At 42.4% G+C, this 72089-nt stretch overlaps 4 protein-coding genes across 5 annotated transcripts in view; 2 read left to right on the forward strand and 2 right to left on the reverse strand.

Annotated features, from left to right (window-relative positions):
• Window positions 1–383: 383 nt before the first annotated feature.
• Window positions 384–7678, forward strand: prkg3 (protein kinase cGMP-dependent 3; the record flags this gene model as incomplete). Its single annotated transcript, XM_084030018.1, has 21 exons — window positions 384–471; window positions 1124–1186; window positions 1337–1463; window positions 1599–1765; window positions 1888–2001; window positions 2184–2289; window positions 2405–2468; window positions 2767–2844; window positions 2964–3052; window positions 3549–3614; window positions 3728–3775; window positions 3858–3899; window positions 3974–4088; window positions 4486–4622; window positions 4791–4880; window positions 5633–5774; window positions 6242–6405; window positions 6542–6658; window positions 6909–6971; window positions 7081–7156; window positions 7301–7678. 21 exons carry the CDS (start codon window positions 384–386, stop codon window positions 7385–7387), a joined length of 2043 nt encoding a protein of 680 aa, XP_083886144.1. The 3' UTR covers window positions 7388–7678.
• A 10154-nt stretch (window positions 7679–17832) lies between these two features.
• Window positions 17833–39920, reverse strand: kcnk2b (potassium channel, subfamily K, member 2b). Its single transcript, XM_084031154.1, has 7 exons — window positions 39623–39920; window positions 37286–37599; window positions 30569–30686; window positions 26153–26313; window positions 23510–23705; window positions 22127–22269; window positions 17833–19486 (listed from the first exon to the last, which is right to left on the reverse strand). Coding segments are annotated over exons 1-7 (1278 nt in total). The 5' UTR covers window positions 39624–39920; the 3' UTR covers window positions 17833–19141.
• Window positions 39921–62254: 22334 nt separating this feature from the next.
• Window positions 62255–67651, forward strand: LOC311027238 (techylectin-5B). Its single transcript, XM_084031153.1, has 9 exons — window positions 62255–62407; window positions 62756–63030; window positions 64083–64298; window positions 65213–65332; window positions 65419–65533; window positions 65634–65771; window positions 65906–66122; window positions 66208–66403; window positions 66488–67651. The coding sequence occupies exons 2-9, from the start codon at window positions 62875–62877 to the stop codon at window positions 66632–66634; spliced, it is 1305 nt and encodes a 434-aa protein (XP_083887279.1). The 5' UTR covers window positions 62255–62407; window positions 62756–62874; the 3' UTR covers window positions 66635–67651.
• Window positions 67652–67787: 136 nt separating this feature from the next.
• snx9b (sorting nexin 9b) overlaps window positions 67788–72089 on the reverse strand; it is a 12106-nt gene continuing 7804 nt past the window's right edge. For both annotated transcript variants that reach the window (XM_084031150.1, XM_084031151.1), the window contains 11 exons: window positions 71956–72081; window positions 71744–71861; window positions 71532–71662; window positions 71350–71453; window positions 71133–71236; window positions 70894–70971; window positions 70682–70758; window positions 69731–69820; window positions 69418–69532; window positions 69236–69327; window positions 67788–69095 (listed from right to left, as the gene is read on the reverse strand). In XM_084031150.1, coding sequence (XP_083887276.1) covers window positions 69048–69095; window positions 69236–69327; window positions 69418–69532; window positions 69731–69820; window positions 70682–70758; window positions 70894–70971; window positions 71133–71236; window positions 71350–71453; window positions 71532–71662; window positions 71744–71861; window positions 71956–72081 — 1083 coding nt within the window. In that variant the 3' untranslated portion in view covers window positions 67788–69047. The remainder of the gene's footprint in view (window positions 69096–69235; window positions 69328–69417; window positions 69533–69730; window positions 69821–70681; window positions 70759–70893; window positions 70972–71132; window positions 71237–71349; window positions 71454–71531; window positions 71663–71743; window positions 71862–71955; window positions 72082–72089) is intronic.

The raw sequence follows: 72089 nt of genomic DNA on the forward strand, positions 1-72089 counted from the left end.
CTGCATTAAGTGAGCTAATAATGAAGGCTTCACTGTACAATATTAGATCTTTAACACAAGGGGTGTGACAGCATTCAAAAAGCACCCTGTTGACTGTCTATCATTAGTCTGCATTATTCAGCAGGGCTCTTGCTGTGTGCAGGCGGTGCAGTGGAGTTCAGCCTTGTGAAAAAAAAAGGCATCAGTATAGTTACATACAGTTGAAATATGATATCTGGGGGCTTGGCGTGTGCACACATTATCAGGCATGTTGGGTAGCCTTCATGGTTGGTTCGGATGCCTGCCCACCGCTGACTGTGTGCCGCGGTTCATCTCCATCGACTCCTCATCATCTGTATTTCTTTGTTTTTTTTCTTTCTTTCTTTTCCCCCCACTCCGCAGTCATGGAGAAGCAACTAGAGGAGCTGAAGCAGCAGCTGGAGAAACAATGTATAATCAACCAGGAGCTGCAGAGGCAAAACAAGGACCTGGGTGAGTACAATTCCAACTCCATCACCTTAAAGAGGAACTTCACACGATAAGGCCATGCCCGACATCCCGGCTGGGTGTGGTCTAGCTGGGTTGTGACCACATCCAGCTGTGGTGTACTTAATAATGTAATGTGGGCCGAGCATAAAGAGCATCTAATCACCACGAACGTGCAGGATGGAGGTGTGTTGACTCAGAGAGAGAAGTCATTTTGAATGCTTCTTAGGAATCAAATCGACAATGTCATATCCCGATAGCAGTTCTTTAATACCTACACTCAGGACAAGGACCCCCTGGTTGATAGTAACACGGTGGAGGGACGCCTGGAGGGTCAATAATGATGTGTAATGCATGTACACTTATATAATATAAGATTTATATTTGCTTAAAATACTGTAGGTTGTATTCATGTTAAGGTGTATTTTTGGCCATATTTCAATTTTTTGGAAGCAAAAAAAGTTTGGGATCAAATCATTCCCCTGCAGTAACTCTGCCGACCCCCTAGGTGTCCCGGACCCCTTGTTGAAGATCTCTGCTTCAGAGTTTGTCCTAAAGATGTTTAAATATTAAATAAATAACGCACGTTCACCATGGCAGCCTGTTTCTTGGGATGTTTTGTACACGTAATATGTTTTTTTTTCTCCTTTTCTCAAAGAACAACGACTGCAGGAGAAAGAAAAACTTGTGCAGGAGCTGCACAATCAATATCATGACTTAGGTAACACACACACACACACACACACACACACACACACACACACACACACACACACACACACACACACACACGGTAACCTTTAATTCTACATGCAGCTGCAGACGTTCATAGTTAACCCTCCCTTTGTGTTCCTCTGCTCGCCCGTCTCAGAGTTTCCCTCTCAGAGCGGTAATGAGATTGAACCGGAGGTCAGGAAGAGCCGTGCGGCTGTCATAGCCTCTGAACCAATCCCAGAAAACCTGGAGATAACGCGCATGAGGGTCAAGAAAACCGCTAGGTGGGTAATCAGTACTGCTGAAGACAGATCAAACCATTTAAGTAAGGCTGCACGGGACCTTTTGCTGAGATTTGCGGGGGGGCTCCCTGAGATATCGGTGACCTCACGGTGACCCCTCTCACTTCCCATCATCAGCGAGACCAACCTGATCGTCAAAGCCATCCAGAAGAACGACTTCCTGAGCCGCCTCGACGACGAGCAAACAGCCATGATGGTGGATCTGTTGGCGGTGTCGAGCTACCAACCGGGAGAGGACGTCATTAAAGAGAGTACAGAAGGAGACAGCATGTACATCGTGGCAGGTGTGTTTAGTGTGGCTGCATGTGATGAAGGCTTTCATTGGTTATTAATCTCTTAATCATATTAAATCAAATAATACATGTTGGAAATATATTGTAAACTCTCTTTTCCTTCCACCTCTTAGTTGGCGAGCTGCTCGTGACCCAGGCAGGCCGGAGCCTCCGCAGTCTGACCACCGGCGATGTGTTCGGGGAGCTGGCCATCTTGTACAACTGCAAACGGACAGCGACAGTGAAAGGTCAGTCCCTGTAATGATGCCTCTCGTTTATTTTTATACTGTTGGCAGAAATGTGTTTTTCTGGGAGCATGAGGTTAGTTGCACCTGGCTGTGGTTTCAGTATCTTTCATTTGAGTCCATAACAGCCCTTTTCTATTATAGGAACGACAGGTTTTACAGTCTTAACTTTTCACCTGTTGCAGCAAAGACGGCGGTGCGTGTGTGGTGCATGGAGCGACAGACCTACAGGACCATCATAACCAACAAGTCCAAGAAGAAACGGGAGGAGCTCATGGGCTTCCTGAAGACGTGAGTTTAGAAACTGTGTGCAGAAACGGGACATTTAAGCTCTAGTTTGATGGCTTAATGGACCAAACAACAACTAGTTCTAACTCCGTGCTGTATCTTCTGTATGTCGCCACAGGTCTCGTACTCTGAAGGACCTGAACGATGTCCAGTTGTCCAAAATCATTGACTCTATGGAGGAGGTGTGTACTTAGAGGTCCCACTGTGAACTATGAGTGTTACTATAGTTACTCATGTGAAAACAGAGCAGAAATCCATTCTGTTGAGCTTGTCAAACACATCACAACAACATCTGTTTTTGAAGATTAACTCAGAAACAGAAGTATTAACAGTATTATAAATCTCAGTCGCCTGGAAGGAAGACATGTTTAAGACACTTAGTGTAATATTTGTGGCTTTGTCGTCCCGATTCTTTATATTTGATACAGTTTGTGGAAATGACATTTATTATTCTCATCATGTTTGTCTCATCTTCATCAGGTGAAGTACCAGGACAAAGATGCTATAGTTCGAGAAGGAGAAGAAGGAAACACATTCTACATCATCCTCAAAGGAGAGGTACTATGGCCATCTATCGTGTGCACATAAACTCATATCATATTCTGTATATTTAAATGTTTGTATCCTGGATACACACACACATCCCTCCCTTTCCAATGTGCGTTTCCCCCCCTCAGGTCCTGGTGACGAAGAACGTGAATGGGCATCAGAAGCAGATTCGCAGGATGGGGAAAGGAGAGCATTTCGGGGAACAGGCCCTTATACGGTAACCATGGCAACACAACACATGCCTCAGGGCGGTAATGGGAGCCTTGTGTAACAGCCATTTGCTCTGTGCGCCTTCCTCTGGCTGCTGTCATCTCTGACATTATGCCTGTGCAATCTGACGATTAGAGGTACGTCAAAAAAGTTTAGAGGAACCCTGAATAATTCCTCAAATTCCTCAGTTCAGGTTGTAATAGATGAGTCGGAAATTCTAAACATTTTTGCAAACAGTTGAAATATTTTGTGTCATTAATGCTACAACAACAGGTTCATTAGCTAGTGTTCTTTGCATCTAATTATGTTACTTTTCTGTATCCATATGCTAATTTGCTGGAAAATCCAACAAAAACTGCTACAGTTTATACATGTAGATGATGACAGTCCTGCTGCAGCAAAAGAAAAAAACGATGATGTCATCAATTGAAGGCATAAATGCAAAATGTTCTCACTTCTTTTTAATGCCTAGGTTAACATGTGCATTGCTTTCCCTCTTGCAGGGAAGTCTTGAGAACTGCCACTTGCAGCGCTGACGGCCCTGTTACCTGCTTCTCCATTGACAAGGAGTGAGTCGGACATTAAATTGACTTTCCTGTTCAGTTGGGTTGCTGCTTGGTGAAAGAAAGACAGAAAGTTTTATCTGACTGATGCAGTTTGTCTAACCGTGCCTTTCCTTCAGGGTATTTGAAGAGACGATTCCCGTAGAACACCTGGAGCTGTTTGATGAGTACGTACACTTCTGTTTCATGGAGAGAATAGTGTGATGAGTGAATGACTAACAGACTGATCACTTTGGTTTTTCCTCCCAGCTCCAAAGTGCTGCAGGAGGCAGAAGCTCCGGAAAAGTCCAGGTGAGTGGTCGTGGAAGATGATGAGACTGGAATGAAATGGCGTTGGTTAAAAGGTCTCCGTTTGTCTCGGTCAGTTCCCTCAGCTCCACGCTGAGGTTTAAGGACCTGGTCCCTGTGCTGTACCAGGAGGGTCGCTACCAGGGAGATCCTGTGACGCTTGGAGTGGGAGGGTTTGGCCGCGTTGAGCTGGTGAGTGAAATGTGTTCTGTATGTTTTGTTTTTGTGGAAGCACCGTTTCAAAATGTGAAATGAATTCGCTCTAAAACTCATTTGGGAATTTTTTGTCAGTTGTTCAAGCAAGTAAAAATAAAAAATGATGAAAATGATTGGGATTCTTATGTTTCATTATAAGGAAAAAGGTTCAGCACTTCCTTTTGTAATTTTAATTTTCCTTGAACCCTCCCTGCCTCTTAATTTTGCATCACTTTTCAAGTTATACATTTTTCAGCTTTAAGGTTTTAAGTATAAATAAACATAATAATACCATATTCAGGGGCAAACATAATTTCATCATCATCTATTTTACTTTGAAAGTCTTAGCAAAACTTTCTGTCAGTCATCTTCATTGTTTTGTTATCGTTCTAAGATGACCACAGTGAATCATGGGAAATATTACGCCATGAAGCGAGTCAGCAAGAAGCACATCGTTGCCAAGAGACAGGAGGAGCACATGTTGTTTGAGAAAAAGATCCTCAAAGCTGTCCAGTGTGACTTCATTGTCAGGTATGTACGATCTCTCTCACACACACACACACACACACACACACACACACACACACACACACACACACACACACACACACACACACACACACACACACACACAGTTTAATGTAGAGATAACTTGGAGGTGTGAGCTGTCTCTGTCTCTCTCTCTCTCTCTCTCTCCAGGCTTCATGCAGCGTTTAAAAACACACGATACATCTACATGGTGATGGAATTCTGTGTCGGAGGAGAGATCTGGACCAAACTCAAAGAAGTGTGAGAAAACACAAGTCATGTCAAGTTTATTTATACAGCACATTTCATACGGCAGGCGTAGGCTCGATGTGCTTTAGAAGAGTAAGCAGAAAAATAATATGCACAGATAATGCATGACAAAAACACAATGTATAAGAACATGTATGATAGTAGGCAGTGGTGTAGTGGAGGGTATACGCAGGTATACGGGGTATACCCACTTCTTTTTCTGGTGGTTTACAGTATACCCACCTATCAGCCAGAAAGCCATTGGAATATATGGGAGAGTATACCCACTTCCTCCTCTGTAACCTACCCATCTAGCAGTACACCCACCTCATCAACTACCACCACACCACTGATAGTAGGGTATTACATATAATCACATAAAAATCATGACGTGAATGTGGTTAAAAAAATGTATAAAATAAAGTAAACTGATGACAAATCATGACAGAAAGGATGTTTTATTTGAGCATCGCTGCAGAAATAGTAATAGTAATAATTGTACATCTTGAGATCAGCACACATCCACCTGCAGTAGCTGCCAGTATCTGGCACAAAGAAATACAGCGTTACCCACAGCAACCTATCAATATTGACAACAGTGAAATACGAGTCCGTTTTTCTGAGCTGGTGGTTCCCACAGAAATGAAAATATCAGTGACAGAAAGTGGCGGAAGGTCATAAATTAGTTTGAAAGCAAATAAACGTGGAGCGGAGGAGGAAGTCGTTACCGGGGGTGATTGAGCCTTCCCTGTCTGTGATTTCAGAGGGCGTTTTGACGAACCCGTCGCCGTGTTCTGCACCGCCTGCGTGGTGGAGGCCTACGCCTACCTCCACAAGAAGAACATCATGTACAGAGACCTGAAGCCTGAGAACCTGATGCTGGACGTGAAGGGCTACGTCAAACTGGTGAGGACTTATCCGTGTGGGGGCGTATCCATTTCTGGACCCTTTAAAAGGCAGATAGGTCATTTAGAAAAAACCCACAGAGACGTCGACTTTGAATGCATCGCCGAACCAAGTCCCGCCCCCTTCGTTCAGACCGTTCAAAGCTGCTCCCCCAGAACGCTCCAACGAGATCAGGAAGTAAGCGTTGACAGACTTTCTCCGGCCCGACTGTTTTGATTGGACGGGGTTTTTACAGTCCTGCCTCAGCCACATGACATTTTTTTTTATTATTTTAATGTCAGAGCATTTAATGTATTCATTGCTATCGGTAAGTTACGAGGATTTTAAGTAATATAACAGAAAGTGTTTCTGAATAGAATCAGCTACTCACCCTTTAAGCTTACTAGTGTTTTCACATGTGGGTGCTGCACTGAAACGATACACATGTGGGTGTGTGCATGTGTGTGTGTGTGTGTGTGTGTGTGCAGGTGGACTTTGGTTTTGCCAAGGAGTTGGTGCGTGGTGAGAAAACCTACTCATTCGTGGGTACTCCTGAGTACATGGCCCCAGAGATCATCAAGAACCAGGGACACGACTTTGCCGTCGACTTTTGGTCCCTCGGCATTCTGATCTATGAGCTGCTGGTGGGAAGGTAATAGTAACACACCTGCCCTTATTTGGAAGCATTTCTGCCCTCTGACACCTGACAAACTCGTATTAACCAGTAGATGGCAGCATGGAAATGTGACTTATATTCAACCCCCCCTCTCTCTCTTTTAATTTCACAGCCCTCCCTTTTCGAGTTCGGAGCCTCAGAAAATCTATGCCAAGATTTTGGACGGGGTGCTCAAGTATCCTCCTTACATGAGTGAGGCGGCCAAGTCTATTATCAGCAAACTGTGCAGGTGAGACGAATGCGTCCGCTGCATGTTTGATTGAAATCCCATATTCTGACGAAGGGTGTGATATTCCAAATGAACTCAGTGCCTGAGTTGGGTCATGTAATATGGATGTAAGAATAGATAGAGGTTGGAGGAGATGATACGTTTTTTTCGCAGCGTGGAAGATGAATTATGGAACGTTTCTGCGGGATGAAGAGAATTGGATGTGAATGTTGTTCCGTCTGAACGATGTCTCGTTTGCTTTCGTTTGCAGACCTCGGCCGGGTCAGAGGTTAGGGAACACCAAGAATGGAATCAAAGATGTCCGGCATCACAGGTAACCGCGGTTACCTAGTAGTGGTCACAGCTGGTGGATGAACTTTTGTTTTTTTGCTCTTATCTTTCTGCTGACTCGGCTGTTTCTCGCCCTCATGTCTTTCCTTCAGGTGGTTCAGCAGCATGAACTGGCACAAGCTGCGCGTTGGTCAGCTCGACGCCCCCACAGTCCGGCTCATACGCAAGGCAAGTCAAACATGGAGTCCTTTTTTAGGGGACACCATTATCAGGGCCTTCGACCTTTTAAACCTTCTGTTTACAGACAGGCTGGGAGGCCAATTCATGGTTTTTACAGGACTGTGTGTATTAATTGACCTTTTCTCCTTTCAGGGCCCCTGCTACATCAACTTTGATCGTTTCCCTCTTGATCACACTAAAGCAGACGAGGAGTTCTCTGGTTGGGACCGGGACTTCTGATGTCAAAGGATCCAAAGCGTTTTCCGCGTCACTGAAAATACGGAGCCAAATCAGAATAAGCCTGAACATGAGGGGAGGAACCAAACCATTTCACACTGATTTGATGATTAAATTACACTGGAACTGCAGGGAATCACATCCTCCTACTTTCGCCTAATGGGCCAAAAAAAAAAAAAAGAAACAAGGAGTTGTTGAGACAAGATGTCAGGACGTTTTGTTTCCAAATTCAGTGCAGGGAGATTTGGTGCCTGATGAAGAAGTGTTAATAACATCCTCCATATAACACTCTTCACTGATTAGAATAAAACACCCGTGCATGAGCTTGTTAGCTGAGAAAAAAACAAATGCTTGAGTCATGTTGTACAATCTGTACAGCTCTCACCAAGCTGATGTCATATATACATGTGTTGTACTCCGATTGGTACTGTTCTTTTGGATCTATGTTAGTTTGAGGGGTAAAACATGCTCAACTGCTTATAAGCTGGTAAAGTAGTTTAGTTTTTGTAAACTGTCACTTTCTTGAGGAGGTTTCTCTTTGTTTTTTTTGGATAATCTGCCCCCCTTTTTGTGTGCAGATTATTTTCACGCACCTTGATTGTATCGACGAAAGATCATCGAACATCCTGATGAAAAATTTCTACATGACTCGTTTAGTAAATAAAAGTGCTCTTATATGCTTGAGTTAGCCGTGTTTGTTTCATATACAATCAATCAAATGCTCTTTTTTAACAATACGTAAGGAGAATTACTCCGCTCATAAAGATGTTACCAGAGAGGAAAATCATCTGGAAGTACAACATTTACAGGATTAATCTCATTGGCTGCAGCTCACCATTTACCTCTGGAGGGTAAAGCCGTCATGGCAGCATGCTTTAAAGACAGGAGGAAGGTTTTCCTCCCCGTCAATGTATGTACATTTCCAACTGGGACTATATTTCCACATAAATCAACTCACATTAAAGCTGTTGTATCTCCCAAAGGGTGAAGATGCACTACCAGATGTTTCCCCCTATGCAGAAAATATAAAACCTTGAAATCTAGGATTGAATGCATTGACAGCAGTGGCTCAGAGGATAAACAGTAGCATAATATGATCTCTCCAGAGCAGTGGACTGTGGTTTCCTGCATGTATACATGTGTTTCAGGACAACCTGCTGTGCACCTGGCATGGCAAACAGGGTTAAAGGATGAAGCTTGTGTTATTCTACTTCTTGCTGTCAACAAATCCCATGAAAATACCACAAAAAAACAAAAAGCAAACACCAGCCTTGTTTTCATTCACATATTTGTATTCACATTATGAAGTATCGCATTAAAAAAAATAACTGGAAGTGTTCGGGGGGTTTTTGCTTTTGTCAAAAACGTGTTGATGAATAAATTTGGACATAGTGACCATTTAACTCTCATGCTTGTCTTCCACCCGGACAGCATTCAACAGGGCCAATAGTAGCTGACTGAAGAACAATTCAAACTTGTCCAATAGAAAGAGATATTGGCCATTTTTCTTTTGTAGATGGTTTAAAGAGCCAAGCCGGCGTTTTATGAGGTTTGCAGTTCACATCTTCTACTTCCTGTACTGTTTACTGGCGGATTAGAGACATGCGTATAGCTGGAAACATGCTTAATTAAATTTTCTTTGTATTTAAAATTCACTTGACTATTGAATGAACACCTGGTAGCATGTTAATCCTTTCTCTACTCTGTCTGTGACTCTCAGCCCCAAGCCCGTTTGTCCCTACCAGAAACCTAAACCTTTTAAAATGAATAGTAGGTCACAAGTATATTCTGTAAAATAAAGAAAAGATTATTTCCTCAAACATCTTGGCACAGTAATAGCAAACATTACCCCAGTAGGAGTAAATGTATTGCTGGGGTCTATTTTGTGGATGAAAACACAGTTTGTGAGTTATTTGCTCGCAAACTGTGTTTTATGTGGGATTGACTGGAACTCATTATAATGAAGAAACATGTCATGCAGTGTGTGGCTCATTGAAGGCTTTTTAAACCAAAATAAAGCTTTTTAAGCTCAGCTGTATGGCACAGAAGATAAAGACGTATGAGGATTTGGCTATGCACAGACAATTCTTTGTAGAAGGATTAATTCACTGGTGGTTTTGGTATTTTAATGGGATTTCAGAAACATATTGAACCACCCGCTTAGGTATTATTTGGTTTTATGCATTTTTCTTATTGAGGTAAATGTCACTTAAATTGGACATAAACATGTTTAGGGGTCCTGGAACAATATTTTGTCATATCAAATATGTTTTTCGTTGTGTTATTCACATTTTTGTTAAAAACATTGATACGTTCAGGTAGATAACCTTTCATCATCATCTTGAACTCAGCAGCAATAAACTTAAGAAGCAGTGGTGAATGTCCTGTAGCCTCAGTTTGCCCTGCGGTTCACCTCTCAGGCTATTTATTAAATAAGGTAGTCAATGAGAGTGCTTTTAGTACAGACATCAATCTCAGTAGAGTGGTATCAATGAGATGTGGCTGTGTTGGGTGTCGCAGAGACACATGAGGAACCAAACAGATCAGAGATCGACTGGGAGCTTATGTAGTGACTGGGAGCACTGGGACCAGCTGCTCCAAATCAACACCAAGAGGACGGCTCCGCCTACCAATTACATGTACCTGCAAGGGAAGAGCACACAAGGCAAAACCAAACAGGTGGGCCATCAAAATGAAAAGAAAGGCTGTGTTCTAAATGGGATTAAAAAAAAAACCCTGTTAGTATTTACATGTAGCTGCCCTTCCCAAGGACAGATTGATGCATGCAGTATCCATTAAATCAGGAAATATTACACGTTGAAGTTTGAAGGCTTGCTCATATATCTGCAGTGCAGAGGACTTTGGGCCAGAATATCATATATGACATATAATATAGTAGGACATGCTGTTACTTTTGGCATACTGCATTTGACATATATTGGGACATACTATTGTATTTTCTGGCATACTAAATAGCATGTTAGTATGGGTATTGCAATGCAAAATTGTATGGTTTTAATTTAAGATAACAAATAAAAAAAAATAAAAAATAAAAGGTAATGTGATTTTTAAGCAGGGAAGTATCAATCCAAGGCTAAAATCCCAAAGGGACAAAGCAGGAAGTTGAGGTCCAAAACTTCCTCCGAAGATCCCCAACATTATTAGCCAGGTTTCCATCCATAAATAGTTGAACATAACAGTTTTACTTGCTAATCACTGACTTCATGCAACGTTAAGAATTGATTTTAAGGTTCTCCTCGTTACATATACGAAGATACATTTCAGAGTTTACCGTAACCAGCTTCCTAATAACATGGCAACATGTTCAACATCAATTTACATGCAGAACAGGGTCCTTTACTACGAGGCAGGTTTTGGGGTTAGCGAAGTAACTTTTCAGTCCTTCAACTGTGCTTACCCCATCGCCACGGTAACTTAAACTAACTCTAAAAAAATGTTTGTATGTTATGAACCAAATATTCTGCCTTTAATCCATATCTCTTGGTTTTTAGCCTTTCAAAAACCTTTTTTTATTGAGGTTAAAAACAACGTATTCATTCTCCTGCATGCAAACACAAACCTGTATTAACGGTAATACATATATATATATATATAAATATATATATATATCGCAAAGTTTCGGAATGTGTTGCATTATATATTACACATATAACATCATAGTGTTGTATCATGCATCATATTAGCCGTAATCTCTAACAGCTCTTATCGATTATTACATATAATCAGTGTAAAAGCCAGAGAACCTAGTCACTGGGTATAAAACGGAACATTTTCACAGAACAACAGTTCAATCAAGGGTTCAATGGTGTCGGCTCCTTCTTTCCACCTCTTATGTCTCACTCTCTGTGTGGGGAGTTTCTGCTGAGCCCAGCGTGAGAGGATTGACTTTGTGTCACAGTTGGGCTTTCTTGGGTTTATTTTCCTATTTCCTCGATGTTCTTTCTGCTTGAGTTTTCTCCGCCGAGCGCTCTTGAGTTAATTAGACTCAGTGTTTACACGTGTGTTGATTAAGTATCGGCTGCACCTGTCTGCTGAAGCTCCACTGTTTGCTCTCTGCCTCTAATGTTTAAAAGGTCTGAGGGTCTGCTTGTAAATGATTAACTAGCTGAGCCCCACTGCTTCTTTATTTCCCACAGTTTTGTGAGAAACTTACCCATTTCTCTGTCCTCCCCCAACCCCCCCCCCCCCCCCCCCCCCCCCCACACACACACACACACACACAGACCCATCTTTCTTGCCATCTTGTCAAATGTCTCTTTTTGCTCTGATGCAGAATTTTATCTTTTAAAGTCAGCATTTCCTGTCAGTACTGAGCTCTGCAGCACGTTGCTTCTCTGTTTTCCCTTGAGGTTTGGCGTTTTATAACCTGAGACTGCAGGGAAGCCGCCCCGTTTGTTATGTAAGCGCGTTTCCCAAGCGTTATAGGACATCGCTTGTGTTATGCAGTAACACACTATGGGAGCAACATAGCAACAATATACATATATGTACACAACATATATTTTAGATGATTGGGAGTTTGTGGGAGCAGCAAGGAGCCACCATGTTAGATAACAAACAAAGCTTGTAAGGAGAGGATCCACATAATCTGAACATCTCTCTGCTAGCACCTCTAAAGGTGCGTTCACACCCAACACCGCCGTTCCATACAAAGTCAATGCAAAGACAAATGCACATTCAATGTGGCAAATTTCAACTGGAGTGAAAAATGTGTGTGAAGCAAAAGTCTCACCATATTTGTTTGTCTCTTTTGCTGATTCAGCGGCCACGAACGGCATTCGCACCATTAGCATCGCCCCAATGTTGCCCGGCGCAAATTTGCGTCTTTCCTTGACTTTGTATGCAATAATGCTTCAACTTCTGTCAATATCGCAAAGTCTGACTTCATATGAAAGTAAAAGAAGCTTGTTTTTTTTCTCGTCATTTGAAGGCAGTGGGACACAAAACAGCCAACAGACACAGAAATATTAGCATTAATCTCAAGTTTCGCGCAAGATTTCCAACATACCTGTGGTGTTCTACACATGCTTTTACTTTTTAATGATTGTAACTTCAGTAAAACCCACCCGGCTTTACGGGAACAGTTGTTCCTTTACTTCAATGTCTTCCGTCTTGATCACCAGGTCATGTGGTTGATCACTTTGACATCGTGGTCTGTAGCTTTAGCTTCTATCGTTATCTTTGCCAACTTGAGGGAGGAGCAGTCTTGAAGGAAACCATCAATGATTTTGCTTGCTTTTGAACAAATGACTCATTAAAGCTCTTCAGACATTCATCAATAATTGAGTTGCTCCTTGGTGTGATTGACCTTCTCTCTTATTATATTGTAGGTTCTTGCCGCTGATAAAAGCCCAGCTCATTCACAACAGGTGATGATTAAAATCTTTGTACGTTTCTGCAAAACCATGGGATGAATTGAATTCCGGTGCTTCTGAATTAAAAATACGTCACCTCCCATTTCTAACGACATGGAGATTTACTTGAAAAACCAGGACTTTTGCTGAATCATTCAACATTTAAAAGTTTGGCTCTGCTGAGTTCTTGTATGCTAGCATTTTGCTTGCTGCAGGTTCCCATGAGGCCAACAGTTGTTTTCAAATTTCCCAAAAGGCCAAACCTTTTTTGCAAACCAATCAAAGTTACAGGAGTTGAGTCGTGCTTGAATTCTGTAAGATCTAAAGCTGTTTCCTCATTGGGCCTTCAGTGATTGCTTTCTCTTGTGCATGAATGCTCTTAAATCCCTCGGGAAGTGCTACACTTATAGGCACTGATGGCATTTTATTTCGATTCTTCAGCACAAACATACCGGGGCTGAGGAGGTGTAAATTGCTATGTCTGAGGTAATTACAATGATCTGCACTGTGACGGGGAGGAAGTTAAAAGGACAGGATACAATAGCTCGTTCAATCATTCGTAGGCTACGAAGGGCAGCCGCATCATCGAAAGCTCATCATAGGCCTCATAGGGAACAGGTGTAATTAATATCATTAACGATGGCTGTGAGGGCACAGGTATTGGAGATGTCATTCATATTCAGCATTCATATACTCAGTTTTTAAGCTAGAAGAAATGCAAGTAAAGATGTGGGTCAAAACAAAGCTGAAAGACACTAAAGTTGGGTGCAGGGTTAAAGGTAGTATTGCAGAGATGTTGCTTCAGAACCACTTCTAACCTTGGGCAACGACTCCCTGCTGCACACACACATGCTTCAACCTCTCGCTAAACATCTGCTTCAACATTTTCATGTGACATAAATGAGATACTGCAAAATACTCATTTAGAAAAGACTCATAATGCACATTAAGCCCCGATAAGAGTGTATAACGATGGATTGTGGCAACACTGTATCTTGTTTCTTACATCGGGACCTTACAGCATATCGGCTATACTAACTGATATTCAAGGTATATTAAAAGTCAGATGGGGTCATTACAGTTTATCGAGGACACCTTCTCTGACAATATATTCATACTCCACAGGGAGCATTGAAGCGGTAAAGGTCAGGCTGTCATTCATCCTCTCAGCGTGAGGGGATATCCCATCTACATCCCCCTGGACACGGCAGGAAAATGCTGCCGGAAAGGTTAAAGTTTACATCATTCTCTTGTAGAGTCGGTCTTCTCCATGGGGTTCACTCTTTACAATTGCTTTTGTGATCATCTGATTGAAGAAGGTCGACACCATTCCTCTGAGCTGAAGCCAGAGGGTTTAGAAGCCGATCGTAAGCAAAAGGAAACAGTTAACCCGGCTTTGTCCAGAGTTCCCATCGGCTCCTCTAAAGCTCATTGATTCACACACGTAATGTTTCATTTGTACGAGGTCAAGGTTAGCAACGCTGAGGCCTGAAAACCGATGTTAGGAGTCAGCACAACCACGGTTCTTATTGAACTTGGGATGCAGCCATGCTCGCTGTTTCCCCCCCTGCTTCCAGCGTTTATACAGAGCTGAGATAATTGACATGAGTGTGGAATCAATCTTCCGATCCGTCTTTGTGTGCTATTCCTTTAAATCTTTACTGTCTAGACAGATTGGCGAGCATTGATTGAATTTCAAAGAAACCTCACATGCTCTGCCTTTTGTGCGACACATACTATTCAGCTAAGATCACCAATACAGTAGATCTACATGCTAACGACGGTATTTCTAAAAAAAAAAAACCCTCAACACTCTCATTCATCCGATAGTGTGATTTGCAGTCGCAGCAGCTCTCTATAATAGTCTCTTTAAAGGTGCAAAATCAAAAGAAGGAAGAGGCCAATTATGAGCTGAATAATACTGTTGAATGAGACAATCAGCAAAGGACTTGTTGAGCCATCACACACACACACACACACACACGCACGCACACACACACACACACACACACACACACACACACACACACACACACACACACACACACACACACACACACAGTTCCAGCTCCCTCTCCATGTTTTTTCTCTGATGTCACTGCAGACAGAATCGCTAATGAACCAACCGATCTCCACCCGGGCTGGCCTTGTGGTCGACCGTCGGCGGGACATAAATGCTCCCTCTTTGCATTCAAGTTGGTCCCAAGCAGCCATTTGAGTTCTTTGATATACGTATACATACAACATGCCAACAAAGAGCCCACGTGTGTTGGTTTTTGTGTCCGTAGGAAGTCTCCGATCCACTCAGCGGTGAATCACGTTCCCATGCGAAGGTCGTGGGTCGTGTCCTCTGAGTGTCGTGCAACATGTGAGGACGTGCTTACGGTCCTGTCCGTCTGTTGCCGGGGAAGAGGCTGCGAGGTGGAGCGCAAAGCAGCTCTCTATCTTTAGAGTCGTTAAATAATCTGTCAGTTCGCTTTAAGGAAATCCGTCATGGACGCTGATCAGAGTGAGTTTAGTCTCTCGGTCGCAGATTGCATGTCGCACATCTGTATTTTGCACGGAAGAAATCAAAGGAGGGTCTGTAAGAACATGATCCTACTCGCAGTACAAAGAGAAAATCTTCGTAACAAAAGGTTTGATTTAATGATGTAAGTGTTAACGGCCCGCGTTGTGCTCGGGAGCCACGAAGAACAGTTTGGAACTCGTGACTCAGATCAGCTTGTCGGCCCGGATCCATTATCAGCCGCTATCTGTCATCGTGTTCATGTGATTACAACGCTGTTGTGTGCTCTTATTATTGAGCTGCACAGAAGTTGTTTATCTGGGACGAGTGCTGCATAATTGTTCCGGAAATATAAATGACAAACGGCTAAAAACACAAGAGCGGAATGCAACCAAACAAAACGTTGCCCTGGGTAACATCTCCCTTCATTCCCATGAACATAGGTGCTGTTGTTTTGGGTCAATCCCTGATATAAACCGTCATTCTGCCAGAAACACTCAAAAGAGCACCAAATGTGTATTAATCCACCGATGAAAGTAGTCCCCGACAAATGCGTTCACCGAAAGACATCCATCTTTTGCATATAAAATATTTTATTCTAAACCTTCTGAAAAGTTTGTCATTGAAGAGACATACCCACATTGACATATTAACATACCGGAAACACATGGCTGTCGTACTGTTATCAAAAGCCAAGCCTGCCGTTATAGAAACATCTGCTCTATAAACACTAGAAGTAACATTTAAAGTGGCATGCAACACTTGCTGAAATCCTGTTGATTTTTTCATAAACTATGCATGGGTGTACGTGACCCCTCACAGGTACGTTGGCACATTTTTACAGATGGATTTCATGGGAATTTAAATATCATAGAGTAACCAGTAAAAAGTAGTTTTCCTTTCATTTTTCATGCATGGAATTCAGTCGTCCAAACTAAATGTGTGTTTAATGCTAAACGAGATCCTGATGATTAATTGGTACATAATCATCTTTTCATTCCCCCCCCCCCCTCTCATATATTTGGCATTATGTATTAAATAAAATAAGCGCTAGTCGCTTCAAAAAGCCTGTAGTTGTTTTCACAGCATTACCACTGAGCTAATTGAACTCCTTTGCATACATGAATCTCAATGATAAATCATGAATGCGTTTACATTCATAATGAGGCTCCGACATTGAACGGGTACATTCGGCATCGCTGGGATTGTGATGCGACCACGGACATAATTAAAACCTGTCACCCTGGAAAAAGGAGAGGATGCCCTGTGAAAACGCTGTGGGTGGAGATTCAATGAGTTTTCTCAATCCCTCGCACACACACACACACACACACACACACACACACACACACACACGCACGCTTACAGTTAAGACAATCATGCACGGGTGTCCTGACATATTACATAACATCAACAGCACGTCCTGACTTTCTTCAGCAGTGACAGCTTGCCTTTCAGTGGCTGTCAATCACGTGGGCGACTTCCGGGCGCTTCGCTTCTGTAATAAGATTCGGACCGCTTTCCCGCCTTTCTTTTAGCGTATTGCAAGTAAACATACAGCGAGTGTTTTGATGCTATTGATTGCTTTTCAGAAACACAAAAGTGGTATATTTTAGTAATCCAACCATGTTTTGAGAGAGCCTCCTATACCCTCATTATCTTATTTCCTCTGCAATCTCTTTGCGACTCCTCTTTGACTTGATGACACATGACAGCTGATGACCTTACACAGTCCGTCAAACGCTTAGGAGACTCAGGACAGAACCGGGGAGCAAACCTCTAACACTGTCCTCGACTGGGTCACACCAGCAATGTGTAAATCAAGGTTTTGGAGTCGAAAAGTGTCACATGATTGCATGACGAATCAGGGAAGGTTACATCGTGACTGAATAAAAAACGACCTGTTTTATGAGGCCAAATTATAGCATTTTTCGCAATATTACTATTAAACATGCATATGTGGGGGAAATTGCAGAAATAGTATGTTTATACAGTTTAGAAATATCAGGTTTTGCTAAGCTAGAAGGCATTTTTCAGTTATTTAGTCAAACCGTATCGGCATAAAGTTGCCGTTAACCTGCCATTTGGAAAAGGGCGGGCTCTTTCAAAAGATACTTGGCAGGTGATTGGATGAACCTTCTGTCAATCTGTTTTAATTGGCCTTGAATTGACTGACAACTATGATTTTAAACAAAGAGCTGGTCGCAGTTTTACCACAAAACATACTCTTTTCCACCTGATAACCCTTACGTTGTGGACATCTTGTATAAGCTTGGCTTCCAGGTATGGCACACTGTCTGTATGCATACTGTAAATATATTTGAATGCTACAAACTGTAAAGAGCACTATATGCATTGAGAATATTACAGCATATTGTGCTGGATGAAAACACTGAATAACCCCATAACACACATCATCATCATCATACCAATCCATACCATTCAACTGGGAGACCGCAGCCTTAAATTAAACGATGTATAACGTCATTAAAAGCAATCCATTCTCATTGCAATTTAAAAACAAAGTGCCCGTTCAGCATATGAAATAAAAATGTATACTCTGTAGACTCAAAGTGAGATATTAACTGTGCAATGAAATTCCTAGCATTTTCATATTTCTTTAATCAACCACAGAGAAGCATTTATTTAGATGCTTCAAAGTCTTGATAATTGAGTATAAAGGCTTTTGGATCCCATAAAAATAAAGCATCTCATCGTAATCAGCTGAGTGAATAATGAGTCACTTTATATCTGACAGCAGTGAAGAGTGTGGCACTATAAAAAAAGCAGTAAGGTAAATATGTGATATGCTACCGTATCATACATGCTGTGCTTTATTTCCAATTAGGGGAAAAAATAGTGTTGATGCACCTTTCAGTTTCATGGAGGAAAAAAAGAAGAAATAACAGAAAGCACTCCTGATCCTTTGATCAGACCAAAGACCTGATTCTTCTGCCAGAGAATTGGGATCATTACTTTGGTATAAGGGAGTCTGATCAGTGAGTCTGGCACTGTGTGGTTAATATTCCTCTCTGAACACATTAAGACGGGTAGGAAATGGCTAAATCAGACAGAAAAGTCCGTTCCACTCGGTTGCCATGCACACTGCAGATTCCTTGTAACATGAGTTAAATAAAAACGTCCTCTCCATCCATTTGCCTCTTCTTCATACTGTATTTTCTTTTTATATATATATATATATATCAAGTATGAGTGGGCAGACAAAGCGTAGCTCGGTCCTTCATGCATCACCATCCTCACATGTTCAGTGTGCTTTTCAGTAAGGCACAAGTGGGTTATTCCTCCGGGTGAATGGATGAATGTCAGTCACGGAGGGACACAAACGTCAACATTCGTCTCTTTAGCCAGGGCAGACTGACCGAATGCAAAAGGCATTTAAATTCATACTGGAAGAAGTGTATGCCGAAAAGCCCAAAAGCCACATTGCTTTGTGTTCCAGAAGAAGTGCTCCTTGTTGATTATGGAGCATTTCTAGCCGTGAGGATCCTCTTTATCTGATGCAGATTTCAGGGTCTCTCTGGGAATGCCACTGGAGATGAGCACAGATATATCTATTGCTTTCTAGGTGTGATGAACGGGATTCATTCCTGTGTGTTTTTTTTACACGTTGTTACCTCAATGTGGCCTTTGCTCATGATATAAGTTTGTAAAACTTCTCTTGTTACAATCATTTGTTCCGGTCTGGAGCACAGCTGTCGATCACGTTGGCACAGACACAATGAAAGGAAGTTCAAATTCATTCCTCCTCCGCTGCACGGACGCAACCTGCGAGTAAACACATCCTCAGGTTCAGTCATGTTTGTTTGACGATGGATGAACTCTCAAAGTTTTCAATCGAATGCGCACGGGAACTTCTCATTTGAGGTTTTCGATGATGGCGATCTCCCGCCGGTCGGCGTAGTCTGGGCTGAGGCCGTTCAGGTAGAGGCTGCCGTTCCGGGCCAGGGTCCCCGCGACGGGGCTGAGGGAGAGAGTCAAGTTGGGGTAGGCCTCCCTGTCCTCGCACAGGTGGGTGGACAGCGCTCTCTTGCCGGGGGTCAGCTCCTGATTGATCCCCAGCTCGGATGACAGCTTGCGCTTGATGGACGCGGCGCGCTGGAACTTGTCGTAGATGTCGACGCTGAGTCGCCGTCGGGTCTCTTTGAACTCGGCCGACACGTTGGCCGTCCACTCTGCTGCGTGGGCCCGAAACTCCCCGACCTGCAGAGAGACACCGAAGATGAATGTCTGATTCCTTGTACTGTAATATCCCCGTTAATATCCATGCATGCTGAAGAAACATACTGGTGGGCGTTCATTTAAATTGTGAGTAAAGGATTAGCAATGTCATCCAGGAGAGGCTCACTGATGATTTCACTATTTGTCCATAATTTGGTGAAAAACAGTGAAAATCAGTCTATTCATAAGTTTAATTAGACATAAATCTCTGGTTGTATATTTTAATAGAGTTCACCCTCGTAACCAAGTCCCTTAATCTGATCGATCCACTTTTTAACAGCTCTCGCCTTCACATGTCTCGGCTGCTCTTAGTGACGCCCATGAAAGAACCTTCATCTATTATTTACACTACATGTTCATCTATCAGCAAATGTGGGGGTTTAAAAAATAAAGTGAAATAACTACAGAAGAATGTTTGTTTTGGGACAGACTTGATGAGGTCATTTTGCATCTGATTAAGAGTTAATTAGGGGAGTTAATTTGGGAAATATGCTTATTCATCTTCTTTCTGAGAACATCGATACCACTGGCATATCTGTTTGTTACAGCGCTTTCAGTCAGGTAGCTTATGGAAGCAAAAACACTGACTATATACTCTATCTATAGGAGGTGTTGTACGTGACAAGGTGTAGCCGCACCCTTCCCCACGCATCACTTCACAGTTTATTCTAAACTTGACTGCAGGAACCCCAAAGCAATAAAAAAACAACATTTCCATTGTGTGTCGGACCAGGTTTCTGGAGACGATGTACTGTATCTGCAAGGCGCAGTCTGTTTGTTAATGGTCCTTGAGAGGCAGTGAAGGGGGGAACACATCAGTGATCTCACTTTCATAATGCAGTCTGCCTCTTCCTGCAGGCGGTTAAATTATCTCCGAGGCTCTGAGGTGTGCTTGTTTAAGTTAAAATTTATGGGGTATGTCTGTATGCGAGTGCACATTAGGCACAGCACAAACACTCCAGTACGTGATTTCTCCTCTTTCTGCTCACTTTCTCTACCTCCCTCCCTCCCTCCCTCCCCTGAAACCTTCTCTCTCAGTAAGAGCTCACAGAATCCACAACTGCACACCTAATTATATCTGTGCAACGATTCCCACTGCAGATCGCCATACAGCCCCTGTTTCTCCTGGATAAAGAGATCTATACATGGTGTATGCATGAGATTGCGTGTGTGTGCATGTGTGGGTCTCTTCATAATTTTTACATGTAAATAATGAACCTGCCACACTGGAAAGGCACTACGCATTTAATCCAACTCTCGGATAAAATGGTATTTGCTCCACAGGGCGACGGGATGAGCGTGTAGGCTGTGGAGGTTAGGACCAGAGGAGCCGCTCTGGCAGCAGTGATAGAAATTGCCATGAATTCAATTAGTAGTGTTGGGAGACAGAGAGTTCCTGCACAGTCTGTTGGCTCAGTTCTGAGGCAATGCCCTCGTTTGGGGGCGAGTACAGACCACAGTCGCAAAAAGTTGCTGAAATCCCCGAAACATTTAGAGCGGACAGCTTCTCTGGAGGCCAGAATGCAGGATTTGTTGAAGCTTACATGCCCTGGAGGTCGTCTGGTTTTGTTGTGGAGGGAAGAGATTTAAGACAACAGAGAGCACGAGACAAGGGTTGCCAGCTGGCTCCTTCTCATCCTCCTCTCCGAAGCTACCTTTCTTATTTTTAAGGAGTCGTGCCAGAGAAGCCCATTTTCACAGCAGTGGCAGTTATGTTAGTTATGTCCGAAGGGGGTTTTGTGCTGTAATTTTAAGCAGAATGTCTCTGGTGTAACATGATTTTACAGCGGTGCAAGTCAAACACCAGAAACTTTATCAAAAAATTAGTTTTGAGAACGACAAATGACGGAAAGAACAAAAGTGTGTCATCTTTGACAGACTTGGTGAGTCCCTTTAAAGTCTCTTTCTTTATCGTCTCGTTCAGCGACGGTGACACATTCCGTGACTCATGCTGCTGACGGGTTATTATACACTCGAGAAGTGGTTCAATCAAGTAGCAATCAAACTCCTGCGTGTTTGCGAGGCAAATGAGGAGACATGACTCCGTGCTCGTCAAGTTGGTTGAAAACCCACAAGAAGGAAAGTACATCTTGTCAACAATTAACAAAATGAATGTTTTATGTTAATATTGTTTAAATGTGCTTTAAATCAACAACAGAAAACATATTAAATCAATTTATGACACTTCTGTTACAACACTATTTTCACAACTTGTTTTATATATATATATTTAAGACATTAGAGCTGTTAAACGGGTCGAAACGTCCTCTTAGTAACAAAAAGCAGCTTCTTACTTCTGTCAAATGTGCATGTTTGTGTCACTTAAGGACGTCAGGACTTAAAGTCAAGGATGGAGCTGTAAAAGTAACTTTTTAATGATATTTAAGTGTTAATTTATTTTTAAAAATGTACTCAGTGTGTTAATACTGTAAATGAGCACAGACGAAGCAGCGTGTCCAGTGGGTGTAACGTTTAATAAATTCCCCCCCCCCCGGTGTTACACATAACCATGTCCCCAGGACACTCAGCATTAAACAGGTGATCCCTTACACTGTTTTGCCTAAAACCTCTGAGGTGAAATTAAATTTGCGGTGTCTTTTCTCCCAGCACGTGAGCACGTACCTCCTCTTTAGTTTTTTTGGAGATGACCCGGAACCAGTCTCCAATCATACTCAGCACGGCGGCAAAGTAGGCCAGGCCCACCAAGATCCAGAACAACACCACGGGCTTGTAGTAGTTCAGAAACTCTGGATTGTCTGACCCGCCTGCAGAACCAGAGACAAGACAACACGTGTTATACAAGTCCGTTACATAATCCTGTGCTATACGTGTTACTTAACCGTCTTCCTGAGAGGACGAACAAAGAAAGAGGGAGAGAAACTGAGACTTAGTAAGAACTAAATGGGACCTATAACATGAAATATTCAGGGACCGTCTTATGTGTGCTCTCATAATGATTCATGGATATTGCTCATGACAGCATATTCTTATAAATACAGTACAGTGGGGTTTTTTCCCATCATGTGCCACCTCAGTGATATAGAAAATAAGTTCCATTTAGTATTTTCTTTTAGTTTTAGATAGTTTGTTCCCTAAAATCAAAAGTTATTATTATTATTATTATTATTATTATTATTAATGAATCTATTCACAGATGAAACATTAAACTTAGTCAGTTACTTGGCCTAAGGTAATTTATGGGGATGAAAGTTAAAGGTTTTGACCGTCTGTAGTATAAATACACCATATATAAATATATCTATAACATGATACAGCATTTCAGGTTTGCAGCTATGCAAAAATTGCATGGATTTATTCTGCTTTACCTTAAGAAATTAAGTCCAATCCACGTCCAAACCCTACATTTACTACATTTGAATGCCATTTTGGCTCCCACCTGTTTCTACCGCAGAGCCATCAATATAAATCAACTGGTACGATGCAGCACGGTGCAGTTAGATAACCAGCAGCTTCACGAAAAGGCAGTCCACGCTCAATTTCACATCACCTGCCAAACCCAGTCGTGGCAGTAATCTATAATCTATAGGCCTGCTCAGGCACGTACAATGAAGCAATAACACCACCTGCCAAACGATTACTCTAAACGGTCGGGCTGGGTGACATGTTTCAGTTTTTGCTGGCTCCGATAAATCAGAGAGAGAGTGCAGGGGTGGTCGAGTGAGCTAGAGAGTGAATGAAGCAAGGGATCGGCATTGGTGAGAAGAAAGCCGTGAATCAGAAGAATTGTTTCACGGGCAGTTGCTTTCTCACAAATAAACTCCTTCTCCTCACAAACCTGCAGGAAGGTGCCGGATTTTAAATGAATGCACCCTTCATCCTTTTGTGGCCTGTCTGCTCTCTCTGTGTATCTTCAAGTCTCACTTGCCTGAGATAATTATGATGTTATATCTTGGTGCTATAAAGATTTTTGGTTAAAAAAAAATCGATTTGAGTTATTGGATGTCAGACATAAAAATGAATAAATCGGAAAGAAAATCAAGCAACCTTTTTCACCAGCGACAAAGTCTCCGAAGCCGATGGTGGTGAGGGTGATGACGACAAAGTAGATGGACTCCAGCGTGCTCCAGCCCTCGATGTGCTTGAAGATGGCGACCGGCAGGGCCACGAAGATGAGGCACCCGAACAGGATGAAGATCAGCGTGGAGATGACGCGGATCTTCGTTTGGCTGACTTTCCACTTCTGGTGGGAAAGGAAAAGAATTGTTGATAGAGCACAGATGATTTCTACATGTTGTTTGTTAATTGGCCAACCTTTTTAAATCCCACAGTAGCAGCAGTTTCTTGCCCTTTCCTCAACTGATTGTAAAGGAAATGGACATGAAACCCATTTCCCTCTCCCTAACATCCCACCTTTTTTCCCCCCTCCTTCGTTTTGCTCACTTCTGAGCAGAAAACTGACATTCTGATGAGTCACTTCCTTTGACCTCCTTCTAGGAATACATTTTCTGTTTTCTAACATCTAAAACGTCAGTCCGCCAAGCTCATGTGACATAACTTTCGCTGTCAGATGGCGCGCCCGCCTCAGCTGCAGAGAAGCAGACTTGACGTGCCTCGCATGTGCTGCAATAAAGACAACGTATCAAATATTCTGACACATCCTAGTCATAGTAGCAGCTATCGTAATGGATTAATTGCAGTTACGGCCTCTGCTGTCACTATGAGGATCTACATTTGACAGGAGGCCTGCAGCCCCTCTTTGGCATCACAGTTAGTACATTACTGTAGTCTGCATGCTGTTGTTTTCCCCCCGCTTCCTTTTTCACTCGAGGTGACTGCTTTCAGCTGGTTCCCTGTGCTTCGTGCCCTTTTCCCTTCCAGTTATGTAAGCCCCGAGCACATGGCCTCTGAGGGGAACGCAGAAAGTGCAGGCAGACCTCAGATCACTCAGACTGTGAAGGCTAATGTTCTAGTTGCACAAAGTACAGTACGGAACAGGCTGAAGAGACCTGCAGTGAGGCTGATCAGCAGATGACAAAGCATTCATGATTATCACCTTCATTGGCCAAGTATGGACAGGTCTCTCTCAATGTGCCGCAGAAATAGATAACAAGTTGGACAAAAAACGGAAGAGAATAGACAGTATTTGTGTTTATGTCAGTATATTCCAAAGGGATTCGTGAAACTGATGTGGTTTATCAACCAGCTACTGTACAGTAGCAGCTGCTATAGTCCATTTATTTCTATTGTTTCGAGGAGGCTGCCAACCTGTCTCCTCCTCCCCAGGGAGGGAATCCACAGAGCCAGCGGTGAATGAAAAGTCCAAATGAACTGTTATTACCGAGCCAAGTATCTGCTCGTCTTGAATTTTCATTTATTTATTTATTTCATCATTTTCTTTTGCGGGAAAACAAATCAGAGGACTGCACACAAAATAAATCAGAAGAAAATCTCTGGAACAAAAATTAAATTATTTTGTGGATTCCCCTTTTGCTGAAGTGACTTCCTTCATAACACCGTTACATAAAAAGGATGTTTATGTCACAGAACGTCTCTCTCCACTTCCATGCTCCTGTCGGCTCACGATAATAGCCGGTTGCTATGATTCCTCTGCCGACGTTCTGCGCATGGGTGACTAATTAACCTAATTAACTCTTCACAGAAGAAAATGTGTGACTGTCAGCATCTGTGATCATCATACAGGACGCTCATTGGACATTTTCTTCACATTCTGCTGACTCTCATTACTGTTACTGTTGCTCTCCAGTGTTTTAACAAAGTGCATTACTTTTCCTTTAAAATAGATTTGACTCATCGTTTATCTTTATTTAGTCAACACATGTAATTGGTTTTAAAATGTGATTTTAAATGATACCTGATGTGCTTTTACTCTTGTGAATCACTCTGTATTGCATCCATTAAAACAACTAAGTGTGTTATAGATTTTTGTTATTACGATTCATTATCATCCTTCCAGTCTTCCATTAGCTGCAGTCCATATTCTAAATTATATCTGGACTCTGGAACGTTCTGGACGTTATGTTTTTTTCCATGAGCAGACCAAATAAATTGCTCATAATGAGTCGTTTTTCAAGGCAAACGTTTGAGTTTCCAGGAGAACCGTATTGACGAACCATCAACCCGACTCGCCAACAGAGTTAATTTACATTCTGGGCGTCCAGCAGAATAAATGGTGCCGTCCAACTGCTCTGGCAGAACTGTAACCTGGGTTTTCACACAGACATAAATCTACCATCATTATTTCAAGGCGATCGATTTATTCTACCACAAACAAGACATAAGATACTGTAATTTCCTCTTCTGGACTTTCAGTACTGAAACAAACTGTCTGCATTTTAGACTGGTTTCCAGAAGTCTGTTGACATGGCAACTCAAAAACCCGCCTCCACTTCTTCTACACTGTTGAGCTTCTGAAGTCTGAGGGGAAAAAAAACACATCCTGAACTTCTGACTGATAATCCTCGGCTGTATTGTTCCGGAGTGTCTGTGTTTCTCCTTCCACCGTGACACTTCAGCGCTGCAGCTCTCGACAGGAACAGCTCACCTCGTATCGTTTTACAGCCGCCTCTGCGTTAGCCACATCATTAAGTCGTCATACTGACTGTGTTGTCTGCGTTAAAATGGCTCGTTGCACACATGCAAACACGCAGGCATGCGCAAATGACTCACCACGATCATCTTCTCTACTTTGGCGATGCCCTTCCCAAAAATGGTCCCCAACTGGTCGCCGACGCCGGCCAATAAGAATCCGAACAGGGGGATCCCGAGCAGGGCGTAAATTATACAGAAGATCCGCCCGCCTTCTGTGTGAGGAGAGATGTTCCCAAATCCTAGAGAGGAGACACCGATCATTATTTCATAAAGGAGCTGCAACATAGCAAGGTGTTGTTACCCTTAAACATGAAATAAGACTTATTTTAAAGTGAGCATGACACTTCTGGTGGTGTCATATTTCCCAATTGTTAAGTGTTTATAGTTTTTAAGGGAATAAATATATTCTAATGTAGTTTTCTACAAAAAAAAAGATGTTCTTTGTGATGTTTTATTTCATCTTTTTGTCCTGGATTTTTCCATTAGAAGATACACATTTTATTCACACTATTAACCTTCAGTGAATTTTCTATAAATGTGATTTTTGGTTGTTAAAAACAAGTGCCAAGTGAATACATCCCGTGTCTTTTTACTGCAGAAATATTTCCTCAAAGCTGGCGTGAAAAAATAAAAGGAAAAAAAGTAATCATAGTAATAAAATAACTAAAGCGTCTGGACAATAAAACTTTCCACAAAGCCTGACGGTGCTGTAACATCACAGACGCAGCAGAATAGTGTTGAGCTTTGAGAAATGTCAGCGGTGAGAGATGGAAGTTGAGCTAAAGCACTGACTCAGACTGCGGGTTTAAAATTCATACCCTCGGTCCTCAAAACAAGTCTGACGAAAATGGAATGAAACGCCGAAAATGAGAAGACATACAGTCTGCTGTGCAAAGGCCTTTATATGTGTGTACACACACACACACACACACACACACTAATGTGAGTCCATCACTGGTTCACTGCCTTTCATCTTCTCTCTCCAAACTCATCATCGTGTGCATCTAGAGAAGCAGATGTGGGCTTAGAGAAGTCACTATCTAGGGAAACAAAAACCTTTAAGACTCCACACATTCAACAGCACGACCACCATTACTTAAAGTCTCATAATGAATTATGAAGTGCATCTGCTTTTTCCCTTTATTAACGCAGTCATCTGTCTGTGAGCTGCAGGGTGCCTTATAATGACTTCCCACTCTCTATTGATACCAAAATGTGAGGAAAAAATTGTCAATCAATTACTAATTTCACGATTCGTTCAATGGGAGACAGGGTGCCGGATTTGGTTTTCACACCTCAGGGTGCCCCCGCAGAACAAACAAGACACAGCCACGCTCTAATTTCAAGCTGCATTCACTTCATTTGTCTTTGTTCACCTCATCTTTGAGTGCTGTCACAACAGCAGAGATGAAAAGCAACACTTTGCAAGCTCAGTTTCATGTCCTTCACTGTCCTTTAATTAATATAAGATAAACAGCAAAGAATCAGACAATTTCAGCACTCACATGTTGGAAAAAGGTACAGATTTTAATATAATTTTTATTAAAAGATGGGTTTCACAAACATTTGACTTTTTTTAACTTTAGAGTTCTGCTCATTTCCCCCATACAGGACTTAAATGACAGGTTAAACACCAAATTCAGTTAAAAACAAATAAGTCGTTCAATTAGTTTTACACTTGACGTACATTCAACTTAAGATTTCCACTTTATAATGACCCAAAGCCTCGAAATGGACAAACCACTGGACAAATCACTGCATTCGCCACACGAATGACTCGGTTATGGAATAAGCCGCAGCAACAAAAGCTTAATGACTTCCTTCTAAGTTAATTAAGTGATGACAGTAAATGAGTGACTTAATTAGCTTCTGCCAAACATACGGTGTTGCTTTTGTTGTTTTGTGGTTCATTTAATTAAAAAAAAACTGACACCATGTCATGGTGGGCTTCAGCTGGGATTTATATCAACTGATTGGGGAAATATTGTCTCACTGTTGCCACTAGAACTATACTCGTACTCCACGTTCAGAATCAAGAGTAAAGAATGAAAATAAACTGTTTTTAGAAATGAAATAAAACTCTTTTTTTTTAATAATCAGGGCAACGGTGCTCCACTGGAATCGACTTTATAACAAAGTCAAAGAAGCCTCCAGAAGATTAGCAAAAATCGCATTTCATGTGTTTTGTGTGTATTATTGATTCCATCAATAGACTCAATGCCAATGATTTGATATTAAATGTAGGATCAGATAGGGATGCCTGATTTCTCCCTACCTCTCCCTCTTCTCCATGCAGCTTTTAATTAATCATATTTAAAAAAAAAAAAAAACACTTGGCATCGCTTTAGAAATAACAACAAGGTATTGTCATTAGCCAGCGAGCAGACACCACTCTATATATAATACATGCATTCTCTAAGGCTTCTGGACTATACTTAGATATAAACATCCACCTGATCCACCTCCAGCTGAGGTAAATCCAGGAGAAAGATGAGAGAGAACAGACTGTCATTTCTGTTTAACTTCTGTACTTTATTGCATATCTTTGTAAGGCTGATTACTGACAAAGAAACAACACAAAATTATCCAACATGATGATGATTGCCAACAGACAGCGCGGCAATTATGTGCTGTTTACACTCACACCACAGAGTGAGGTTTCTGCAGCAACGTCAATAAAAAACTAAAGCACTCTGTGAAGTGCCCTCACCTTGCAACCTTTCCTTGATGAAAAAGCGATCATGTCTGAACACTCGAAAATAAACTGAAGCCGCGGAGCAATCGCACTTCATGAGAAAAGTCCTCTACATCTTCTAGTCAAACATCATCATTTTTATACAGAGCTCTAAGGTGAGCCATGCGAAAACCCCACAGGGAAGCTTTAATCTGTAACAAAAGCACCAGATTCTCCAACCAGAGGGCGTAACATTTACGACTGAGGAGTGAGACGTTAAATAAAGCTCAAAAGCCCACTGAGCAGACACACTTTAACGTGTGTGTGTGTGTGTGTGTGCACACATCATGGTCAATACAATTTTGCAACTTTTGTAAACAGGTGGCATACGATCACACAAGCCTGGTGCAGTGCAGCAAAAATGTGAAAAAAAGGGGGCTAGAGCCCGGTTTGAGGAAGCAGCTTGCAACAACAATTTCATGCAAAAAAAAAACTAGTCATCAGGAGTACACTTTGCCTTCACATGATGGCCACTCTGAAAAACAAGCAAAATCAATTTATTCAAACACAAAGTATTACGTTTGCTGTGTTCTGATTGGAGAAAGAGCTCTGATGCCGGAGACGTGAAGCCCAGCAGCTCACTGAACAGATGCACCGAGCTGTGTGTGTGTGTGTGTGTGTGTGTGTACACAGTCACATTGTGGAAACTCGCCTTCCTTTTGGGGACAAAACTGTCCCCATAATGTAAATCATGACATTTTTGGGTGAAGATGTGGTTTAAATTTATATAGGGTTAGGCAAATAGTGGTTATGGTTCGGGGGAAGTCTCTCTCTGTGTGTGTGTGTGTGTGTGTGTGTGTGTGTGTGTGTGTGTGTGTGTGTGTGTGTGTAATGTAAATCATTTTTGGGTGAAGATTTGGTTTAAATTGATATAATAGTGGTTATGGTTCGGGGGAAGTCTCTAAGAAATGGAATCTTTGTCAATGTAATGTCTTCTAAAGTGATAGAGACACGAATCTGTGTGTGTGTGTGTGTGTGTGTGTGTGTGTGTGTGTGTGAGAGAGAGAAGGAGCGTGTGAGGTTTTTTGTTTTACTGATTAGTAAGCTCTTACAGCTGGAGGTGACAGAGAACGTGCTACTGGCTGATTCAGACGACGGCTCCTAGATTATAGCTATTGAGACCAAACGAGCAAAGCCCCTTAAAAATCGTATTTTTCTGTAGTGCCAGATAATTTTAAGCTCTTTGGGCTCTTCCTGTTCTGTCCCCGTGGTCTCCGACAGCCACACATTACCTCTGTGATGTATATTTCTAATGTTACAACTTAATTCCCTGTTGTAATGGTGGGATGACAGAACGTACCGTGTTGCACCATCACAACTTGTCAATGAGGTGGAGTGAATCAAGCTCATTTTAGTAGAAAAATGTTTTTTGCTTTGTTGCTAATGAACAGAGTTTCTTTGTTTTTTGTGACACTAGGGGTGCAAGCGTGCGTGGCCAATACATTTCTGCAATTTTGGTGACTAGCAGTCCGAGAGCAATCCCGGTACCAAAAAAAAGCTGAAGCAGATTTGGGCTTTGAAAGTGTGATTTTGCTATGAAAGTGCAATTTCATGCTAAAATGGTCATCAGAATTGCATTGTGCCTCTGATGGCTTTGCGATGAATAGACTACTTGCGAAAGCCAACAATGATATTTTAAAAAGTAAACGTCCTGCCATCTTGTATGCATTTTCAAAGCATTGCATGCGACGAGAGTGAAGCTTCTAAGAGAGAAGAATGAGGAACGAGTTGTTCTAAGAGTGAGAAACTGCTTCTCTTACCGATAGTGGTGATAACAGTCCCAGCGAAGAAAAAGGAGGAACTGATGTCCCACAGGCTCGTCTGATTGGATGCATTTCCAGAAGGGTTCACACCTGCTCGGACTGCTGAAACCACTTGCTGTAGTGGGGAGAGAAAAAAAATTTAATTGTCAAAATGTAAGATGTGCATCGATTTAATTTCTCGCAGAATTAGACAGTCAGGTGAACATCCAACCAAAACCCAGGAGCCGTGTGGAAAAGCATCTGTCGCCTTCATCATTGCATGAGAAAAATTTAAATTTTAAACACGTGTACTCTTCACTAAACAGCAACACCTGTCACAGTAATGTGAGCTACAATGATGGACAATATAAGACCCTGATTTTAGCCAATAAATAAATCAAGACGACGGTAATCATTGAGCATGGTCAATTGAGTTACACCACTAACTTTGCAACACAAACTATTATCGTCAATATCGAGTTATTGCTTTTTGACATTTAAATTCAAGTTTCAACCCAGCATGTTTGCATGATTATATGTTCAGAAACTGCCTATCCAGCACTCTTGAATCTTAACACCATGGATGACTAGAGTAGGATTTTTAATCAGCCCCGATGTTGTGATACCAGCTGGCTCAGTATGGTGCTTGTCAGTCTTACCCAGGTTCGTTGGGTGACTACGTGTGCATGTGGGAGAGCACTCAGTTGCGACACCAGTCACAGCCGAGTGTGACTAACCCTTTAGGCACCAGCTGGTTGTACAGGAAACAGATCAGCAACTCGTTTCCCCACTCAGCACAGACACACACACACACACACACACTCAAGATCACACCCACGATCGCCTAAACTTAGATGTGAAGAGCAGCGGTGTGCAGAGCCACAGTGAAAGATGTGCATCCACAGTACAGATATACCACAGACTGTTAAACAGTAGGTTTGCATGTGCTAACCAAATGATCTGGCTAACTCGCTTCCTACCAAACTCCTGGAAGCTACGATAGCAGCGTTTATGCTAATGTTAGCTTCTAACTTGCTCTTTATTCCGTTGGATACGTTTTCATTCCAGCAACCTGAACATTACCTGATTGTTCCATATGCTTTAAAATGACGGTTACAAATCTGTTCTAACTTTAAAAGCAGAGATACTGTTTTTGTCTGGGACATTTAACTCTATCCGCAAGTCTTTTTCGTATCATATCATGTATTTAAAGCACATTCAAGACCCCTTTTGCAAGATTCTTGTTTTAAAAGCTGGAAACGTGTCTGTGAAGGTTCCGGGTCATGGTGATCCTCGAGTCCTTTAGTACAGAACTGAATAAGCCTCTTGGATGAGAGGCGAAACGTCTTTGAAGCAAGTTGCCTGCAATAAAGCTTTCAAGGAAAGAAAAGTCGGTATGCCGTAGAGACTAATGCTAGCTTAATAAGCTAGCTAGCTACAGCTGAAAATATCTGTCAGAAACAGTTGTCATCACTAATTGGATTCTGTCTTACACCAAGGACCCATTGTTTGAAACTTTACCAAGAACTTTGGGTAACACTTCCCTGTTATTATGGTAAAAATGCATATTTGCTGTGCTGGAACGGAAAGTTTAACAGCTACTTCAGGGAGTGAGGCAGAGCTCTGACGGTTCACTAGGTTTCTTTAAAAACAGAATCAGTTCACTGCAGTAAGACAAAAGGTTTCTTGGCCCATGTTTCACAAGATTTATAACTAAGACAAAAATGCGAGAAAAGCTTTGAGACCTGCAGGGGAACAGCAGACGTTGCTACAGTCGATGCTAATAAATCATAAAAAGAATACTTAAAGGACTAAAGCTTCTAGTCCACTATGTATATGCAGGATTTTTTGCCAAATAAAAATTATTTATTAATTCATATGGTGCAAGGCCACCTTAATAAATGTATTCACTCATGTTTTTGATGGTCGCCATTTGTTGTATTCTTTATCAACCAACCTTCATGAACAGAGCATAATGCTGCAATAATCACATGCAGGATATAACGCTGCCCCTCCCGAAGCAGCACTGTCAGCTTTTTCTGCATATGCACACACATTGGAGGGTCAGTCCAGTGTCAGGGTGTTGCAATTTATCACCCATAGTGAAACTGAGGGCGCTTTCATTAACCTACGACTGTGCGAGTGCGAAAAGGCAGTAAAGATAGAGTGTGTGAGAACTGAAAAGGATTAATAATGAATCGGAAAGTGACAGAACAACGGGCAGAAATTTAACGACGCAAGAGTTAAAACAACACGATAGGGCAGATAATGGAGAGATACTGGCTGTAGCTGACAAACGGGCCCTTCACTCTAATTACACACACAAAAAGAGACATATTGGATGATTTTGTGCACAAGTGGGAAGACCTGAAACTATCCTTCGTCTTTTTGTTTCCTTATCTTTCCCTACTTATTTATTTAAGTCAGAAATGTCATATGTCATTGATATAATCCAGAGTTTTGCAGGACTGTCTAACATCAACATGCTTGCATGGCGATAGGGAGTAGTATCTAGCCATGCAGACTTTGATTTCCAATGGTTATGGGATATCCTCCACCCTGTGTAGATGAATGCAAATGTTGTTTATGGTAATCATTTCCATAGGGACTATTTCTTTGGTGGAAAGTGTTTTTAATTAAAATGGACAAAGGCAACAAACACTATCGACGTGCATGAATACCAATAGAGGGAAGTGAGAGAAAACATGTATATTTAAAAGAGATCAAAGGACTATGAGTCAGCTAAAGCATGACTTATACTTCTGTGTTGATACAAGTAAAAGTCTGCAAACGTAACTGTCGGTTTTAATAATTTGTGTACGCACCAAGCAAGCAGATTGATCCAACATGATCCTGTTGTGAAGTTTTCTTTGGGCGTACATTTCAAAATAGTAGTGGTCTTGGACTATGTTCGGGTCATTTCTGGTTATTTCTGTTTTATTTTGAATAACGTCCTGTGGTTGTTTGTTCTTCATTTCAGCCTTTTGTCTCGTCAGCAATGCTCTGTTTCCGTAAATCAGTTTTCAGTCTGCCCTCATGTCTGCCTGCCCGTGTCTTCTTGTCTGATTAGTTTCTTGTGTATTTAGTCCCAGTCTTTCCCTGTGTCTGTTTCAGGTCGTCTGCCTTAATCCTGTGTCTATATCGGGTGTCTACGTCCAAAAAGCAATAAACGCATTTTTAAATCACACTTTTGTGGCAAACATTTGTGAGTTGGGACCTTTTTTGAGTAAAAGCCCATCGACACAGAATGAGAAAACCAAAAGGCAAAATGCAATCAATAGACGTATTTACAAATGTATTCAGAGACACGATAAATAACATGATGAACAAAGGTGAACACAACAACAGCTCAGTGTTTTTATCTGTTCTATCTCCATATCGTGTCCCAATACAACAAAGGAGTTGGTTCAGAGATACAATTTCACCGTGCTTCTAAAAACATCATTTAGCAAATCGCCCATGCAGCGAGGCTTGGCTCAGTTAGTCCTATTGTTTCCTAACCAAAGTGGCTACATTAATTCAATTCTTGGCAAACCGACCATGGCCATGGGAAACGATAAGACAGAATAATGTGAGGACCACTCGGCTGTCTCCGAGCCGAGCCAACCAGCCAGGAGAGATTGAATCGTCTGAGCTTTCTGACATAGCTCACTTTTTTTAATTACTCCCTTTGAGAGCACATCTCTCCTCGATCCTCGGCTGACTGCCTTTTGATCAGTGGGAGCCTGCAAAGGTGTGTGTGTTTGTATACATAATTAAGTAAAAATGAACGGGTGAAACCTGTATTGAAGCCATTTATCAATAAATCATCAGAAGAGAAAAAGTTGCTTGCAACGCTGCTGGACTTGTAAGGCTACTGTCTGAAGTGCAATTATTTGGACTAAAGCACACAGATAGTAAAAAATTGTGTTATACTGTTGAATCAAATTATAACCTTATAGCATAAGGAAAATATTAAAGTGCCCTAAAATACCTCCTTCAGACAAATTGCTGTAAAGAGTCAATAATTAATTTGGTTCATTTTGCAGTTTGCTTCTGAGGTCCAGGACTAAGAGGTTTGAGCACAGACTGATTCAGTGGAGAGCACAGTGATGGAAGGAGTCATACTTCGCCAGAAAACAAACATTCAATTGGCTGAAAAGACATTTTTGGGGACAGATGACACTTTGCCCTCAATTAACTTTTGTTTTTTCTGGGACAAAAGCCTGAGAGGGATTTAGTAGGGGTCATACAGTACAGGAGAGGTGGTTGTTAGCTGCATCCGTAAGCTAATACAAACGGGCCTATTGTTCATCAGTTTTAGCAAAACATTCTCACTCCCAGCTTGTCAAAGTGACACAGTAGCCCTATGCGTCAAACTATGACGCTGTATGTAGCCCTCTAGCGTCAGTTTGTCAGGGATGGCGTGTCAGTGTTCACTCCTTACATGCATAGTGTCTTTTGATGGCTTTCCTTAAATGCACCTGAAGTCACTCGGTCTGGTTGGTTTGTTTCAAAAAAGAGTTTGATTGTTGTGTTCAGATCTGTTCAAACAAAGCGATCTAGCAGGGAAATGCTCCAGGTTTTGGAACAACGAGCTACGTCTGAATACACCCTTCGCTGACTAGCGTGTTAGCATGCTAACATTTGCTCGTCTGCACCAAGCAGAAGAAAAAAACGTAAGCATGCACTTTTATTATATTTTATTAATCTAGTTTTTCCCCTACAATATTACTTTTCATTATAGCTTTTAATTATATATATTTGATCACCATTTATCATTATATTGTGTTACATGCACTGGCCTCAAATTGTCAAATTCACTTTTGACTTTTCTGTTCTGTGTTATTTCCAGCAGTCAGATATCTGTGAAGCACTTTGAATTTCATGGCAATTCAGCCAATAGTTAATGAGATATGTAATCCGGGAGCAAAGTGATGCCGCTAGTTCATTATTTCTTTCTATAGCCTCGGGTCCAAATGAGCGCCGCCAACAGCGTCGGTAACAAATATGGCGACTGTGCCAACGAAAGGGCTGCCAGAACAAAAGAAGGAGAATGATGACCGCCATTAACACACGCTGAATATTACCACACACTTGAAGTATGATCTGCATCATTGTTAAATCACTGTACGTGTATGTTCAAGGTAGCATAAATACAAGTCAGGTGGTCAGGATTAAGGAGGCCCGCTGCCTTCCTTCGCCCAGGGCTCCACGTTCATTAAATCCCGAGGCACACACACAAATCATTATCTAACAGGCAATCTGATAGGAGACCAGCTCAGGACAGAAACATCATCATCATCATCCTTGAGTATTAACTCAGCATTTATAACTGCCATGTATAACCAGCCCTTCTTAATGAAATCTCATTTACATACAAGCAGGTGGTGAACACCATTCAATAATAAATCCCTCGGGTTAGTTTGAGTATGGTCAGAACCCGAGCTTTAAATGTCACCGAACGCCAACAAGGTGGACAACAACTCCTGTTGGGCAGCGGTGAAAGATGATTTGACATCAGCGAGATCACGATGAATCTGACTTATTCATATTCAATTCAAACACGCCTGACAAATCAAATTCATACATATTTAACCAACAAGCCACTGTATCTCTCCTGGCAAACCCAGAAGATGGAAACATTGTACATAATTTAGAAATTATACATTCTATTCCCGATGACGGTGAATATGCATGAACCAAATTTTGATCCGCTCTCAAAGGCGGCGTTACGTAACTCGTAAATATTCACACGGCATCTCGTTATACCTGGAAAGTTGTCTCATAAACCCCAGATCATGTGTCATTAAAGAAAGAACGTTTCCTCTTTTGCTCATTAAAAACGACACTCTATAAGTCAAACATCTTTGATGCCAGTATGAATAAAGCAGCTCTTCTTGCCTCTTCATTACAAACAGCAAGAACCGCAGTAACATAGATGTGGTTGTTGGCTTTCATTACATGTCAAATGCTTACTCATGGAAAGACAGCACTGAATGTCATCTCAAACTCATTCTTGAAACTTGTTATTTCTCATAATAACAAGATCTTTCTCACCTTGATAATGAGACACCACACTTTCTGAGAAACTATGGCAGATATCCACTGCTGTACATACAATGAGAATGTTGGAAAAAAACAAAGAGGTTTGGATCCTTGTTCACCAAAAAAAAAAAATCATATACATTACAGGTGTATCAGTTGCATCAATCAGAGTAAGTGAGTAGGAGGGATGTTTTGGTGTTAGAAGGTACTTCTGGTGGGAAAAAGGGTTCAGCTACAAACCAGAATTACAAGCGCCAGACAAATCCGTTCCCCCAGGCCTTTCAAGGCCTTTTAAGCTCTGGTACATTACAGGAGAAAATCATCCACAAGTCCAATATGCCAGCGGGGGAATGCTTTTCATCAACCATGACAAGTTTGGTCGATGGTGCCATCCACTTATCCATAAAGGAGGGGTAATGAAGTCAGCGGATGTCTTTTATTGGAAGACTGCTCACTCAATGCTGGTATTTACAATGAGATTTGATGTGACCTTTTTTGGCATGAAAATAAATAAATGACTCATTTCATTTAGTCAGCTTGATTTGTGGCAACATTTTTGGATTTGGTGTTTTCAATACATAACCTCTGTATGTATAGAAGATGAGAAAATCTGTAGCCACCATTTGGAACATTTTAATATATTTTATTATAATAGTACTGCAGAAGAGAAAATATTTAAATTATCAATACGATGATGCTTTCGCCTACCTTGACCAGATCCTCCAGCTCGGACGAGTTCACGCAGGCGTGCGTGGCCAAGAAGTCCAGTTTTTCCACCAGAATGGCCAGCTTCTGCGAGCTCTCGTGAGGCTGCTCCAGCGCTCTGAACACCGTCGCCCCAACGATGAGGTAAAGCACCACCAAGAAGAAGATGGCCGACACGGTTTTCCACCTCATGACGGTGGTCCGGGTGTCGCACTCGTCCTCCGGAGAGTTCAGCAACACGGGGTTGATGGAGAACGACAGGCGAGGCTTGGAGTTGTGGGCGGCAGACTTCGGGTCCAGAAGGTCAGGTGCAGCCACTACAAGGGAGGATCTGATTAATGTGGATCCATTTCATCCATCCATCCATCTGTCCATCTGTTCATCATCCATCCATCCATCCATTCATCATATGTCCATCCATCCGTCCATCCATCATCAACACATCCGTCCATCCATCCATCAACACATCCATCCATCCACACGTCCACACATACATCCATCTACACATCCATCCATCCATCCATCCATCCATCCATCCATCCACACATCCATCCATCCATCCATCTATCCATCCATCCATCCATCCATCCATCATATGTCCATCTATCCATCCATCATCCGTCCATCATATGTCCATCCATCCATCCATCTACACATCCATCCATCCATCCATCCATCTACACATCCATCCACCCACACATCCATCCATCCATCAACACATCCATCCATCCATCCATCCATCATATGTCCATCCATCCATCCATCATCCGTCCATCATATGTCCATCCATCCATCCGTCCATCCATCCATCCATCCATCTACACATTCATCCATCCATCTACACATCCATCCATCCACACATCCATCCATCCATCCATCCATCCATCATCCGTCCATCATATGTCCGTCCATCCATCCATCCATCCATCCATCCACACATCCATCCATCCATCCATCCGTCCGTCCGTCCATCCATATGTCCAACCATCCGTCCGTCCATCATCCATCCATCCATCCATCCATCCATCCATCCATCCATCCATCCATCCACACATCCATCCATCCATCCATCCATTCATCCATCCATCCGTCCATCCATATGTCCAACCATCCGTCTGTCCATCATCCATCCATCCATCCATCCATCCATCCATTCATCCATCCATCCGTCCATCCATATGTCCAACCATCCGTCTGTCCATCATCCACACATCCATCCATCCATCTTTCCATCCATCCATCCATCCATCCATCTATTCATCCACACATCCATCCATCCATCCATCCATCCATCCATCCATCCATCCATCCACACATCCATCCATCCATCCATCCATCCATCCATCCATCCATCCATCCATCTATTCATCCATCTTTCCATCCATCCATCCATCCACACATCCATCCATCTAAATAATAAACGTACCATCTGTTGCATACAATCGATGGCAAAGTCTATTGATGGTTCTTACAACGTGTTCCAGGACAGATCAAACATCTGATTGCAAAAATATTCTTACACCACTCTAAAAGACAAATGAACAGCAGGTTTTTAGGTTTTTATGTACCCCAGAAGTATTTGACACAAGGGAACTGAATCCTCCCTCCTTTACTGTATAGCCAGATTCACTCTAACTCCTTTATTTCTCACAATAAGAAACCAGCAGAACTATTGACCTGCGGCAGGTGGAGCACTTTTCATTCAAAGCACCGCCCGTGTTCCAACAGCAACATTTATATTTGGACTTGATGTCTTTCCAAAGCTTCCTCTAGATGGATCTAATGAGGGGAAACCTGGATTCAACCTATTAAGGTTTGTTAATAACGACGATTCTCCAGTGTAATAAAAAATAAATGCATGTGATGGATAAACACATAATTCCAATAAGCTTGTTACAATAGTGTGACAATGGAACAGGTTATGTGGAACAGTGTTGTTGCCTTTGGGTCCTGTGATACAAATGAATACAACGACTGAGTGGGAGCTCATTAAACATTAAACACTCTTTGTCACAATCCCATTTACCCAACAGCTTGCTGAAGTAGATGCAATTACATAACCACCCCATGAGGTCCTAATGGCCGGTATTTTACAGTAAACAACTTATGGAGATACTTAGCTGAAACCATGTCAAATAAACACATAAATGGACGTGTTTTATTCATATGTTTTACTATATTTGTATTACATAACTGCATGTGCATTGTCTTGATTTCTGTTTTGCACCTGCATAAATATCGCACATTTCTCATAAATAATGCAAAGTACCAGTAGAAAATATGCCACAATGAACTACTAGTAACTCTCCACGTCTCCTCCGTCACTCTCTGGACACTTACTTCTCTACCATCTCGTCATCGGTGTTTCCTCGTCCGCGGATCTTGTCCACTCAAAGAAAGCGCGTGCGACGGTCTCCCGTTAGCGCGTGCTGCTGCCGCCGAGGTGCGTGGCCGCTCTCCTCCACATGGCTTCCCTTCCACTTTACAGGCTCCGGAGCGCATACATCCAGGACATCGCGTTCCCGCCAGAAGACGCGCTAGGACGGGGCGTGAAAGGAACCGGGCGCGGGGGGAGAACTCTCCTCCGTGGAATCCGGTGGCATCGTTGCCCGGTGAGGCGCCGCGACGCGGAGGTTGGGATTGTACCGGTCAGGGAGAAGTGTTCGCCAGTGATGCGCAGAGAGAGAGAGAGGGGGAGAGAGAGAGAGAGAGAGAGAGAGAGAGAGAGAGAGAGAGAGAGAGAGAGAGAGAGAGAGAGAGAGAGAGAGAGGCTGTCCAACACTTCAGAGGCTTCCCTCCCTGCAGCATCATGGATGAACATGAGTCTTCTTCACTGCTGAGATTGTTGGTTCCAAAAAGAGCTCAGCATCACTTTTTACGGGTTCACATCAAGAAAGACCAGCACCATCCATGAACCCTTCACTTTCTTTTGATCCAACGTGTTTTTCCAGCGTACCCCTCACATGGCTGAACACTGAGACAAGGAGTGATGTGAATGCTCAGAAGAGATCATCCTCCAAGTGATGGGAGTCCCAAAGAGGTCACCTGTGGACTGTTGGGTTATTATTATTCACAATCATAGGGCTAAATAAGCAGTTAACCCTGCAAATGAAGCCTAAATTGTTATGTATGTTCAGACAAAGTGAGTACAAATACAAAAATACTACTCCCACTTAGATCCAACGTTGCAAACTTGCTAGAAACACTTTCATTTCTGCATCAGATGCCTCCTACAACAACAGCCATGGGGTTTTTTTTTCCAGGGTTAAGGGAGAAAGGAGCTTTTTCCTGGCTTTGACTGATGATTTTAACTGCTGACATTGACAGCGACGCTCACAAGTCCACATGCAGGCAACAGCCAGTAAGAATCAGCCGTGCACACGAAGACAGTGTCAGTGCTGTAATTAAATTAATCTGAATTAGTGAGACAGTCTGTCCGGTTAATGTCCCTCATGTGACATTATTCATCATGGCATGCAGGTACGACCGATACATAATACACACACACAAAAAAAAACAACAACCAAGACTGACAGGGATTTTCACTAATTTGATTGTCAGATGCAGTTCAGCCCTTTTTTGTCCTTGTGAGTCTGTAAATGAAAGGGTGTGCGTGTTTGTGAAGATGTGTCCGCAATATTGATTTGCATGAGCTACTACCGCTGATTGAATTGACAGACTTTGGTGCTCTGACACACACACACACACACACACACTGAATCCTTCATGTTCCCTAAAAATCATTATCTAAGTGCACAATGAAAGATAATATGAAGAACGACCCATAGTCCCCACTTTTGCTCACAATTCAGTCTTTCAGCTGAGTTTGCCGGGGACAGAAATCCTCTTCTACAAATAAGCAGCGATAGATTTTCGTCTTCAGCATGACAGTAATAAAACCGAACAAACATTCCACACGCTCCGACCTCTTAAAAGGTTTTTCGGGAGATTGTGTTCAGATTTCCTCGTTCCATCATAAATCATCAGCAACTATCGTCTTCTGCTTTCCTATTTCCTCTCGTTCTTTCCAACCCTTTTCTGCCCATCTGTGCCTCTCCTCCACTTCAAATGACTTTCAATCAGCGAAGCATCCAATCTGCACTCACATGCTCAAAGAACGGCAGATTAATTTTTGATAGAGGGCTGTAACAGGTTGAGGGTTTCCACCTTCACTCACTCGGTGGATATCCTATCCCTCTTTCAAAAAAAAAAATAATAACGTTCAGGGCTTTTTTGATGCAATAGTTGTGTAATAATCCAAAATAAAAAAACTCAGTTTGGTATTCACATTAATGTCATCCAAAGAATCGAAGATGGCTTGGAGTGCTGGCTTTGCTTATGTTGCTATGGTTACGGTTCCCGCTGTAGTTGCAGCAATGAATGATGTTATGTTTTTGACCATTTTTTTTTTTTTTGGTTCGCAGTCCTGCTGTTCAACCCGGTCTCACTCCCAAGTTGTCAAATTCCAAAGGGGCTGGGAGGGAGGGGGGGGGGGGATTTTCCTTCTGCTTGATTGAACAGGTCAGAGGTCAAGCCAGGCAAGATGAATACATCCATATATCAGGACCTCTGCTGCTGAACATAACCATTAATGTTTGACCTGCAGCACCTGCACTGAGGGAATCTGTTTCACTGCTGTTCTGAACCTGGTGGATACAGATGCTGGAAACCCATAAACATAAAACATTCTCTTTTTTCTTATTTGGTGTTGTTACTGCCCTTAACAACACATTCTGTTTCTTCTTCTACTTCTCCTCTAATTATGTCCAAGCTTTGGTGGAATTTGCATTTTGACAACATGACTGTATTTTTCATCGAGGTCAAAGGAGAAGGGGGGTAAAATCAATTTAGCAGCCTCTGCTTCTATTAAAGAAGCTATTTCAGCCCGAGTCATATATGGCATGACACACCAGGCTTATCTCTAAATTACCTTCCAGCTCTATGTTTGCTAACTGTTATTATGTGGATGTCACACACACAATCAGCGGGGTGTAATTTGACTTTGAAGGCGTCTTATCTATGAATATGATATAGCCGTGCACATTCAATTAGAGTCACTGGACGTGATTGAATGAGGGATTGAGTCTATCGATTTTCCATTTACGTGTTTTTAGACAGAAAACAGCTTGATGAATGTCTCCTTGTTATCTCATAGTCTCATCTTGAGGTAGAACCTCATGCTTCAGGCTTCCTAATTGGTGGACTGTTTCTCTTGAAGAGGACGTCACCTGCAGCAGGGACATATGGCTTTTGTTACATGCCGGTCATCTTATTGCCGGTGACACTGTCGTGTTAATGGACTCTAGTAATATCTCTCCTGATGTCGCAGCAAAATGCCAGACGCACAGGAATCGGGAGCCTCGTGTGACCTGTTTGACAAAAAAGGTGCTTGCAAAGTGGTTTCTTACACAAATCGGATGTTAATTAGAACATAAATTCAAAGCTTTGTGGTAATGACTCAAATTATTAATGTATTACTTTCGTATTATTTTCAAAACCACCTCCAATTTAAATGTTTTGCATCACTGACTGTGTGTTTGTGGATATTTTTTATGGAGATGTGAAAATGGAGCCCGGCAGCCAACTGAACAGATGCACTGATCTGTCAAGGTGTGTGTGTGTGTGTGTGTGTGTGTGTGTGTGTTATATTATATCTCATAAGCAGATAGTTGGAGATCATTTTCAAAAACGTTTTATCCCCTTTGCAATAGCCATAAAAAGCTCAGAACTCCGATGATCTGCGACATCAGCAAAGAGAAATGCTGAAAGTTGTACGTGTTTTAAATGGTCGTCATGTATATTTTATATTCTCCTGAATTGCGACTCACCACCTGCTGAATCCACCCGAATCATTTCTACCGAGGTTGCGGTTTCCTCCTTCATCAGCGGTATTTTCGGCATACAGCAGGGGCCTTAACTGAATAGCAAATGATTACAATTCATCATCTGTAATCAATACTGGCATTTGCAATCCCACACGGATATTGACGTTGTGTTATGACGGATCATAAAAAAGCAGATCTCGATAGAGACAAACTAACTTATTGATTTGAATGTTACTGAGTGAGACCATATCTATAAGAAAGTCTTTCAAAACATAGATGTGTTTCATGGAGCAAAGAGTCCAGTTAACTGAAGAACAGTGACCCTGATTGTGGTCCGGGGGGTGAAAAGCAGATAAAACGGTGTCATTCACTGTTAGAACTCAAGTGGAAACAGTAACTGCTTCTCTCTCATTAAGCTGTGGAACAACGGTTGCGATCAGTGTCATCCGTCCCGGTTCCAACTCGCTGGTTCTGGATGGATGACAGAGCTCAAAAGGAATAATTGTGGTTTCACAGCAGACAAGCCTTTCATCTTCGATCTTATTCGACCGAGGCCTGGGAAAATCAATCATCGTGAACAACTAAGCGAAATGAACTCATGCGATACGCACATGAAACACCTGCAAACACACACACACACACACACACACACACACACACACACACACACACGTGCATGGCCGTTAAATTAACACAGAATATGGACTCGCTCTGGTCCCTGCGATGCTTTGAAGAATAGAAGCCTGCAGAGCAGTGGAGGAAAAACCAGCAGGCTGTGCTGCCAAAGTAATTACAGTCAAGGACACCTTTTGCACATGATGGACAATCAAAGAAAAAGTCAAAAGTATTTCACTCGATTTGTAAATGATTGTTAAATTACTGCACTCTCCCCTCTTGAGAAACACCTATTAGCACTCAGGGTCCGACGCTTAGCTCAAATGCTGCTCTATAGCAGTATATATGCAGTAACAAGTGGAGTGAAGCAAACGCAGAAGTGCCTAAAACCTGCATTCTTCCAAATGGCCATCAGGGGGCCTCTGGTTCCAAAAACAACTTTGAAGTCTATGAGAAAATCATTCTACTTCTCACGTGATTTATGACCTCAGTAAACATTGTAAACCTTAGTTAATGGTTTCAAATCTTCTTCAATTCAGAAATGTGTTAATTTCGTGAATTGTTTAAACTTTAAACTCACTGTCTGACTGACTGTTTTTGCTATGAAATACAGTTTGTCATTTCCTGTGAGCCGAAGACAAATTTCCACCCTGATGGACAATAAAGAATTATTCTATTCTATTTATCTTTCATTCATTTATCGGGTTACTTCTACAGTATTAAAGCAGGTATTTTCCCCAAATATGCTTCTCAATTGTGACATAGGCTCTTTCAACAAATTATTAAAGCACATAAAAAACTCATGTTGAAGCAAATTTCCTTGGTGATACGATGGCAGTGAAGAGGATGAACTAGACTTCAGGGAGAGAATCGGTCACAGTGAGTGCAACACCATCAGTGGGTTTAGCTGTGGGCTTTGAAGGAAATGGAAAAAACGAGGCTCCCTACCTCGCGCCAGAGAGAAACACTGCAATGTTGTTGTAGTTAATTCTATAATAGAATCATCACACTGCACAGAAGCTTTTTATTGTCCGGGACATGTTTGAAGGCTTTCTTGGCAGTGACTCTCAGATTTTCCCCCACTCCTTTTTTTTCTTTTTTTTTACATCAGACTTTGATGTCTACTGAGATGTCAGTGTCACCCATCCCACGGGACACCTCGGCAACGGGGGGTTAATTAAGATTAATGTGGGGGCTGACAAGGGTATCGCTGACTGAGCACACACACACACACACATGTACTCACACACACATTTTACTAAGCAAGCTGGTGAGAGGAGATAACCGGGCTGTAATATGTTATATTTTGTATCCCTGAGAGTGTAATTCAAGCTGAGGTGAAGTGTAGATCATAACATTTCATGTCATCATAAACCACATAAGGTCCCATAAACTACAGATTTTGACTGCTTCCTGAAAGGTTGTTATTTTCTTCATTAGGGGTGATGCGTTACCACGGCTACAATCCAAGTGTAGTTTATTCTCTTGGCCTGTCAGAAAAGCAGAGAAGTGGAAAAGCGAGATGCCTCCCAGACACGGAGCTCCTCTCCAGAGAATAATCAGGCCTGTTTATTGTGCCGTTGATCACAGCGAGGGAATATCCATACATCTCTTTGTTTTCTTCTAGATTGCCACTGTGTGGCTGTTGTTACACCCAGTGGGATTAATAAAGTACTCAGTACACTGTGACAATGACTGACAATGTTAACCCCAAAGAAAAAGCCACATAATTGTCGCTGAAAGAGGCAACTCTGGACTCAAACGTGTGTTTCCGTACATAAGGAGAATCGTGACTCAGGCTTTCGTGGGAAAAATAAAATCCCTGCTTTGGTCTCTTCTGGTGAACAATTCATCAACAGCTAAACAATGAGGTCTAATTAGGTGCAGACAATGGATGCATTAGGCTGAATCTCCGTCAGCAGATGTGGAAACAGCAGCAGGTGGTCGGCTTGTTGAGAATTAGGCAACGTATGTCACACATCAAGTCACAGAATTCACTTCACAAAGCTCTAGAATGACTGCAGGATCATATTATCTTTCTCTCCGTCTTATTATTATCTTTATTATTATCATCTTGTCACAAAACAATAAGGAACTTTTCCTTGGGGGTGCGTCTGTTTGTTTAAGGGGGAGGTTTACGGAGGCACACAGGCAATTTCACACGCCAGCAGCAACAAACAACAGCTTTTTGAATAATGAAATTAAGGGAGCTTTTCATAGCGCTGACAGAATGACATCTTTCTTTAATGGTTAGCGTTTCGCTCCTGACAGCGGATTGATTCCTTCATTTAAAAAGGTGTCTGTGGATCAGAAATGATGGGTTTAATAATTGTTTGATTTTCTCTTGGGATTCTGTTGCTACTCCCCTGCTGTCTGTTACACACACACACACACACACACACACACACACACACACACACACACACACACACACACACACACACACACACACACATTTACACTAGGGAATCTTCACTTTTGCCTTTAGCTCAGCTTGCTGCTGTCTTCATGAGCGGCGAGTGACAAACAGAGGACAGAGACAATGACAGACTAATCAATATACCTCCGAGGGCCCAACTGGACAATCCATACAAGTGAATTTGCCTCTCGTATTTATCTCCCAGCACGTCCTTTCCCGGCAGACGATCAAAAAAAAAAAAAAAAAGCATCACCAAACCGCAGAAGTTTGCTTTTGCGGTTTCCTTTGATTTCATTCTTTTGATTTCTTTAATGAAGAGGCGACAAATGGCAAACGTCCGTTGGTTTCAATGCTCATGGTTTCTGACCGTGCCGGAGCATGTACGACTGGGGGGGTTTGCAGCTTGTGTAAAGAGCTCTTCGCCCCCCCTTCCCCCAAAGACATGATGGTGTTGTGGGCTTTGATGAGAACGCTTCCCTCGCCTCCTTTCACATTGACTTTGCGGTAACCCATTTCCTTTCTGGAGCTTTCAACCCACAGCGTCACGGCGGCTCATTATCTGTTGGATAACACACTCATCTTGGTGGCACATTCTGTACTTGGAAGGTAGCGTTTGTATGCATGTGTGTGTGTGTGTGTGTGATTTGCACCATCCAGATCAAACGCCTATAGTCGTCCATACACCTTCAAAACGATGTTAGAGTTGTGTTTCTGCAACCAAACCACTGATTTGGGTCAAAACTCCTGATACATTTTTATTGAAAATGAGTTGCAAGCGTTCCCAACTTGTGCTGCAGCATCGGCCAGACATTTTTGCATCCCCTCCAAACACTCAATATCAGTTAGATGAAAGGCGTGGGTGTGAGTCCGCTGTGCTTCCTGCCATGGACGTCACAGCAGATCTAGCTTACTCTGTCGCTCACAGACACAATGAATAGGTACGGGACAGCAGCGTTTGCGGTTCATCTCCAGGTGTTGTCTCATTTGTTTTTTTTCTATCTTGCCAGAAAGCAGGTCCCATCTGTGTGTAAATTGTCCAGGCAGGGCCTAACCTAGATGTTAATCCGCTGCCTTCTGTTTACCTGCAAGAGGCAACATGTCAGATTAGTCAACAATTATCTCTTCTTTGACGCGGTTGCTATAGTGACACTGTCTGTCTTGCTGCCGGGGGCTCAGCTATCTGATCATAATAGCAATTACTGAATAAAGCCTAATACATCTCATTCTCCTACTGTAGACCTACACCTAAAAAAAACTAAAATGCATCAATTTCTGGGTGGTAATTAAAAAAAAACCTGCATGACAGCAAACAATAAATAAATCATCGCTGGTCAACACTCGACTAACAATTAAAAAAAGCACTGAAAGTTGAGGAATGACTGTTCACCCAAAACATTTGTGAAATTCCTCTTTTTTGATTCGAATTACACCCTAAAGCCACCAACAACAGCAAGATCATTAGTGCAGGGTATGAAAAATGTGTATGTATCGCTGTGGCTATGAAAGCACATTTCATTAAATATATTTCTGGAACCTCCACCTGTTAACAAAGCCTTAAAACACACAGAGATTCCATTATCGATATAGTTTTTGCCACAAAAAATGGTATCGATCTATTTTTTTTATGTATCACCATGTATTATGCCACTTGTTATGTCTCACAATAGTCTTTCTAATGTATGGAAGTCTATGAGAAAATGACGTCAGTAAACATTGTAAACATCTGTTTATGGTCTCACTCCCTTGTTTCATGTCTTCTTCAATACAGCAGAATGTTCCTTTTGTAATTTATGGTCCCATTTGCAGTTTGTCACGCCTCAAGGCAAATGATTTGCTTTCACACTATACACATACACACACACACACACACACACACACACACACACACACACACACACACACACACACACACACACACACACACACACACACACACAAACACCAGTAATCGCTACTCCTGGCAATGCATCTCATATGCACTTTTCAAAAGCCCTTCCCTCCTCTTTGGCTCATGGTATTATCTACCTATACGAGAAGAAGGAAAATTGGCCCTGGAACTTTAAGTGGAAGTGAGATGCCGAGATACGACGAGGACACGAAAAGCTTTTCACATTTTGATAAGGACGATTAGAAAGAAGCCCTATGATGCACGAAATACAGAGATCAGATAGTAAGTGAAACCAAAATGTGTATGATATTCTCAGTTTTCTCAAAAGATTTTCTTCACATATTCTGCGATGAGCAAAGCTGCCCCAGTTTCTTTGTGATTTCCGCAGTTCAAAAAAACAAAACTATCAGCGTGCCCTGTCTGAGGACGGATGGTTCACTCCCACAATCTCCTCACACCGCTGTGAAACATAAGTGCTGTGGGCTGTTCATCCTTTTTAAGTGTGAAGCTGTCAACCTGAGGAGCAGCCAGCGACCAGATGGCTACGGCAACAGATATTTCAGGGCCAGATGAACTTAGCGGCTCTCAGAAGTGCCTTCCTCTTCAGGCTTCAAGGGCTGCACGATGAGGTGTTACACAAGACATTTCCTCGCAGCGAGACTCGGATTTTATTTACAGTTAATTTTGCTGTCTGGCCAAGTGAGGTTTTTTTTTTTGGAAAAGAACATGGTTTTGGGCAATTATTTCAAATGTCCCCAGACACTGCAGGTATCTCAAGCCCCATTAGCTGAGCAAGGACGTGATGTGAGATTGAAAAACCCACGAGGCTCCTGGCTCGCTTGTAAATGAGACTATTGATTCATGTTTAGGCTTGGGCAGTCATCTCCGATCCATTCTGTTTATTGTCTGCTCATTGTCATTGTTTTCTAGTTCGTTAGTTCCGTTAGTTGGGAAGAACGGCCGTTCGATCCAACGATCGCCTCCAGTCCACATGTCGAAGTGTCCTTATGCAAGACACTTAAGTCCAAATGACTCCCGGAGGCTGAGCCATCGGTGTGTGAGTGTGAATGAGCATTTAGCTTCCATCCTGAAGGGTTCTGTGTTTGTGATTGGGTGAATGCAGGGGATTTTACAGTGCATCGCCTTGCTGAGACAGTGTTTTTACTGTCAAAATCCCATTTACAGACACAAAACAAACAATGAATAGATGCCACTTACTGTGACGTCTGCTAAACTCCAAATGGACAAGCTTTTTGAAAAGAATACATTTTATTTGTGACACGTTTCTAAAGATTCCAGTGTTCAACATAATGAACGAGGACGGGGGAAAGTATTTCACAGAATGTATCGAGACAGGGACCGACATGTTGTTTGGTTTTGGTCCACAAGTTGAAAAATAAAAGCTCTATAAGGAATCCCCAATGACGATATCTGGTCTCCAAACTACGTCTTGTCATGCGAAAGGAAGGTTTAATTTATGTTCCTTGTTGATGTTGTCGTTGACAACCGTGTTCATAAAATAGCTTCATCATTTCCTCAAGGTACAATATAACTTTGGTCCATAATGCCAATGACACCCATACAGTAAACTTTGTATTCTTACAGGTGACCCCTCTGTTAGGTTCCTCCTCAATCCGTTTCCTGCGCTCTCATTGGCTGAAGCTCCCCGACAACGGGATTTGAGTGTGAGCGGGCAGAAACAATGACGCCCATGTTGGCTTCTTGATTGGGTTTCATGATTCATGACATTCCTTCTGACTCGTCCCACATCTATTATGTGACCCAACGTCAGCCTTTGACTCTCACTGTTAATCCACTTTTTAAAACCCTAGTAAATTGATTTCATTGTTTCAAAAAGAGGATGTTGGAATCTGGACACATGTTGCATGAAAAACACATGCTCTGCCTCAGCAGCACTAAAGCATGCAGTGTTACACTGTGTGTGTTACATAATACACACTTCTTTCTCCCAACAGCAACTGCAGTGTAGTCGAGAGGAAAGTAAAACAAATATATCAATATCGAAGCTATCCTTCATTCGAATTCGATTGCAAACGCTTGTAATTCTTTTATCCGCTATCTAACCGTCCATCATGCTGACGAACATCTGACAGCAGGTTTGAATCTGCAGACGAGTGGAGACTCCTGTATTTGTTACCGTGAATGACCCCCCCTTTTAAAAGAAATTCAATTACCCTTCTCATCTGGCTGAATATAATCCTTGATTTAATTCAAGAATGCAATTTTCATTACCTTGGCCTCATGCTGGTAAGCGGTGGCACAGGTCTCTCAGACGAGGAGGGAGACAGCAGTCTGACAACAACTGGAGGAAAGTGAAAATGTAGACGACCTCTGAAACGATGTGAATGCTTGTGTCCTCAGTGACCTTGGAGCTCCCATTCTGACCTCAGACTAGACAGCTGCTGCTGTTGTGGAATGTTAACTTTAATCTTAAATTATTACACATAACAAATAGACAAGCAGAGCTGCATTTTTGAAGGCTAACCCAGATGTTAGCATCACAGAGGATCCCTCGACTTTTTGGATTACTGCAGAAATGAAGCTTTCTGGGCGAACACAGGTTTATGATACATTTTGTTCAGCGAGATAATTGTAAAAAGCTATTGTTTGGTTTAACAGCCATTAACGTTAACAGCCACTTTGTCGAGGGGCCTGCCTCTCCCTCCTGCTATACACTCCTAATGGTAATTTTGCCTCTAAGGAATAAAGCTGTTATGAAATGACTTTGACTCGAGTAAATCCTTTAACTGAGCCGGTTCGGGCGGAAATTATTGGCTAATGTTAACTGATGCTAGTTAGAAGTTACGTTATTGTTCATCTGATTGAGAAGTTCATTCTCAAAATGTGCAAAATAAAGTCATTTGACTTCATTCATAATAATTCGGTCGGCTCTTATGATCTGTTGAATGTGAAAATGTGTTACTACGTTATTAAATCACACAGACTGCATATTAATAAATGATTTAAGGACTAACCTGCGTGAGTGGAGATGAGTGGAGAAACGTAATGAATGAAGGGTCACCGAATGGTTTGATGAGTGAAAATGAGACAAATCATACGCCGTGCACCGGATGTCAATGAGGGACTTTATGGAAGAGCGACCAGAGACTTGTATGAAGTCATGTGATGGTGTATTCATTTGTCACGTAGCTATACAATATCTACACATACAGTATTTTAATGTATAATTGTATCTCAGGAGTCTGATTTACTTACTCATCTGTTTTTCCACCAAGCTTAAAATATATATCTATAGCTCACATTTCTATGTTTTCCGTTTGAAAAGCATGTTCCTCATGGTCACTGTTTTGTTTCTCCCAGTCTGGCACTCAGCCAAAGGACAGGATGTTCAAACAAGACATGAAACATAATGAACATTGTGTCGACTGAGCAGACGACCTCTAACCTTGCCTCCGTATAGAGACAACCTCCGACTTTAGATGCCTGGGAGTGAGAGATTTTAGAGACGGTATAAATGTCCCAAATTTTATTTCGCTGACTCCAGATAATGCGTTGCTCTTAAATCACTTTGTCCTCTGGAAAAGGTTGGTGATATTTCTTATTCGCCAGGGGAAAAAATGTTGTTAAATGCTGCCTGCACCTTTAGTTCAAGTTGCATTCAGTTGCTGTAGCGAGGTTGTTCAACAGCACGGGGGATTGTTTTGTAGATGGAACAAAACAAGGTGAAACAAAAGTTGGACGTAATGATGCTTCAAAGTGTCGGGGGCGTCAGTTTGGAGCTTCGCATGTTGCTATTGACAATGGCTAGTTGCCTGTTGCGAGTCTTGTTTTTCATCTGACTGCACTGAAAAACACTATGCAAATTACTTGCATGACTTGAATCGGCTGTAATACGGATTTTGTGTTTTTGTAGCGGGCCTGAACCAAAACATCTATCAAGTCTTCTTTATTTGACCAAGGATGGTGTAGAGAGAGAGGGGGGGTTGTGACACACAACAAAGGTCATAAAGTCAGAATCACACCAGGGATAATGCAGCATGAGCTCTCTGCGTTTTTTACACTTTTAAAATCATGAAGCTGGTTATTTGTTGTAAAGGTTACAGATTCATTCCGATAAACACACTGAGGATGATCTCATTCCACCAAAGGTTGCATTTTACATTCGCTCACATAATAAACGATGGGTGACTTATAGGATTCACAACATATCAGCAGTAATGAGTCTCTTGCTAGGGCTGGGGATACGCAGTGAAAACGGTTTAATAGTCTTAAGAGCTGGAAGCAGCAGAAAATCCTCTAATTACATTGCGGCGCTGCAGAGTGGCCGGCTGGACCCGTGCATGCCACTCGCACATCACGTGTCGTCATTAGCGTGATGTAGATCCAAATGAGAAAAGAAAGCGTGCCACTGTGATTAGCACACAAATTGGCCGGGGGGGGAGGGGGAGCTGTACATTAAAAGGTCAGAGTGGGAGGACGGCGCTGCGGTCTGATGTACAGTCTGAGGGATTATGGGAATGAAGGGCAGCAGCAGAACCTGGTTGACATGCAGCATCCGCAACCTGATGAAAAATATCCCTTCTCCGTTTTTTTCCCCCATCCCTTTATTTAGATTTTTTTTTTTTTTTTTTACACTCTCAGTGTGACCAGATGACCAGGCGTTGTTGCCATGGTTACCAGGTCACAGTTCAGACGTGTAAGATGTTATTTGTGGATGGCTGTTACATTTATTAACTCACGGCATATTTCCACTCGCTCACTGAAGCATCTGTCAGTCTATGTTTTTATTCAATCTGACTCCTGAGCGTAATTATAAGCCACTTTCTTAAAATACATTCATAAATACATACAATTCTTAGAAATACATAAGTACAGTTATATACGATGCTTGTCTGCATACGCTCTACATGTTACAAGTAATAGTGATAAGATGTGAAGGTTTTATGACATTCCCTGTATAAAACAGTGACATGTTTCAGGCCAGTAAGTCTGAAATCTAAATACTCCACCTCTTCCATCGAAGTCTTCAAAGACCATCCTTCACACTATTTGAGTGCCGGCAAATAGTTTGAAATACAGTCAGCTGTGATGTGGCTGAAAACCCTTTCACAGAGCTATTAAAGAGTCGGATACAAACATGAAGAAGGGATCAGGTAATAAAGGAGCACATAACATTCTCTCTGTTTTCTCTCTGTTTATTTCTGTGTCAACAAGAAATATTATATTTTCATTGACATTGACCTCTCTCCAAATCTTCTCCAGCCAGATATCTCCATTCCTCAGGTTTTCCATTCATCCACCAGATAGCCTGAAGTGTCCTTCCTCCACCTGACACATCTACACACCTGTTCCCTCTTCCCTCCCCCCCACCCACCTCATCACCTGTGTCCACTTTGCCTCGTCAGCCCTGCAGTATAAAACCAGCCTTCACTCCTTCCACTCTGTTTGTCAGGGTTCCTTTCTTGTGTTGTGTTGCTGCTTTTTGAGCTTCTTTGACCTCAGTCTGGGCTTTAAGTGATGGTCCTTTTATACCCGAACTGCTTCAAAACCTACAAGGTTTTCACTTTTCTACAATGTCATGCTTAGCAGGAAGCGCGATGCAATGCTCGCAGCCTAATGAGAATCCACTTCTGCGAACGCTGCTGCAATTCAGTGTGACAACAAGACACAAGTGTGTGTGTGTGATTCAGCGTTTTCATTCACAGTACATACGATTGCTTGACACAAGGTTGCATCTAAAAAAAGAACACCAAATCAGAATAGAGAACATTAGATTTACACTCACATTCACTAGAAAATACACAAGAAAGCTAACATGATTTAGCCTACTTAATCCAGATTTTAGTATAATTCAAAATAATTATATTACATTTTATTTAAATATTCCTTGATTTATCCTCGTCCTACGAAGCCAATCACAGCAGTTTGTCAATGTGCAACCGGAAAGTCTCTTCAATTGTGAGTCATTGTCACAGTTCTAGGAACCAAACAGAAAAGAGGACAGAAAGCAGCGGTGTGGTTGAATGATTTCACACGAGGAATCGAACAAACCTCTGTGAGGTCAGCGTGAAATCAGAGAGAGAGAGATCTGCACAGGAAAGAGTTAGGAACAGAGCAGAGCAATTTGTGTGGAGTGAAATCAGACAAGTAAAAACAAGGTTTAAAAAGGTTTTGAATAATTTATTTCATGACAACAAAACAAATATTCCACATATATATTTCCAACTTCAAGTTTACTAAACTATTAAAATTTTAGTTAAATATCTATAATTTATCATAATAAATTAAAAGGTTTACATAGTCGATTCTGATTGATCCTACCTATCGTCATATCTTTTTTTGTTTTGTGTTGTTTGCTCAGTGATCTCCCTCTGATTACGTATCTAATACAATTAGCAAAGACAACAGAATGAGTGGCTGTGTGACTATCGCTTCGCTGTTGCTTCAGAACCACAATACTTGTTGTGAGATGGTGCGGCGCTGTCCAAAGTGCTGAAACGAGTGGGGGGCTGACAGGAAATGCTTTCTCAGCCTGCCTGTTGTTTTCTGTGGTTGGAAACAGCTCATCCTGTTTCTACAGCCTGATTCTGACGGAGAATCATTCATAAAGTCAAAACATGTTTAGCTCTGGGTGAGGGCTCTGACTAATACATGTATTCTTTGATTATGGAACATTAGCCTTATGTCGTTGTTATCCCCCTTTTGAGGCTGTCGCCAAGACGCTGATAGCAAATTTGGATAGAGCAATTTAATCTTCCATAGTGATTTATTCCGGTACACATGAAGGAGATTGACTTACTGGAAGTTGAGTTATTTTCAAATTTGCATTAATAGTATTAGGCTGACATTTATACCAAAATGGGCTCTGAAACGTGATTTATTGGGAGGAACCAAGCAGTTCTATGTAGAATCAGACATTCAACACCAATATTGCCTGTATAGAATGATATTTTATAACTGTCCAATTGTTATTTGGGGGTTTCACCTAACAATAATTACTCTCAAATATTGAGACTAGATAGATCAGATGCTTTTTTGGGTCATTCTCATCACATACCGATGCCTTGGCTGTTGCTTGTCGCAGGAAACACGTGGTTAAGGTAACGGATTCAAAAAGTCATATTTGCAACAGCCACGTATTTAGGTTCATGAAACACACAAAAGATATCACAAAAAGAAAAACACAAATCAGGCAAAACCGGTTTAAATGTCTTTCTAACACATCCACCTCACCGCCACGTGTCAGGTTATCTGTCCTCAACCATCAGGAGAAGCAGGGAAAGGGTCAGTATGGATAATGCAGTTGTCGGAAACCTGCTCAGTCCCTGTTTACGTCATCGGCAGGGTGAGATGAGGGTGACGAAGAAGCTCCACATTCATAAAACATTCATTCAGCGCTCCATCCTGCTGGAGAGGACATGCTGTGAATACAAGCTAGGGTGTCAAATCCAGTCAACCTTACTGTGTACAAGTTGGGATTTCTGTTTTTGTGGGGTTAGGCCTTCGCTGAGGTTAGCTGAGTTAAACGCATGAGTAACGTCATTTTAACAGCAGCGGGCCACTTGTTTGTTTGTTTGTTTGTGACTCACCAGTTCAAACGCTGCATTTAAAAGCTCGAGGAGCCCGAGGCCCAACATAACCGTCACAATTATAAAATCAATATTATTATCTGCCTTTGTGATCCGGGTCGTACGAACTGTGCGTGAACTGTCCCCTGCATGTGTGCACATAGTGTGTGTGTGTGTGTGTGTGTGTGTGTGTGTGTGTGTGTGTGTGTGTGTGTGTGTGTGTGTGTGTGTTGTTGTGGTTACATCGTTGAGTGTCCAGCTACAGCTGGCCAGAGGGTATGTTCACACACATGGGGGCATCAGGCGGGGACAAAAATAACAATCATCTCATTCAATCAGTCGTCATCTCATTTTAGATTAGAGTTAAAAATAGCAGGAGTTAAAGAACAACCAGAACCCATTTCTAAGAATCGGGGAAACAAAGAGGTCGACCAATGTCCCTCTGTGGGTTCGTCTGTCCACCAATGAAATGTCAGCGATTGAATGGATTGCGATGGAATTTGGTGCAGGCATTATTCTAGAGCACTATTACACATTGTGTTCAGCGAGATCATCTTTGCAAATGAACACCACTTTTATGATTTGACAAATTTTAACCACTTTTTCTACAATCTAACCAAAAAAAAACCCTATGTCCAAAACTGCTGACTCATTTCCTGGTTTTAGGACTCATTCCTGGCTGGAGTGCCATGAACATTTAAACATGTTTTCCCTTATTGAGTGAAATATCACAAACATCTACCGGATGGATTGACTCGGACATTCATGGTTCCCAGATGATGAATCCTATGCTTTATTGTAGCGCCACCCTGACGTTGACATTTGTGGATTTTTAGTTGAACCATGAAATTTGGAAAATATGTCTTCTCCTCCAGTACGTATGATGATACGTACAATACTTTGGTTTATGGTCAAATACCTGCAAAAATAATACCAGTGGCTCAGCAAATGATATGGTAGCATGCTGAAAAGCCAAACTAAGACAGTGAATTCAGTGAACAATATAAATGCTCAGCATGTTAACATCGTCACAGTAAACATCTTAGTTTCCCAACACAGTGACTCAGTTTAGTCTCAGAGCTCCTCGTATGCTGGATCCCTTTAGTCTCTGTGAGCTGCTGCTTTCTATCGTCTCCTAAATTGTCTTTCTTCTCCTGTTGCTTTTGATTCACACTTCTTCCAGAGAACTCCCAAGAAAGACCAAAAAGAACAACTTACTGAGGCTGGGGTAACGGATTTGTAACAGATGCAACTGCTGAACTATGAATAAATATGAGCCTCAAAAATGTCTTTATCTCCATGCTTTGGTGCACGTAAGAACAATTTGCAAGGCTCTGCCAGGAACTATATGCGCATCTTGAATATAGATGTTATCTCATCAGTATCCACTATGCAGCATAATTAAATTTGAGATTTGGCAACACATCTTTTCCTTTTCATAATAAATATTTGTGTGATGCATAAACCTCCCTTTACAATCATTCATGAAAGGAACTTCCATTCTGAAAGCAGATACTTTTTGAACACGCATGATTTTCTTGTGGGAAATGATTTTATCAGCAAGTCAGTAAATGGAGTCTGACAGGAACTTTTATTTCTGTCTCCTCTCACAGAGATTTGAGAAGATGCTAACAATACCATCGATTAAACATGAGGACCTGTCTCTTACTCCAGAGAGTCTTTGAACCTCCAGTGATATAATGAGAGGTTTGACTTGTTATCCCTGTCTTATAAATAGAGTCTGTCCATTCACTATTCATTGAAGGAGGGATTATATCTGCACTGCATATCAGAGTTTTTCTGCACTCTTCAGTATTTTACTAGAATAATAATGTCAGGGTGAGTGAACCTGTAGATGCACAGGTAAAATGAACGCTTGTCTAGTAAACACACGGTTTGTCAAACCTGTCTTTTCTCATTTATCTGGTCCCTCTGGTGCACACACACACACACACACACACACACACACACACTCCATGGCCTGTCAGTTCAGGATGAGCTCTTCTATGTGTGAAATGCTGTTTCTGTCCCGTGAAGCGGACGTGGAGGCAGCTGTGTCCTCTGGAGACACAAACAACACAACTAGAGGGGACGAGGGGAAGGAGGGATGCAGCAGGAGGAAGCTCTGCTGGGTTGATGACACATCGGACTGTCAGCTTCATGAAAAACTGCAACAGGCTGACTTTCACCTCAAGATGTCCGTTTGACACACAGTGTTACATTTTTGCCCTTTAAAGGCTTTTTTTTTATATTAAATTTGTTATAATTGATGTATTAACAGCAAATGACTCAACAAATTTCCTTATTTAACTTTCAGCTTAATGTTTTGGTTTCCCCATCCCACGCTGCGCTCATTAAATCAAAATCGAATCATGTTTATTGGTAACATTTATAATGAAACACAGTTCAATGTAAAGTTGAATTTGTTCGTGCCTTTCTCCACAAAGCAACTAGCAAATAAAAGGAACAATAAACAAATACATCAGTAGGTTTCAGAGAATGAAACAATGAAATAAAATAGGTTTAAGAAAATTGAAACAATTAGCTTATTTTCAAGGATTCCAGCTAAAACTCTCGACTAAAGATCGACGGGATGCGACCTGCCAAGCAAAAGATGACAAAGCAGATATTGCTGGTGAACATAGTGGAGCATTTAGCAGCTAAAGAGCCTAAATGTTGGTGGAGTTTCTGTCAGAAATCATTTTCAAATATATTGAGGACTGTTTTATCGTTGGGTAAAACTTCTTGCTTGCGCCGACTTCGATGCATAGAGCAGTCCGTAGAAGTGAACGGACATGGATGAACATCCACGCTGTGATATGAAGGAGTAGGTTAAGTCCCGCTCCAGGCAACGCGTTGAGACGGACTCCGCTGTGCTTGATGATCTGCCGAACCACTGACATGGTAAATGAGGACCTGTGATGTTTCTGAAGTGGACTGTAATTAGATCTGGCTGCAGAGGAATGTGTAGCCTCCGGTTTTTCTTATAAATCATTCAGAGAGGCAATGGAGGAGACTATAACGTTGAAAAGGATGTCATGGAACGTTTGAATGACCTCTAGAGTTCCTACATTTCTACATGGACGAGGTAGAAGCGTATGTCGCATTTAAGCTCGGTTAGAAAAATGGCGGATCGTGACGCGCTTGTCTTCGACCCTCCTTTTCAAACGAATGAGGAGTAAGATACCAAATAAAACACACCACCACCACGTATCATTTGCCCTATTGACCCCCTTCAGTCTCACAAGATGTGTGTGTGTGTGTGTGTGTGTGTCTGTGTGTGTGTGTGTGTGTGTGTGTGTGTGTACAGTATGGTAGAAAACACTGAAATACACTGAAATCTGATTGAAGTGCTTGCATCATGATGAGTAACTGCCTGGTTAAACAGCACGTGTGCTCCGGATGGACATCCGTCCCCGAGGAACGGTGCAGACGGGCGACTAGCTGATTGATATTGACCGATCGATCGGGACGGTTACTCGGAGCCTCTCGTTCCATCAATGCATCATAGACGGGTGACATGACTTGTGATCTGTGTTTAAGGGGAGCTCAAGCGGAAGCGATTTTATTGAAAAACGATGAGTGTGCATGTCTCCGGAGGCTCTTGGAACCAGTTTATCCACCTGGAAATATTCATTGTAAATCTTTTTTCAATTAAGGCGCTAATTAGAAGCTGAAGGTGAATGTGTCGACACATGTTTTGCACTTCTGACTCTAATAAACAAAAGTTTGATTGGCTGTAAGTTTACTCACTGTGTGGAAAATAATGGTCTGTAATTATGGAAATGGAAATGACCGCTTCCTGGAAAGAACAACGTAATGTTCATCGGAAAAATAAGAGACGATGTTCAAGCTGCACTCTCCCAGTCAATTTGTTACAATTAACAGCCAGTGGAACCACAAGAGTCTTTTAATTAATGTAGAGCAGGAAATGTGAAATTTGCTCCGAGGCAAACGCTGTTTACTTCTGTTCAATAGAGCTGTGCTCTCAGTTTCCTTATAATTAGGAGCAAATGACTAAGTTCTTTCCAGGAAATCATTAGGAAATTATAATTCTGGACATCTTCGTCTTCATTTGTCAAAGCGACACAGGCTATTTAAAGCCGGCTGCAAATAAAGACACTTTGTGAAGAGACAGGTGGCGAATTGAAGAGAAAAACCGAGCATAAAGATGTCGAGTGGCTTTAATGCTTCCTGTCAGAGGTTCTTCTTCAATGCTGCTCCATTTATTTGGTGTTTTGAAGAGTCTCATTGGTCTAAAATTCCATTAGTGTTGTTGAGTTGACAGCATCATTGTGATTCACAACGTCACCATCTACTGACCCTGCATGGAAGCATCTGCATTCAATGTGTTTCCTCTTTGCTCATTAAGTTTTTGCTTTCACGCCTACACACACACGTGCAATATATATATATATATATATATATATATATATATATATATATATATATATATATATATACATATATATACATATTCCAGTCACTGTAGTCACCAAAGCTCTTGATGTCATGGCGAGATGGCTCAGTGTAACTCAGCATACAGAAACTGTACACTTCTTGTGTGATTAACACGTTGCCCTTAGTTACAAAAGCAACAATGCAGGCAGTTAGCCTTCAAAAAAACGAGAAGAGAAAATCACCTGTATTGTCAGAGGCAGAGAGGGCAGTGAATCAATTCAAAAACTCAATTTATTGTGCTCGACACCGGCGTCGTGGGACTGAAACGCCTTCGAGCTCCTTCTCACGCCACCAGCAGCTGTCTTGCATCCTGTCGCGGCTGTCACACCGCCGCTCAGCCTCAGCTTAACATCATGACAAATGTTTACCTGACAACTTTTTTTCCATTATGCTGTCACTGACATGAAGTCTTTGAAAAAGGCTGTAAAGTAAGAGGAAATGATTAATCTGCCTTTGCAGCAGCAGCTAAATATAAACACTGTTGCACATAAAGTTGGTATATTTTGTTTTCAGACACAATCCTCTGTTTATTCCTATTGAAATGCATCAGTAATCAATCTTAACCAGGTGCAATGATTACATGTTACATCCCTTGATAGAGAAACGAGGCCGACTAAACTCGCAGGTCTAAAAAGCTGTCTTGGTCTGGTATGACTAGTAGCTTTAGATAGCTGCTGTGTAAGTAACAATCCTATTATAAGTCTTTAAAGCAACTGACTGAAGAGGATCCTGGGGAATGAAGGTCCGTGCTGTTCAGCGCATAATATGAATTTGGTTTTAAAGCTGCCTAAAAGTGAGTTCTTTCTTTTTTTAACGCTCGTTATTTCTGCAGCATCTATTGATCCGTGAGTCCACCAACTCTTTGTGTGTCTGGTTCTGAATGTGTTGCTGCAGAGAAAGACAACAGCAGTTTATCAAACATGATGTCCGTGACATTATTCACCACTGAAAACCACTGTATGATGAATGACTCCAGTTGCATCATTCTTTTCCTGACACACACAAAAAGGCCCAGTTAGCACCATGAAATGTATTTTTCTTACAAAACAAACTGAAATGCATTCCTCCCTTCAGACTTGATAACAAAGGCTGCTGATAATAATAATAAAGTCATGTCTCATCTCTTTACAACACTATGTGTAAACAGCATGGACTCTGGGACCAGTTTAACAAGATCCCACCTCCCATTGGACGTTTCATTTCTGCTCCATTCATTCCTTAAAGCCTCCGGCAGTGGTCCCCGTTGTCTAGTGATTCTGTTGACTTATTTAGTGTTTGTATTGTCTCTCTGGTGCACTTCAGTGGGGAAGCTCGTTATCTGTATGAGGCCGGCAGGTAATCAAGCTGTTACATGGTGCCACCGTGTGGCCTCACGACATGCACACAGTATACGACAGCGACACACCGGCTTGTCCTCTCTCTGATGTGTGTAGTCCTTCTTTTTAAAAGTAGCAGGAAGATGGCTGCTCAGGCGTTTCTGCTGCCCTCTTTAAAGTGTGAGAGGCTTCCCTTGGGTGCATCGATATGATGCAGCCACCGCAACAAAGCTGCTCCGGGAAGTATTTTTGCATTTTAAAAACAGCCTACTGCATAGCTGTCACATTGTTATTCCATAAAAAATAAACAATTCCGGGCTTCAGATAGCGCTTTCTTCTAAGGAGACCACGTATGGCGAGCCACAGTCGGGAGTATAAAGTTGTAAAGAGCAGCTTGAATACTGTAATAGGATCAGCACCCCTCATGCTCCCACTCACATCAGCCTTCATTACGACTAGCTTTGAGCAGGATTATTGTGCCTGCAGGTGCTGATGTGTGCTGGCGTTTTGCTGATGCAGGCTATTTATGTGTATTTAACCCCAATGGAGCTGAATGCATTGACTCTATTCCTTCTTTTCTGTTAAATCTGACATCTCTTTATCCCTCGGATCTGTGCGTAACATAATCAGGATATTCCTCACAACGTTCAGTCAAATCGAAAACACACTGAGTTTGTATCGTGAAAGAAAAGGATAGCTCCAGCAGATCTGAAAGCTGTTTCTCTTAAGTCTCGTTTGTGAATAATTTTATTAACGTCACCCGATTTGTCTGCCTGCCTCCGTCCCTCAGTCATCGTGAATCCTCTTAGAGGTGGATTATGGCACTAAGATGTCTACACAGAGAGGGAGAGGAGGGATGAGAGAGTGAGGGAGAGAAGATGAGCCTGAGGCACACAGAGTGAGAGAGAGAGGGGGAGAGAGAGAGAGAGAGAGAGAGAGGGGGGAGAGAGGGAGTGACACAGGAGATATAGAGAAGGAGAAGAAGAAAATGGAGAGGAGCCCTCGGCCTGAAGTGGGCCGGGAACGGGGTAGAAGACGGTCCGTAACTAGGGTGAGTTTACCACGCTTGCTGAGAGAGGACGGCAGAACTCTATTGGTTGCTAAGGACGACACATTTTGATATCCGTGCAAGTCTGTATGTTATTGAGCGGCTCTATGAAAGCTATTCAACTCAATCAAATCGAAACCTCTTTTTCTTTTTTTTAAATGAGTTACCTGAAGACAAACTATAGTATTATGTTAGGCTGAGGGCGTGACCTCTTAATTAATCTCACTTTCCTGAGTTGATGCCCAATTCGTTGTACTGGGACAAAAGTGTGTAAGAGAATGGACTTCGTCTTTTAATGAATCTACTGGAGTATAAACCAGTGATGTTGTCAGGTTCTCCTCCTTTGTGTAGGGAGAGCCAGCAGAGCCTCACATGGTGAAGCACTCTCTAGTGTGTCTCGTCCTCGCTCTCGCTGACAAGGCAGGGACAGACTAACCGGGACAGCAGCAGCAGCAGCAGCAGCAGCAGCGATGTCTCTCCTGTCCCTAACCAACCCCCCCGGCCTCGGCGTGTGCTCTGCTCTCTGCATCCTCATCGTGTTGCTCCCGGAGGCCAGAGCAGACGACCTGAACACCACCGCCCAGCACAACGGCGGGGGAACCCAGTGTGGGGAGTACACCAACCAGGTGACGTATGGAAGCATCCTGAAGAGGGGCGATCTGTGAATGAATACAGAAATACAGAATGAATCGTGCAAGACAGCTGTGGTGGAAAAACTTCTGGTTCTGCAGAATCTGGGATATTATTAGATATGACATTACAAGCTAGTTACTAATACCGGTGTCGTTGCAGTCTATAGTATCTTAGTTCAGCCCAGTGGTTTCTGTGGTTCCTGATCTGAGGGGTCTTGAAAACTAATGCAGATAGAAAGAAGAAAAAGTTCTGTTCTATTCAGTTTTTTTTCTTTAATCTTTGCTTTATTTGTGAAATATTGGATACTTTACCTCTTTGGGTCTTGCACAGTTTGAACTTAAAAATATGATGTTCATATTGTCGTTGGTCAATATTGAACTGATTTAAACTTCTATTTACACGTATGAGTAGTTTAATCTGTGTTTTACATATTGATCATATGTTTTTTATTCAAATCCTTATCTGAAAAGTATCTAGAATGTTGACGATGACCAATTCGGGTCTGGTAATATGGATAAAATCCTATGTCATGGTATGTGCAATTTAATATTACGATATCGACATATATCAGGATTAAGTAAACTTTCTGGGAAATCCAGAGATAGTTCAGAGAGGAATGTATGTTTTTAGCTAATCCAGTGAAAGGAAATGACTGAATTCAATGCAATACTGTTTATACATATACAATATAACATGCAGGCCTTATGCACAGAGGGATATCAAAGGGATAGCTATTACAGTAAAAACCCTTAAATCACTGAGAAATGTAAGATTTTGTCATAACATAATCCAGGAGTAAAATAAAGAGTTTGACTTGTAAAGTCTTCTATATATATAATTTAAAAGCATGAGGTCAGCTTGATCTTATAGGGCACAACATTGACCCAAATGTGCTGCAGTTTGAATCTGACAGATGTCAAATATATAGATTTTCTAGAGAGAAAATCACAGCTGGGGCGAGTGGAGGCTGTATCATTTATTAACAGATATTCCTGACACTCTGTTGAGCTTCAGCAGGTCTTAGAAGCCGTTTGTCGTCCAACAGGTGATGGAGGACGGCATGTGTCGGCTGGTGGCCACGCTGCCTCAGCTGGACGAGCAGAAATGCCCGGATATGTTCCGCTGCACCGACGAGGTCTCCTACTGGCTGCACGAGAACGAGGAGAGGAAGCAGCAGATCGTGGCGCAGAAGGAGACCGTCTCCGAGCTGCAGGAGGAGCTGAGGAATCACCGGCACCGCATCAAAGTCCTCGAGCTGGAGGTGAGATCTCCATATCGACTTAGCAGACCTGGGTCAACTATCAGCATCAATCCCTTCAACTGCTTTGAGCGCTCGCTTTAGTCCACCTGCAGCTCACCGGATGTTGGGTGATGTGTGTGTGTGTGTGTGTGTGTGTGTGTGTGTGTGTGTGTGTGTGTGTGTGTGTGTGTGTGTGTGTGTGTGTCTTAAATATTTACCTTTTTTTGTTGTATTTCCTCTGTCTTTAACTTGAGAGACAGTTCAGACTATAAATATTTGATCAAATACGTCTTGGATGTGGTTTAATATAATATTTAATTTCATGTGGAAGGAAGGAGTCATTTCTGTTACATCTTTCTGATTAAAGGTCATGGTTTGCCATCACTATCATTTGAAAATGCTGTATTTTAGTTCAAGAAACGCAGTTCTGCGTTGTAACGCGGTGCCTGGTCATCAAGCCGGCTCCCCCCCCCCCCCTTTAGCATGTCCTTGACCTTAGTCACTAACAGGATTAGCCTTCTACTCTTCCACGTGTTGCCTCATGCGCCTCAGGCAGTGAGCCTATACAAACACAGACTCTCTGGACCAGGTCAGGGGCTGCTGGAGAGGGTTGATGTGTTGGGTGTGTTGTACTGGAGGAAAAGGCGGGCAGAGGAGAGAGGTCTCCGGGGTCTGGAGTAATGGGAGTTAGTGTTATCCTCCTGCAGACTAGGAATAGACGACACGCGGAAGGGTCTGACTTTAAGTCAATAAGAGAGGGCTCGTCCTTTTTGTCCCGAGAGCTTCGGGAGACGTGTTTTGAGGTTTCACGTGTACATTGAGATGGACCAGAAACATGTAGTCAATTAAAGGGGTCAGAAAGAGGAAGGTGTGCTATAGAGATCACATGCATTGATGTATTTTCTTTCTTGTGTGATTGTGTATTTACATGCCAGAGTGAAGAGAGGAACCACTTGAACGTCTCGTTGGAGCAGCGTTTTCACGAGTTGGAGAATCACTACGCTGAAGCCACAACCCTGCTGCACCTACAGGGCACTCTGATCCTAGACCTCCAGGTATCACTGTCATGATGAGTCGTAAACCCGTTCACTGTGGCACACGTGTCGGTGGGTTTTGATAGTTTCGCCGTATTTCTGCTTAGAACCACCTCCACAATCTGACCCTTTTGGTGGATAAAGTCAAACGGAGCCCCGGGTGCTTGGTCAACGTCGCCCATCCCAACCCACTGATGAGTGCTCAAGAGGCCCTGCACCCAGGTACGCTCTCTCATAGTGCATGCACTCTTGTATGCTGTTATCTCCCAGCAGAGGGCGCCAAGTCTCCTTCTCAGTGCCGTCTCCCATTCTGCTCCCTCAGAGTTCCAGCATGTGAGGAACTGTCCCATAGACTGCGCGTCCATCTACTACAACGGGGTGAGGAGATCAGGTCTCTACACCGTGGTGCCGGCGCTGGCTGGCGTCCCCGTGGAGGTTTATTGTGATATGGACACTGATGGTGAGTAAGGGTTAGGCTAAGCTGTGGCTGTATTTCCACAGATTCAGTGTGTTCCTCCTTTAGCCGGATGGGACGAACAAGTGCAATGACCCATTAGACGTTCCAGTGCCATACCTTTTATTGTTTTGCCTCAGGTGGAGGCTGGACCGTCATCCAGCGGCGTGCTGACGGCTCATTGAGCTTTGACCGCAACTGGAGGGACTACAGGGACGGTTTTGGTGACCTGCAGTCAGAGTTCTGGCTGGGCAACAACCACATACATGAACTGAGCACCCAGGGGGAGTACAGCCTCCGCATCGACCTGGAGGACTGGACCAACAAGCACAAACATGCCCTGTACCAGAGCTTCAGGTCGGTGGCACACGCACACAAGGGGCAGACCCATGCTTTTACTATGTAATGTCCCATGTGTGTGTACATGTGTGTGTGTGTGCAGTGTGGAGGATGAGGAGCATCAGTACCGCCTCCACGTGACCGGCTTCAGCGGGACGGTGCAGGACTCGTTCAGCTGGTATCACGACAAGCAGGGCTTCAGCACCCCGGACAGCGGCAACATCTGTGCCGAGATCTCCCACGGCGGCTGGTGGTACAACCAGTGCTTCTACGCCAACCTCAACGGCGTCTACTACAGGGTAAGTGTGCACCCCATGGTCGTGACTTCACTTTGGTGCTTTTAAAGTCACCAAATAGTTGACTTCTTCTTCCCGATCCCTCAGGGAGGCCATTACACCCCGAAAGGCCGGGGGCCGCTGGGCCCCGATGGGATCGTTTGGTACTCCTGGAGAGACTCTGACTATTACTCCCTGCGCAAAGTCACCATGATGATCCGACCGCGCTCTTTCCGAAGCCGCATGTCACCATGACAACAGTGGGCATCGCACGGGGATCTGGCTAGGACACTGTGGTGATGACATGCAGTGATGATTTATTGACAGAGCAGGAAGGAGCTGAATGTCACGACGTCGTCAGTCCTCATGTTGCTGTACGTGGCTGACATCCTCCAGACTGTGGTCTCATCTTCTGCAATATTTGTTTTTTGAAAACAGAAACTTTATACTGTGAAGTTTTTTTTTTTTGGGACATGATTTTTCATTCAGTCACACGGAAGTGAATTCTTCCTTATTTTCTACTTCTATTTTGTACATTTAGTTTCATACGACGGCAGAGGAAGGAAGGGGCTCCCGGAGGAGGCATGTGCAACTGGCAGGAAGACATGATTATTAACCGTTTATTATCAATATGAATAATCTACATATGCCGTATTTACTACTCCATTATCCAATTTTATTCACTTTGAATTGCAGTCGACTATGAGTTTAATCCATTGTGTAAACACTTTATTGAAAGAGGGGTTTTAATGCTGTAACGTCAGAAGGTCACTGAATTATATTAGATATAATAACCCTTTTGATTTGATAAGAGCTGCTGTCTCACAGTATAGGAGTCAGGCAGAGATGTGCTATATCAAGACATAAATACATACTGTATGGATTGTACAATAAACCTTGCAAATACAAAATGTAACACAAATGCTTCATACAAAGTCCTGAGAGAGCATCAAAGCTAAGAGCACTTCAGACAGGAAATGAGAGATAATTCTTATCAGTGCACACAGTTTATCTTCTGTTTATCTGAAGCACCCAGTTAGTGTCACGAACATTGAAATGGTTTCACCCACAGCTTTTCTCTTACACGATCTTTACTGCAAGATGATCTCTTTAAGCTGAAACGAGTGCTCCGAGCTCCTGAACAGACTCCACATACACTCAAACACAACGGGAATGTATGTGCTGTCTGGTGCAGAAGATCCAGCTGCACCTGATGGGGGGCAGAGAGCCCGATGTGGGGCTAAAAGGCCCCTTTGACTTCCTCCACTACGAGACGGAACAAACACGCTCTTTGACCGCTCCCACAGGCTGCCGACTCATTCTCATTCCCGTTCCATCTCTACGCGAGAATCTGCTGCAGAAGAAGGGCTTTACTGTGAGCGCGCACACAAAGAAACAAACAAACTCCTCATGAGTACAAATCATTGTTTAATAAATCAAACTGACTCTTTGCTCCTATTTGAGTTACACTGTATTGCAAATACTCCTATACATAAAATAGTATCTCAATGACAAGAAGCACCTGACAGGTCAGATAGAATATATATATTTATATATATATGCATAATTTTCATGTATCAAGTGATAAGAAAACAAAGAGTGAACAAGATTAGAAACTGGGTGGTGAAAAGCAAAAATGCATAATTGACATAATCAATGGCTTCATCCCCCATCGTCTTATAGTACAGAGCTAACGTTGCTGTCACACCTTCATATAAAACACCGTAATGCGGTAGCAAAAAAAAAAAAAAAAAAAAACCTGGGAGGGAGACGGAGGGAGGTATTTATCCATTTACTTTTGGCTTGTAATGTCAAACGCTTAAAAAACGAACCCCAACTCAAGTATCACCTATCGCACGATTTGCCTCCTCTCCTGAAATGTAAACTGCAGTGTCATGGTATGCAGGTCGGGGGACGACTAAGTCAAACATTTTCTGTTTTTCCTCAAAGGGGAAAAGGCAGGAAGGAGGCGGAGCTTCCTGTTAGCTCTGAGAGGAAGAGCGGGATGAAAAGAGGCCAGGGACTGTCAGCAGTGGACTTACAGAGGAGACACTCTGCTCTCGACAGTTCTTCGAAGACTCTATGTATTCATAAAGAGTTGTTAGGATTCTCTCAAATGTTAACGGTACTAATAAGAGGCGAAAAGAAACTTAAAAGATTGGCTGAGGAAAAGACAGTAAAGCTCTGATTTGTTGCCAATGCTGCGTTCAGGAAAACAACCTCCCTGCTGTCCTTATTGAAAGAGGGGGAGGACAGCTTTGGTTTTTCAGTGTCAATACATCACCACATCACTGTGTACATCCATCCGTTCCTTTACCATTTTTTAACGGGGAAAATGGACAAAAACGAGTATTGCTTTTAAAATAAATGGAGCGAGCACAGGCGTGTTGGCACCTGTAGCTGTACGTTTTACTTCCTGTGTCACAAGGCCTTGGACAGAGGACGTGACACATGTGTGGCTATCATTGCCCCCCCAAAGCCTTTTACTTCTGAGTAAGATCACGCACAGAAAAGGAAGAGATGATGTAAGAGAGAGGGGGGGGAAAAGAGAGAAGTGAAACTTTAAATTAAAGGGAGGGGAGAGAATGCAGCGCAAGCAAGAGTATTTTGGATGTCGAGCTGGTGTGATTCTTCCCGTCTTGCAGAGCGAGGCTGAAGGCCGCTGCGCTCACATTGTAGTGAACTGACCGTGGGCTTCTCTCAGCTTTGCAGCAATCTGTCAGAAGAGGAAGACGAAAAAACTTGCATGAATACAAAAGCAGAGGCTGGCGAGCACGATGCAACGGCTCCCCAGGTAATAAGGCTTGTACGGACGCCAATTTACTCGGATAGGTGGTCGATAAAAAAACGCTTTACCGTCTCGTAAAACTTGACTTGCTCTTCCAAGTACAACTGCATGACCCTGTTGTAGTCGTAGATACGGTTGCTATGGAAGTGGTTCATCTCAGCTGTGGGAGAGGAGGGGGCGAAACAAGATATGAGATATCACATTACGATAAAAACGCCGCCGTTTCAACTGTTCGGAGTGAGCGTGTTACCTTGCAATGCATACGACATGGTGCTGACTCGTTTAGCCATGGTGACTTTGTCCTGAGGGGTAATTTTGCTGGTGGCCACCAGCTTGTCGGCCTCCTTCACCTTCTCTATGGCTGCCTGCAAGATTAAAACACACACACTTTTAGTGACATTGAACTCATCTGAATCCAGATAAAGGGATAAAAAAAAGAAGCAAATTAAAGTTCAAATGTTCACTTCAGTTTTGATGTGTGAAGTCGACAACTAGCAACTCACTAAATTGAGTGACACCCAGTAAAATGTGTTTTCTAATCTCCCTTTGTGTAACTATTATACCTTATGGACTCCGATGGTATCGGGGAAGCATCCCAGAAGACCTTTGTATTCGTTGTTGGTCTCCATGACGAAGTGGAGGTCTTTCTTGGGCTGCAAAGGGAACGAAGATGGATGGAAAGAGACAGAAACGGACGTAAAAAATTAAAAACAGGAAATAACACTGAGATCCGAAAGTGATTAGGAAGAAGACTGTTGCTGTCGTACTAAAAAAACTGGTGGAGTAATAGATGAGTTAAAGATATTTAGCTATACGTATATCAAAATCAACACCAGCATCCTCGAATGTATCAAGGGGAAGGTATATGTAGCCTTAATGCAACAGATAGACTCTTTTAGACTCTTGGCTCCGTCCACATCCACCCTCCCACAAGCACAGCTAAACTAAAGGCAGCAATTTCTACAGGGGCACTGATAAAAAGTGTCTGGTGCACCATGAGCTTACCAGAAGAATCCTCCCGCTGGAAGCTGCATGGATATCAAAAAAGGCCCGATTTTGATTTCATTACACACCACACACACACCAATCAGACTACATAGAACGGTAAGAGAAGCCACAAATAGCAGGACAAAACCAGATTCAGGAAATACTAGAGATAGGTTTCCCTGTGGCTTCTTCCTTTTACAGATACAGACTTCAGGGACAGGACGCCGGGTTAAAGGGGTCGTTAAAAAGCCACAAGCAGGATGTAAACACTGGCTTGCAGGCAGGAAATGTTCACAGACATTGTGAGATATATTATGATAATTGAGTGCGTGAAGGCGAAACAATAATGCGGTTCATAATAGGGTCTAAAATACACTCAGGAGAACGTCGAGGAAACGGAGGCCTTTAAGTTCTGCTGCACTGCCTTGTTCTTCTTGGAAACCAAGTGCAGCATTTTTCATAGTTGTTTAGGTGGGAATAAAAACACTTGAAGGCAACACTAAAGATTGTTTAATAGCAGAACATACCTGCTCGGCCACCATCTGAGCTATCTCCTCATACGTCTTGCCTGCCGCCGTCATGGCGTCCGTCAGCGTTGCCTCGCCTACGGCGGAGAAGGGGTTACAAATACACCGTGTTTCTCAACAGCATTTGTGTGCCAATTAGTTTCAAAACAGTCCCCGTAATGCGTGTCGGCACGGTTACTGAGCAATACCACCATTATTATATTTGTACCCACCTTGGTATCCACTGCTGTGGAAGACAGAAGAGAGGTTTTGGAAGGCTTTGCCGATTCTCTGGTACTCTTTTGGTAAAGCTGTGGAGGGGAAGAAAACAAAATCAGACACACACCGTGTGAATGAATCCGTCTTGAGCTGATAAAACACTCAACACACAACAAACACTTTATCATAAACAGCAATTACAGTTCAAAATGAAGGCGTGGCCTGTGTGCGGTAAAACATTGAGTTAACGTACGGCCTGTACATCTCTTCCAGTGCTCGTTGCCCACTGTGAGGATTTCCTTCACACCGTCGTCCATGGCTTTGGTGAACCTGCTGAACTGCTCACATTTCTGCTCCCTGCGGGACGTGGGACGCATTTTACATACGGTTAAGCATAAGCAGCCATACACACAATTCACGTCGGAGCTTTCCGAGCCAGGTTTAAAGGAGCAAAGTGTGATAAAACTCACACTTCAACGACGTCCAGTTCCGCAGCTTCAGGCTCTATCGTAGAGAAGACCATCACTCCCACCGTCTCGTCTTTCTCTGCTTTTCTCTTCCCCGTCTTCCAGTCCTGTACCAATCATTTAATTAAGCAATACATAATAATAAAGTACTTTTTAGGGATAAAGGGAGAGGAGAAACAGCACACCTTCTCATCCTTGTAGGTGAGGAAAATCTGGAATACTTCACTGCTGGAAACAACAGGGTGCCTGCACATCCTGGTCATCCAGCCCTGCAACCGCTCCATACGCATCTTAATAAACTCTTCCTCAAATCGCCCTGGAACAGGAAAAGATTTTACATTCTTTGGTCATAAGGAACGCTCATCTTTTTTGTGTTCGGTCGGAGTCGGACACTAACCTGTCACCTGCTTGTCTGGTAAAGAGGGGATGGGGATGGCTGACCCAAATTTGTCAAGAAGCCTCTCATACAGCCAATCAAAGTGCTTGTATCTGTGATTGACTGGTCGGTTTGTTGTCTGCAAACCAATAACACAGAGTTAGACACATTTCCCAGTGTTTTAACCAGATTTATAGCACAGATACGACAAAGTAACGGTACTGGATACTTACGTTGGGTGTGATTTGGTACTCGATGTAGCTCTTGAGGCCGTACAGCTTTGAGCCTTTCTTGGGATCAGCCACCACGCAGTCCAGCTGAGTTTCTGGGTAAAACCACACCGGTCCAACTTCTCCAACCTCAGCAT

The sequence above is a fragment of the Eutrigla gurnardus genome, assembly GCF_963514095.1.
Source record: "Eutrigla gurnardus genome assembly, chromosome: 16".
Lineage (NCBI taxonomy): Eukaryota > Metazoa > Chordata > Actinopteri > Perciformes > Triglidae > Eutrigla > Eutrigla gurnardus.

Coding starts and splice junctions, on each gene's coding strand:
- kcnk2b (XM_084031154.1), bottom strand. Junction 23,706..26,152: donor AAGTAGAGAAGATGATCGTG/GTGAGTCATTTG, acceptor CTTTCCCACCAG/AAGTGGAAAGTCAGCCAAAC. Junction 22,270..23,509: donor CTTTGTCGCTGGTGAAAAAG/GTTGCTTGATTT, acceptor CTGGTTCTGCAG/GCGGGTCAGACAATCCAGAG.
- LOC311027238 (XM_084031153.1), top strand. CDS start 62,875: ATGTCTCTCCTGTCCCTAACCAACCCCCCCGGCCTCGGCGTGTGCTCT. Junction 65,534..65,633: donor TCAAGAGGCCCTGCACCCAG/GTACGCTCTCTC, acceptor CTGCTCCCTCAG/AGTTCCAGCATGTGAGGAAC. Junction 65,772..65,905: donor TTGTGATATGGACACTGATG/GTGAGTAAGGGT, acceptor GTTTTGCCTCAG/GTGGAGGCTGGACCGTCATC.